Source organism: Schistocerca gregaria, chromosome 5 (genome assembly GCF_023897955.1).
Source record: "Schistocerca gregaria isolate iqSchGreg1 chromosome 5, iqSchGreg1.2, whole genome shotgun sequence".
In the NCBI taxonomy this organism is placed as follows: Eukaryota; Metazoa; Arthropoda; class Insecta; order Orthoptera; family Acrididae; genus Schistocerca; species Schistocerca gregaria.
Window position 1 is genome coordinate 161,107,444 of NC_064924.1, and position 72,089 is coordinate 161,179,532.

General features: G+C 44.4%; 2 protein-coding genes across 2 annotated transcripts; one reads left to right on the forward strand and one right to left on the reverse strand.

Annotated features, from left to right (window-relative positions):
* Nucleotides 1-22,954: 22,954 nt before the first annotated feature.
* LOC126272904 (trypsin-7-like) lies at nucleotides 22,955-29,039 on the reverse strand. Its single transcript, XM_049976168.1, has 2 exons — nucleotides 28,656-29,039; nucleotides 22,955-23,454 (listed from the first exon to the last, which is right to left on the reverse strand). The coding sequence occupies exons 1-2, from the start codon at nucleotides 29,037-29,039 to the stop codon at nucleotides 23,056-23,058; spliced, it is 783 nt and encodes a 260-aa protein (XP_049832125.1). The 3' UTR covers nucleotides 22,955-23,055.
* A 32,765-nt stretch (nucleotides 29,040-61,804) lies between these two features.
* Nucleotides 61,805-67,320, forward strand: LOC126273268 (trypsin-1-like). Its single transcript, XM_049976812.1, has 2 exons — nucleotides 61,805-62,188; nucleotides 66,825-67,320. The coding sequence occupies exons 1-2, from the start codon at nucleotides 61,805-61,807 to the stop codon at nucleotides 67,224-67,226; spliced, it is 786 nt and encodes a 261-aa protein (XP_049832769.1). The 3' UTR covers nucleotides 67,227-67,320.
* The last annotated feature ends 4,769 nt before the right edge of the window (nucleotides 67,321-72,089 follow it).

Below are 72,089 nucleotides of genomic sequence, written 5' to 3' on the forward strand. Positions count from 1 at the left end.
ATTGTGAGCCATCTTGTCTCAGGAGATTGCACGTGTACCGGGTGACAGTTATTGAACTACGTGATAGAAAGTCCTCATAACTTCTGAATGGTTTGCGTTAGGATGCTCAAACCACATATGACCGAGCGAGGCGGCGCAGTGGTTAGCACACTGGACTCGCATTCGGGAGGACGACGGTTCAATCCCGTCTCCGGCCATCCTGATTTAGGTTTTCCGTGATTTCCCTAAATCGTTTCAGGCAAATGCCGGGATGATTCCTTTGAAAGGGAACGGCCGATTTCCTTCCCAATCCTTCCCTAACCCGAGCTTGCGCTCAGTCTCTAATGACCTCGTTGTCGACGGGACGTTAAACACTAACCACCACCACCACCAAACCACATGGTTGTCCGCGGGGCATGATGGGACTGTAGTATGCGCTGTATGGTTTGGTTTGGCGACGAAGGCCGCTTTCATTTGGATGGGTTCGTAAATAAGTAAGATTTAAAATTGACGCGTTTGACGGACAGATGATCCTCATTTTGCGATCTAGAAGTCTCTTCACCCTCAACGAATGACTGTGTGATGTGTAGTTTCCAGTCACGGAATATCGCGAAGCTATGTTTCTCGATGGCCCGGTGACTACCGAAAGGTACGTGAACGTTCAAGAATGTAATTTCATCCCCATTATTCAAAGTAACCTTGATTTTGACAAGATGTAGTTCACGAAAGACAAAGCTCGACCCCAGTGAAGTGTCTGATGTCCCGCAGGAGCACTTTTGGGACCGTATTCTGGCTCTGGGGTAGCCGTAGGCCACTAGCATGGGCCTCGACTGCTCCCCATAGTGTCCGGATCTGAACACATGCGACTCATTATTGTTTGGCTATATTAAAGACAAGGTGAATAGCGTTAGCCCCAAAACATTTCTGAATTGAAAACAGCCATGCAGGAGATCTGTGACAGCGTCGATATTTCGACACTTCTGTTGGTCACGCAGAATTTCGGTATTCGTCTGTGCCACATCGTCGCCAATGATGGCTGCCATATCGAACATGTCATAACGTAAGTCCATATATCTGTAGTGACGTTCACATGTTAAATAAAGTGTGTGCATGCAGTAGTTTTTAACTAATTTATGTTGATTTTCATACAGTTCAATAAGTATCGCCATGCATGTGTGTGTGTGGGGGGGGGGGGGGGGTTGGTGGGTGTGAATGTTTTAGTGTTAATTGTGTAGGGGCGTTCAAAGGCGAGGTTGTCAGCGAGCTTGCGAAATTGTGACAAAAACAGAAAGAAGCAATCCGATACAAATTTCCACTCACTCTCTCCCAAACTCATTTACGAGCAGGCACACAATTACACTAGCTCACATCCTGTTGACAGCCGCAAAATATTCAGATTTATAAAACCACCAATTAAGATACAAATAAGACAAGAGATAAACTAAAATAGATACACAAGAATACGTGGCTGTCTGATAATTTACAAAACCCACGAAAGAGCCAGTCAGCCCGTCAACAATATATAAATGTCTCTCAAAAATTTTAGGAGACAAGTCTTACATTTCACAAAACCTTAAAATACGTATCACATTCGGTTGACCGTCAGTCGAAACAGAGGGTAAATCTGTCAGTAAAATAGCTGATGTCCTTTCGTCTGGATATAAAACGTAGAGTATATAGCAAAATGTGGCCCACTAAACATTGGAGGATCCTCCCGCCGGAGGAAGAGTGGAGTCAAATTACTTAATTATTGTTCTGAATTGGTCACACAGTACACTTTATTGACAAGTTACTGGTGTAATGAGACTCTACGCAGAATATGTTTTACTAATGCGTTTTTTAAGAAATGTTTTGGTTACATAATGTTTCGTCGTAATGGTACATGCCATTATTTCATTTGGTCAGTCACTTATATGAGAATGTGTCTTTATTTAATCATATGATCAGACACTCCACTCTAATTCATAATGGCTGAATATTTCAGAGGAAACTGGTAATCACTGAACGTTATATAATTGGTATGAGACATATCAACAAATCTTGCCTGTAAAATTTCTCAGCGTCATTATACTCTTTAGATTGCTTGTCTCCTTCTTGACTATGTCAGGAAGTGACCTCAACACGTGTGTGTTTGTGTGGGAGCGCTCGCGACTCTCCACTCAGCTGGTTGCTAACATTTGTTAGACGTGAAGCAGGCCGCATTCAACGGCGAACAAGAATTATTGATGTGAAACTTCCGTTCAAAGAGCTCTGAGATGCACTTGGTAATTTTTCATTTTTCGTATTTCGCTGAAAGTATAAATTGACAGTGCATTTGTTTGTTTCACTATACATTATCTATAATTTTCTTTTCTTTCACGTAAAAGACTCAGCTCTGTATAATCATTATTTGTGTGCCTTCAGAAAAGCACAAAACAACTTAGAGTGAAATTATATTTGAATTCCTTAGATCACAAGGTTGGACAAAAATATGTTGAACCTTGTATTATGTTGTCAAAAGATCGGTTGAGTTAGCCGGTCGATGTCACTTTTCAGTTATGGTCCTTTTTCAGGTTTATTGTTTCGCAGTTTATTTCATTTTTGTGGCTCTGTTGGTCAAACCCCTATCGAGATTCAATTCTTGGTTACGTCTATGTGTAAATACTTACAGTGTCGTCAGCTGTGCAGCGTAATGTAAGAAGTGCGCGTCCACCTACGTCCAAAATTTGTTCTACACTTATTGTTAAAAATTACAAGAAAGTGATAAAGCGCGTGCCTAGAAGGCGAGAGATCGTGGGATAGACTCTCTGTCGGACCACCGATTGTTCAATCTTCGTTAAAGAAAAGTAGCGGTAAAGCTCGTGCATCCATGCCGAGAAAATGTGGTACCGATAATCGAAACTAGACGAAACAACGCATTTAAAAAAAGAAAAGGAAAATTATAAAGTGCGTGACCGAAACCTGACAACTAGTGGGATACAAGCCGTCTCGGAACCCGGTCTGTCTTTTAACAAAGCATTCACATCTGGATAACTGGAATATGTCGAGAAGTTGAGTGAATTACGGTAGGCCATGGAGCCACATGAAATTACACTCCTGGAAATTGAAATAAGAACACCGTGACTTCATTGCCCCAGGAAGGGGAAACTTTATTGACACATTCCTGGGGTCAGATACATCACATGATCACACTGAGAGAACCACAGGCACATAGACACAGGCAACAGAGCATGCACAATGTCGGCACTAGTACAGTGTATATCCACCTTTCGCAGTAATGCAGGCTGCCATTCTCCCATGGAGACGATCGTAGAGATGCTGGATGTAGTCCTGTGGAACGGCTTGCCATGCCATTTCCACCTGGCGCCTCAGTTGGACCAGCGTTCGTGCTGGACGTGCAGACCGCGTGAGACGACGCTTCATCCAGTCCCAAACATGCTCAATGGGGGACAGATCCGGAGATCTTGCTGGCCAGGGTAGTTGACTTACACCTTCTAGAGCACGTTGGGTGGCACGGGATACATGCGGACGTGCATTGTCCTGTTGGAACAGCAAGTTCCCTTGCCGGTCTAGGAATGGTAGAACGATGGGTTCGATGACGGATTGGATGTACCGTGCACTATTCAGTGTTCCCTCGACGATCACCAGAGGTGTACGGCCAGTGTAGGAGATCGCTCCCCACACCATGATGCCGGGTGTTGGCCCTGTGTGCCTCGGTCGTATGCAGTCCTAATTGTGGCGCTCGCCTGCACGGCGCCAAACACGCATACGACCATCATTGGCACAAAGGCAGAAGCGACTCTCATCGCTGAAGACGACACGTCTCCATTCGTCCCTCCATTCATGCCTGTCGCGACACCACTGGAGGCGGGCTGCACGATGTTGGGGCGTGAGCGGAAGATGGCCTAACGGTGTGCGGGACCGTAGCCCAGCTTCATGGAGACGGTTGCGAATGGTCCTCGCCGATACCCCAGGAGCAACAGTGTCCCTAATTTGCTGGGAAGTGGCGGTGCGGTCCCCTACGGCACTGCGTAGGATCCTACGGTCTTGGCGTGCATCCGTGCGTCGCTGCGGTCCGATCCCAGGTCGATGGGCACGTGCACCTTCCGCCGACCATTGGCGACAACATCGATGTACTGTGGAGACCTCACGCCCCACGTGTTGAGCAATTCGGCGGTACGTCCACCCGGCCTCCCGCATGCCCACTATACGCCCTCGCTCAAAGTCCGTCAACTGCACATTCGGTTCACGTCCACGCTGTCGCGGCATGCTACCAGTGTTAAAGACTGCGATGGAGCTCCGTATGCCACGGCAAACTGGCTGACACTGACGGCGGCGGTGCACAAATGCTGCGCAGCTAGCGCCATTCGACGGCCAACACCGCGGTTCCTGGTGTTTCCGCTGTGCCGTGCGTGTGATCATTGCTTGTACAGCCCTCTCGCAGTGTCCGGAGCAAGTATGGTGGGTCTGACACACCGGTGTCAATGTGTTCTTTTGTTCCATTTCCAGGAGTGTATTATATAAGAGGTGCATAGAAGGAAAATGTTTATTCACCAGAAAAACGAGGTTAATGAAATTCATACATAACGTAACGAAACATACCAAGATTTACTATACCTTCTTCAAGATGGCAATGGTTGTACACTCATGTTCAGAAAAAAACATAACACCTTGAACGACTAGAGATAGGCCGTTAAATACGTGACTGCATCGACGCGTTTTAGGGCACGAACGGGGTCGTGCGTTATAGCCATGCATGCCGCACTCATCTGGTTCCAAAGTTCATCAGTAGTGGTTGGCATTGGGTCACAACGTCGTTTCAACATATCCCACACACTTTCGATTCGGACAAGTGTGATCTGGCAGGCCAGGGCAAAAGGCTGACATCATATGATACCAAGAGAGCTCGTATTAGTACAGTAATATATGATCGATCACTATCTTGCTGAAAAATGGCGCCTGGGATGATGTGCTGAAAGGGTATGGCTACGATTCCAAGATGTCATTCACGTAGGGCACACTGGCCGTGGTGCACTGGACACATACCAACTGTGGTTTGTAGTTGTACCCAATAGCACGCCACGCCATAAGGCCTTGCGTTGGCGTTGTATGTCTTGTGACAATGAGTCACGGTGATGCCGCTTCCCCTGTCTGCGGCGAACCGAAATGCAGCCATCATCTTCAAACAAACGAAACCAGGATCCAGCAGGAAGCACCATCTGATGCCATTACTGTTCCACGTGATGTCGCTCCATATTCCATTACTGTCTGTCACGTTTCTTCACATTCGTCAGTGACAGGCCGAGAAGTGGACGACGCGCACGTAACACATAGTGTAGTAAACGGCGACGGACTGTCACCCCTGAAAGTGTGCGACGTGTTACACTGTTCCACTGTTGCGCCAGAGCCGAGGAGGACGCACATCCATCCTGCAATCCCATTCGGATGAGGTGTCAATCTTCTCTGGGCAGAGTCTGGGTGGTGCGACCTGACCGATCTCATCGTGTTCTACTGCCTTCCGTGAACCATTCGTCGCACTCCCGTTGCACTGTCGAAACACTTTGTCCCACCCGGGGAGAAATTTCAAGAGTCGATGCATCACATTCTCTCAGGCTAGTAAGGTGCCCTCTTTCGAACTCAGTGACTATACGGTACGCTTCGCGCATACCCCTGCGAAGCATCCTGGACTTCTGCTCAAGTCACACTGCTCCATTACTTTCGGTTTAGAGCGACAACGAGAGCTTAAGGCACATTTTATCTGTAGGTGGTGTTGCACCGCGATATCGATGTGGACTTTGAACCCGCGGGCCGATGTGGTTCAAATGCTAATCATTTGTGCAGAAAATAGTGATGTGCATGTCCTGTGAATATGAAAGTCTTATCTGAAGTCGTTCAAAGTGTTCTTTTCTTTCCGAACAAGAGCGTAACTTACTTTGTTGAACATGCGCGTGAACACTTCGCAATTCGCAGCAAGCGGACATGTACCATAGCGCCATATCTCGTGGAAATTGTTTTTAAAGAAAATGGAGTCTCGATATGGTTACACTTTTATCTTGATTTTTGATCGTATGATCTAATCATCACTGGCACGGTAAATGCCTGTCATCCTTCCTTCAACTGCATGTGCAGTAATATGACTTATGGTGTTTTTCATTATCAGTAGAGCTAAGCAATTAAGCAACAATTCAACAGCTTCTGAGTTCCTAGTACTGGCGCCCTTTTAGCAGCCTGTGATTCGCTGCTAACTGCCCCGGTTGCTACTGCGCGGGATCTGACATGTAATTTCAGCAATTTTTTTACCTGAAAATGCAGATCTGGAGACAAGGGCTTCGGTTACATTCCCTCTTCAGTACGGTTCTCATAATAGAGATTCGAGGAACTAGGAGGAAAACTAAATACAGCTCAAATGAAAAAAAAATGGACTATGTTTTCATGACATAATAGTGAGGTGGTAATACATAATCTCGTTGCCCGCATCTCGTGGTCGTGCGGTGGCGCTCTCGCTTACCACACCAGGGTTCCCCGGTTCGATTCCCGGCGGGGTCAGGGATTTTCTCTGCCTCGTGATGGCTGGGTGTTGTGTGACGTCCTTAGGTTAGTTAGGTTTAAGTAGTTCTAAGTTCTAGGGGACTGATGACCATAGATGTTAAGTCCCATAGTGCTCAGAGCCATTTGAACCATTTGAAGCCATAATCTCGTCCTCCCTGAACTTGCTGGAAGAACGACATGCAGTGTTTCATCCAGAATGAGTCACAGCTGTGTCAAAGTGTGAGAGGAAGGACTATAGAATTAATTAATGGAAAGCTAACAACAGGCTGCTGACCTTCGACCTGTGAGAAGAGGTACGCTGACGAGAAACTGGTTCCACAGGAAATACTTAAGATACGTAGGATCGAAGTAGCTTGTATGGGAAAAAAGGAAAACTATCTTGACGTAAGTTACATCATTTATGAGCTGCATTCTGCATGGACTACTTATCTACGGCGCACTCGAGATAACTGAAGTAACCAGTGTCAACTCAAGCACGTCTGATAGAGTATGTAGGTAGCTCATCTGAACCAAAATACTTCAGAGAAAACATTTATGGAATATTCCGCTGGTACGAGAAGGAAAAGAGGCGCATTAAAAATTGAAATACGCAGTATTAGGGTTCCACAATAGTTGTTTTATATTAAGTCCTGAATCGTGTTAAGTTGTCTAATGACGGTCGGTAAGCTGGTTCACAACTAAATATAGAACAATCATCATGGAACATGAATTAAGTTTATTTCAGTTTTTAATACTTTGAAGATAAATGGCACAGGGTGGTGAAGTGTATGATGAAACTACCTGCTATTGCCCAGAGAAGGCCGTCCAACATCTTCTGTGACTCCCACAAGCACTACCGTGTTCAATACTGAAATGGTAACTCAAGTTCTGTTGCTGTGTGGAGGCTGCGTAGGATTCAACAAATGGATTCTTAACGACGGGTAGATTTTTCATGGTTTTATTGAATCACTTAGACAGTCATTTACTTGGTAAAGCTTCGGCCGATCTCCTTCCGTATCATTCTTTAAGAATTTCCTCTTGAAGAATTTCATGCAGAGGGAAATTTCACCCCTTAAGAGGTTTAATGCATTCTGCACTCTGAATGATAATCACGTAAACAAGTAATCGAGAGGTATTGCTTGGACATAGCTGTCACAAGACCAGACAATGCACGCGCATTCAAAATTTATACCAAATACCACAATCTCTGCAACTATTAACATTCTCTGCAACGTCGTACCACCAAAATATTCATAAATAAGGAACATATAGTCAATTATGCACAGAGAAATAACATACTTTTGATCCAAGAAAATATACAAAAGGAAATAAAGAGATTGAAACGCATTGCAGTTGCAAATGAATACAGTGTTTCATAGTTGACTCAAATTGGACAAAGAAAACAAAGGTTCAGATACAGATTACACTACTCAAGAAAAAGATAAATCTAATATATATTTGACATCCCACACATTCGCAATACATCACAAAAAATTTCAAATATACTCAGTACAAACAGAGAAATACAGGATTCTCTGCATCTAATAAATTACTACAGAAGCTAATTCATATATTTTATTGAATTTTCTGGTGGTATCTTCTGTGCAGTTTAATCGTATAGTATTGAAGATGCTAGAGAGGGGGAGGAGGCGAGATGCAGGGGAACATGATAAGTCATTGCTCACTTAACCTCTCATAACTTCGCTCCTAATCATTTTACTTTAATTTTCTCTTTTAAAAGAAATGTCTAAGTACGATCTACACATTATATTATTAGTACCCTTTACGTAAATGTGGCAGTTTTGCTTAAAATTTCCTTGAATGACATATGGTGGCACATAAACCTTTTCATTTCAATTCACCTTAAACATTACAATCTTGGCTATCTTGTTCACTGTGCCTAGTGAACTGAAATTTCAGTGCTGGGTACTAAATTTACAAGGTTTGAGCTCCGTGTCAACTGATACATAGACATTCATACTTACGTGGATATGGTATCTGTTCTTTCGGACATGTCCGACACCATTGATGACCTGCAGCCGTCTAGAACGAAATAGAATTATATATTAATACCTTCAGCTGCTGACGGGCGTTGGTATATATCAACGGGGACAGGTGAAAATGCGTAACCTTACCGGGACTCGAGACCACGATCTCCTGCTTACATGGCAGACGCTCTATCCATTTGAGCCTCCGAGGACACAGAGGATGGTGCGACTGCAGGGACTATCTCGCGCACGCCTCCCGCGAGATATTCTCATCGTATGTGTGCACACACTACATTCGTAGTGTCCCTACCCAACAAACTCATTATTCGTGGAAGACATTCTTACCAATTACCGTAAGAGTTTGGGTAATATGTGTGCATCTGCACAGAAGAGAAAGGCCATAGCCGGTATTGCCAGAACCATATAATTATATGGATATGGTGTCTGTTGTTCTGGACATGTGTTCAAGAGTATCTCGTTCTCCACTTTCCGATACACTTTCGTACAGAATTCTCCACGAGGAACCTTATCTGTATCACTAATGGTCTGTGCTGTTGTGAATCTCTATGATTTCAAGTGTAAACGTCTACGCAGTACTCGCCAAACAGACTTTTGTGGAACGCCAGTAAACGTCGCGTTCCAGCCTCATAATGAATCATCGTTTATGAGTAAACAAGTGGCGCGTCAGTGCTCTGGATAAAGGTCTGTGGTATGGACGTCTCTTTGCTGCCGTTCCCACGCAGTGATTTGTGAAGTTTCAAAATATGGAGATTCGAGAAGTGATTCGGTAATATGCCGTCCGAGGCTTTGCCGGCAGATATGACGCTTTCACGGTTCTCGGGTGAAATGCAGGGTGCAATCATCGAAGGTCCACTCTATTTCGGCGAACAAGCGTTCCGCCATCATCAAGTGGTACTGTTGGAATGGGGGTCTTCAGTGCGGGTCGAGAACGATGAACCTACAGATATCTATACCGGGGAGAGCACCGCAGACCCCTCTTTCCAATAGTACCATGGTGGATCTGTAGTCCGCCGAAATATCGTGCATCTTCGACAATTGCATCCGGTAGTTCACCCGAGAACCTTGGAAGAAGTAATTTGGTACTTCGTAACCATAGTGCATAAAATCTCCAGTAACAAGGAAACCAGAATGACTGGTAAATTCCAAAAGATGCTAAACATATATGTAGCTGCCGAGTAACACATCAGGTACTAAGATGAGGAACAATGTATTACGTACTCTCGATTAAAAGAAAACTTACACTTTAGATACTAAGCTCAGGAAAAGTATATTACACACAACCCAAACAGAAAACTTGAACCTAGTTTTGATAACATTATGCGACACCATATAGTTGACATGATACACAGCAGCCAACATCAGTGTAGGAGATGTAACAGAGGTAACTTACTCGAAGATGACCAAATATGTGCTTACTAGTCATGCTGGTTTCTCCGTTACTGGAAACTTTTATGCGATATGATTATTTGGTTACATCATACGTGGTGTTGTACTATCTACATCCACAGCATTGCATTCTTAATGTGATTTACTCTGTATATTGACGTATCTTCAACTATTGTGTTCTATTTGTGGTGTGCCCATTTGGCCGCTTTTATATTTTGTACTGTGGTCTCATTAATTTTATATTGTGTACTAAAGTTTTATTAATTTTGTTTCTTGCCATTTTCAGTAAACCCTTTTATTATTTTTATTTCTTGAGAATTGTATTACGCATTGCATGTCTTGCTGTTATTGTTTGCGCGCGACTGCTACGATCACAGGTTCGAATCCTGCCTCGGGAATGGATGTGTGTGATGTCCTTAGGTTAGTTAGGTTTAAGTAGTTCCAAGTTCTAGGGGACTGACGACCATAGATATTAAGTCCCATAGTGCTCAGAGCCATTTTTTTGTTATTGTTTGCTCTGTGCTAGGCCTATCTTAGCTACCTCCATGTATAGGTAGATAATGTTAGCGCTATTATAGTTGGAATCACGAACGATGATGGTCGATTTTAGGCTTATTTTGAGCACCTACATCACGCGTTGTTCGACAGTTAATGAACGTTCTGTAGTGTTCTGAGCGCTCTGCTGTGAATGTTGAAAGCAATCTGAACATTATACACGATCGTAGCGAGTTATTTAGTGAGTATTTTATTCTATTCTTTTGCGATTTGTCGTTGCTGATGGTGGTGGTCTGTCGTTTGGAACCGGCAACAATGCAGTCCTCGTCCTTATCTCGGCCTGCGCGAATGACCATCGTTCGTGTAGCGGACTATAGCTGATGATGGCATTTGGGTGGAAACGTGTGGCTGCGGTCTTGTTTTTAAGAATGAAGCCCTCGGTATTGGTTCCGGTGGCGGCCAATCTCTGTGTATATGGGTGCACAGAAATCTCTTTGAGTTTTGCGCGGCAGTCTATTGACTAGCCTTCCTGGTCTTCCACGATATGCAGCAGGCTGGGCGCTTACAAAGTAATTTTTGACGTTCACAAATTGGCTTGCTGCGGCTTATATTCCTTCATTTTAATTTCGTAAGTCCATGTCTCATGTCTAGTGCTTTGCAGATGGTTCATAGATTACCTTAGGCTGGCTATGTGTGCTTCTTCGTTGTTACATTTGTGTTTTTTTTTTTTTCGGTTAGTCCCCGTTTACCCGGTGTGACACTGGTTGACACAGACAACATTTTCATGCCTCAACTGCACAGGATCTCGTATGCTACTTGATTAATCTTCTGGATTTTTTACATGACTAGTACAACTTTCTCGTACGGAATCAAGGTATAACCGATGTTCACATTTTTATGGGCTCTTTTGATGTTGATGGTTTTTGGGAAAATCCCTCTTAGTTTTCCTTGCTTTTTGTAGCGCCTGAAGATAGGATTTATACCCTGAAATCCAGGTCGTGGGTACGATTTTATGCAAATAAAGGTTTTATCAAGTACGAGTAAAGTAGATTTTTTCCTTATGAAAACTTTTAGTAACAAAAAATGGCTCTGAACACTATGGGACTTAACTTCTGAGGTCATCGGTCCCCTAGAACTTAGAACTACTTAAACCTAACTAACCTAAGGACATCACACACATCCATGCCCGAGGCAGGATTCGAACCTGCGACCGTAGCGGTCGCGCGGCTCCAGACTGTAGCGCCTAGAACCGCTCGGCCAACCTGGCCGGCTTTTAGCAACAGTTGTTGATGTTCCGCAAAGAGTATAACACAAGATTAATTCTTGGTGATTCGTAAGTAACTTTACACGCTTCGTGGGTGTAATATACGCACCAAAGTAAGTGTAAACTGTTAAATAAAGTTTTGTCTAAAATTGACAACTTCAGAGTTATGAAGCAGGGATGGAATCACATGTGCGATGTAAACAACAAAAAATTAATTCTTAGAAAGCTATGACACGAAGGCACCCGAAATTTAACGCAGATATGTACTGTACATTTACACCAGAACATGTTATAAATGAAATCCCTGTAGACGAAAACAGGGACGTGCTCGACGTCTTACCGCTCTCTGAATGTTGCAGGTTGCATTTATCTCGTTCTGCACACCTGCAGAGCTATTTTCAGTCCGCTGTTTTAGTTGTCTTTCAGTCTCAATTGCAACACCATACACGAGATAGTTGAGGCGGCCCCAAAGGCAGAAGTTCAGTGATTAAGATACCGAGATCTGGCAGGACAAGCAACTGGCCCCGTACGACCTATCCACTTTTCGGGATAAGGAACGCTGCGATGCTGTAAGTTGCTTAATGTAGCGAGCGGGACGTCATGAAACAAACCACCCAATTCGTGTTTGGAAAACTGGATACAGTCAGGCCCTGTGGAACAACATGCCGTCCGAGTAACTGACCGTCCACTGTACCACATCCGACGTTCACTACAAAACGATGTTGATGTTCCCATACTGTAGTTATATAAGGATTCTCATACGCCCACACGTGCTTGTCATGAGGGTTCACGATCCTTGCACGAATGAAAAGGCTCTCATCCGCATGCAATACCCGACGAGCGAATAGTGGATCAGCAGCATGGGGCTAGAGTAAACACTGACAGAAATTGCGAAACCTCGGATAGTCTACAGATGTCAGCTCCTGTTCCTTCCGCAAGTGAAATGAGCGGAGTTGCTGTCCCCGAAGCAGGCCCCATACAGTGTACTGAGTAACCCATACGGTCGAATCTTCATTTACCATTTCCCGGATATTCTCAACACCCTCTCCATCCACTTCAGGCCGACGTAACCGTGGCGTATCACCAATGGCTTATTCTCTTAAAGCCCTGTCCACAGCTGTGAAAGCCTGATACTTTGGTACTCTTCTGTTTGGAAGCATTTCCACATGCCGTCATCTCGCTGCTCGTGCGGTGCGTTCTGATGTGCTGTAAAGAAGGTGCACATCCGCTATTCACCGTTTGAGCACGTCATCGTACCGTACACAACGACTGCAGTCATTGAACTACGACTAGACTAAATGTACGTAGTATATCTGGTGCCGTTACACTACAGCAGCACCGTAGAGTGCAACTGACCATACCTAAGTCAAGTAAACAAAAGTATTTCGTGCCAGAATCAATCTAGTAGTGCAGATGTATGTACAAAGAACATAAATCGGCAGGCAGGCGCACAGGAGAGACCAAAGCCTGTATTATCCGTTCGTGTAACGCCTAACACAAATGACACTCTGCACCATAACTCAGAAATAAAGCAATTAACATTTTCCTCTTATTTTTATGCATACGTTACACCCACGGAGTGAATCACCCTGCAGATCCTTCCTCTATGGCAGTGGTCGTCAAACTGTTTTTCTAAAGGGCCAATACTGACATTGTAGGGTGACTCCTCGAACCGTATATGCATCAATCATATTATTATTTGGTAACCTACATTCATAAGTGAATTGCGAGATTAAACTATGGAAAGGAAGAGGTAAGTTGGCCGCAGCCCTCCGAATGCTGACTGTTAAAACTCGGTACCATTCGGAACACTCCATATCGACTACTCTCTGTTCAACATTGCTGCAACCCTCAGCGACCCCTAAGTTATGACATGTCATTATCTGGCGAAGAATTGTTGTGTTGTCTGCGTGAGTGGATGTTAATTGATTAATAATTGTAATTGGAGTTGAATTCCAATGCATTATGCATATTTTTACTGAAGGTTTTGACTGTTATTTTTCTTGCTCTGACTAGTAATCGAACAATCTTAAGAACTGAAGACCTCCCTGAAGGAAGGTTGTATATCACATTTTTGGCAAAATTGAGTGTTCACTGCAATAAAGTCGTACATCTTATGAGACATGCTGCCACAGCAATAGAGGTCTTTTTTCTGATCACAAGTTGAGCTATTTTTAATTGTAAAGTTGACCATCCTGGAAGAACGTTGTATATCAACGAAAATCGCGAACGTAGCTGACATAAGTTTCACTCCAAACGATATTTTATCGTTAACGAAAAGCATAGAAAAGAAAATAGAGCCATAAAATTGGAAGCAGGATGTCAAGAAAATTAGGAGGAACACTGGGAAATATTATGTTTCCGCAGCTGGTAAAGACGGGCTTGAAAAAAACTACATCAAAAGTGCTGCGCATAAGAATGTACATTAGAATAATTTGTTTGGTCTCACCACTCGTTTTCGCAAAAAATAAAAAAATGTAGAATGATATTTTTGTGCAACTACATTGTTTTGAAAGGATATTTTAGAACAGTAGAGCGTACGTTTATTGTTTAGGAGTATAGAATTCTGCTTAGGTCCGTATTTTTGCATTACCTGGGAAAAATATGTAGAATGATACTTTTGTGCAACTACATTGTTTTGAAAGGATATTTTAGAACAGTAGAGCGTACGTTTATTGTTTAGGAGTATAGAATTCCGCTTAGGTCCTTATTTTTGCATTACCTGGGAAAAATAAGACTATGTCTTGCTTAGCTATGAATGGAAGTATGTAATATTTGAATCTTGATTAAGCATACCTTTCATGACAAAGGAAATGAACCACAATGTTTTTGTGGCTATCAGTGTTCCTGAAATAATTATAACTAACTTAAAAATTACTAGTTGCATGATTGAATATCAGTGCAGATGCTCCAAATACAGTGTATCTGCTCCTTAGCCACAATGTCATTCAACCTTGGATATGACCTTTTCTGCTAAAAACAAAAGAGAAAAACGATCTCAAGTTAGCATTCCTACACCTGTGCAACCCTCGTCAATACATTACATGTGTCAGTGGTGATCAGAACAATGGTTCAAATGGCTCTGAGCACTATGGGACTCAACTGCTGTGGTCATTAGTTCCCTAGAACTTAGAACTACTTAAACCTAACTAACCTAAGGACATCACACACATCCATGCCCGAGGCAGGATTCGAACCTGCGACCGTAGCAGTCGCACGGTTCCGGACTGCACGCCTAGAACCGCGAGACCACCGCGGCCGGCTCAGAACAATGTTCTGCGCAGTTGTAAGTGTATTAAACCGCAGCTAAGTGAATTCGATCACGGGTAAATTGTTGGGCCCCGTGTGGTGGGTGCATTCCTTGTTGTATTAAGAGCTTCTTCCACTATCGGCAGGGATAACGAGGGTCTTGTCGGATATGTGTCTTGATGCACATTACCGGGAATTTTATTCGAACTTACCTTCTGACTGAATAGCTCAATTTATTTGTCCTTTGTTTAACTTTTTCTTTGTCGTTGTTTTTCGTCCTATTTTCTTTTTAGTTGGGAAGTTAATTAAATAAATATGTAGGGGTTCAGTATGTCAGATAAATCATTACTAGCCATTAAAATTGCTACACGAAGAAGAAATGCCGATGATAAATGGGTATTCATTAAACAAATATATTATACTAGAACTGGCATGTGGTAACATTTACACGCAATTTGGGTGCATAGATCCTGAGAAATCAGTACTCAGAACAACCACCTCTGGCCGTAATAACGGCCTTGATACGCCTGCGCATTGAGTCAAACAGAGCTTGGATGGCATGTACATACACAGCTACCCATGCAGCTTCAACACGATACCACAGTTCATCTAAAGTAGTGACTGGAGTATTGTGACGAGCCAGTTGCTCGGCCACCACTGACCAGACGTTTTCAGTTAGTGAGAGATCTGGAGAATGTGCTGGCCAGGGCAGCAGTCGAAAATTATTTCTATCCAGAAAGGCCCGTACAGGACCTGCAACATGCGGTCCTGCATTATCCTGCTGAAATGTAGAGTTTCGCAGGGATCGAATGAAGGGTTGAGCCAAGGGACGTAACACAACTGAAATGTAACGTCAACTGTTCAAAGTGCCGTCAATGCAAACTAGAGGTGACCGAGACGTGTAACCAATGGCACCCTGTACCATCACGCCGGGTGATACGCCAGTATGGTGATAACGAATAGACGCTTCCAATGTGCGTTCACCGAGATGTCGCTAAACACGGATGCGACCATCATGATGATGTAAACAAAATCTGGATTCATCCGAAAAATATGACGTTTTGCCATTCGTGCAGCCAGGTTCGTCGTTGAGTACACCATCGCAGGCGCTCCTGAATGTGATGCAGCGTCAAGGGTAACCGCAGCCATGGTCTCCGAGCTGATAGTACATGCTGCTGCAAACGTCGTCGAACTGTTCGTACGGATTGCTGTTGTCTTGCAAACGTCCCCATCTGTTGACTCAGGGATCGAGACTTGGCTGCACGATCCGTTACAGACATGTCATCTCGACTGCTAATGATACGAGGCTGTTGGTATCCAGCACGGTGTACCCTCCTAAGCCCAACGATTCCTCATTCTGCTAACAGTCACTGGATCTCGACCAACGCGAGCAGCAATGTCTCTATACGATAAACCGAATCGCGATTGGCTACAATCCGACCTTTATCAAAGTCGGAAACGTGATGGTACACATTTCTCCTCCTTACACGAGGCATCACAACAACGTTTCACCAGGCAACGCCGGTCAACTGCTGTTTGTGTATGAGAAATGGGTTGGAAACTTTCCTCATGACAGCACGGTGTAGGTGTCACCACTGGCGCCAACCTTGTGTGAATGCTCTGATAAGCTAATCATTTGCATATCACAGCATCTACTTCCTGTCGGTTAAATTTCGCGTCTGTAGCACATCATCTTCGTGGTGTAGCAATTTTAATGGCCAGCAGTGTATGTTCTGTAAGTACTTTCCATTACCTTTGTGATTGCAACAGAAAATTATATATGATGAAAATTCCTGATGACTGGAAACCTGCTCTGATACACCCACTACACAAAAATGGTGACAAGACTGACCCGAACCACTGCAGAGGAATAGCCCTACTACTGATTACATATCCTAAAGCTTTACTAAACAGACTAGAATACCAGACCGACCACTTGATTGCGGAATACTATGCAGGCTTCCGTAATGGGCGGTCTTGCGCGGAACAAATTTGGAATCTTAAAATGATTTTACAATACAAACAGAGTCTGATCATTACCTATGTCGACTTCAGAAAGGCGTAAGACGCTATCGACCGGAAAACTCTCTTCAAAGTTCTAGCTGAATACAAAGTATAAAAACTACACGGACTATTATAGAACAAACCTTGACCAACACGACCTCCAAAGTACAGTTCTGTTGGGAACTATTAAAGCCCTTTGAAATTTGCACAGTTGTCCGACAAGGCGATGACCTTTCGCCTCTCCTTTTCCATCTAGTATTAATAAAAGAATGGGAAATATCACAACAGGGAATAGCCAATGGAAATCTACAGATTAAATGCCTGGCTTTTGCAGAAGATTTGGCTATTATCACGAAAGACAGAAACGAAACAAAAGACGCTACTGAAAAACTACTCGAAATCGCTTCCAAAACTGGACTACAGATCTCTTACGAAAAGACACAGTTTATCAGCACGAAGAAATTCTCATCTCTGAACACAAAATACGGCACTATTTACAAAAGTGAAACCTCATATACTTCGGTGTAACACTACAAATGAGCGGTCATAACAGAGACTCAAACGAAGAGAGAAAAATTAAACTGGGCAAGGCATACAAGGTAGTGTGGAATCATTACAACAAGACGTCTATCTAACAAAAAGCCTAAATGCGCCACTACGACACGGTGGTGCTCCCCGAGGCACTATATGAAGCAGAGACCACAATAATCCTAGGGTATACACGTATCGGACAGGTATCAGACAACTAACAACAATGGAATACGGATCAAGAAACCTACAGAGGAAAGATACAAACATGCAGAGAGAATTACAGAAAAGATTAGAAAACGCAGACTACATCTAAATCTACTGACATAGCTCGTACCACAACTAGTATATTCTCTCCCTGTTCCACTCCCAAACAGAACGAGGGAAAAATGACTGCCGGCCGCGGTGGTCTCGCGGTTCTAGGCGCGCAGTCCGGAACCGTGCGACTGCTACGGTCGCAGGTTCGAATCCTGCCTCGGGCATGGATGTGTGTGATGTCCTTAGGTTAGTTAGGTTTAAGTAGTTCTAAGTTCTAGGGGACTAATGACCACAGCAGTTGAGTCCCATAGTGTTCAGAGCCATTTGAACCATTTGAAAAATGACTGCCTATATGCCTCTGTACGAGCCCTAATCTCCCTTATCTTATCTTTGTGGTCTTTTCGGGAAATGTAAGTTGGCGGCAGTAAAATTGTACTGCAGTCAGCCTCAAATGCTGGTTCTCTCAATTTCCTGTGCAGAAATTCACGAAAAGAACGTCCCTTTCCTCTAGAGACTCCCAACCGAGTTCCTGAAGCATTTCCGTAACACTAGCGTGATGATCAAACCTACCAGTAACAAATCTAGCAACCCGCCTCTGAATTGCTTCTATGTCCTCCCTCAGTCCGACCTGATAGGGATCCCAAAAGCTCGAGCAGTACTCAAGAATAGGTTTTATTAGCGTTTTATAAGCGGTCTCCTTCACAGATGAACCACATCTTCCCAAAATTCTACCAATGAACCGAAGACGACTATCCGCCTTCCCCACAACTGCCATTACATGCTTGACCCACTTCACATCGCTCTGCAATGTTACGCCCAAATATTTAATCGACGTGACTGTGTCAAGCGCTACACTACTAATGGAGTATTCAAACATTACAGGATTCTTTTTCCTATTCATCTGCATTAATTTACATTTATCTATATTTTGAGTTAGCTGACATTCTTTACACCAATCACAAATCCTGTCCAAGTCATCTTGTATCCTCCTACTGTCATTCAACGACGACACCTTCCCGTACAACACAGCATCATCAGCAAACAGCCGCACATTGCTATCCACCCTCTCCAAAAGATTATTTATGTAGATAGAAAACAACAGCGGACCTACCACACTTCCCTGGGGCACTCCAGATGATATCCTCACCTCCGATGAACACTCACCATCGAGGACAACGTACTGGGTTCTATTACTTAAGAAGTCTTCGAGCCACTCACATACTTGGGAGCTAATCCCATATGCTCGTACCTTAGTTAGGAGTCTGCAGTGGGCCACCGAGTCAAACGCTTTCCGGAAGTCAAGGAATATGGCATTCGTCTGATACCCTTCATCCATGGTTCGCAAGATATCATGTGAAAAAAGGGCGAGTTGCGTTAGGCAATATGGACAGCAACTTGTGTGTGTCAAAGAAATTCATTATATTCGAAGTGAGAATATGTTCGTGAATCCAGCAACAAACCGATGTTAGGGATATTGGTCTGTAATTTTGAGGATCCGTCCTTGTACCCTTCTTATATACAGGCGTCATCTGCGCTTTTTTTTTTTCAGTCGCTCGGGACTTTACGTTGGGTAAGAGATTCGCGATAAATGCAAGCTAAGTAAGGAGCTAATGCAAAAAACCGAATTGGAATCCTATCAGGACCTCGCCATTTATTTATTTTCAACCCATTCAGCTCCTTCACAACCCCAGGGATGTCAATCACTATGTCCTCCATACGGGGATCTGTACGAGATTCAAACGGCGGTATGTTTGTACGATCCTCCTGAGTGAAAGATTTCTCAAATGCAAAATTTAATATTTCAGCTTTCGTTTTGCTGTCTTCCGTTGCCAGGTCAGACTGATCAGTGAGTGACTGGATGGAAGCCTTCGACCCGCTTACCAATTTTACGTAAGACCAGAATTTCCTTGGATTTTCAGCAAGATCTTTTGCTAAGGTGGTAGTGGTTGGATGCTTCACGCATCCCTCTTTTTACAACAGCACGAATCTCTACTAAATTTTGCCTGTCCTCATACTCCCGATCTTTCTTGTACCGTGAGTGCAACTACCAGATGTAAAATATTTCCATTACGCGCTGGCTGTCGATTTAGCTGCCCAAGACATTTTTCGGAAAATGTGTTCAAAAGTAATTCACACGACTGCTTGTCTGTACTACCTGTAATGAATCCATAGACCTCCCAGTCTATACGAGGTAGGTTGAAGTCGCCTCCGACTAATATAGCATGATCCGTGTACTTCTGCGATACAGAATGTAGACTCCCTTTGAATGATTCTAGAACTGTCACAGTGGAACCTGGTGGCCGGTAATAACACCCCACAATTAACTTTATTTCCCCTAGCCCTGTTAAACGTGTCCAGATAACTTCACAAGCACACTCTACTTCAAATTCAGTAGACAATATTTTTGTCTACTGCAATGAAGATACCACCTCCTACAGTGTCTAATCTGTCTTTCCGATACACGTTCCAACCCTCACTAAATATTTCAGAACTCCGTATCTCAGGGTTCAGCCAGGTCTCAGTCCCGAGAATAATTTTCACGCCACACACTTCCTGGAGGGCAGTAAATTCTGGAACTTTATTCCGAACACTCTGAAAACGTACTGCTAATATCTTGATAGCTGTCATTACACTGAGCGCGTCCTGATTTCCCTGCGTGCACGTCGACTGGTGAGTGTTCATCAGGACACCTCGCACTAATGCCTAGCCTAAAAAACCTCCATGGGCACGCCACAAGTATTCTGCTACCCGAGTAGCCGCTTCCTTTGTGTAGTCCAAATATTATGGACACCTATATAGAATGCCATCACACAGACTGACCAAATAGATCTTTGACTGGGTAACCAGTAGAAACAACAAATGGGTGGCAGGAAAAAAATAGATCTGAAGCCACTCAACTTCACAGCAGACACAATAAATGACAGAATAAAATTCAGAAACATCATTAAGAAAAGTAAACTACATGAGATACACTGTGACAAACGAACAGGCGTAAAATGGACCGAAGAATGCAAGCAAGGTCGCAGCCGGAAGGTGAAAGAAATATGGGCAACCAAAAAGGCAATCAAGATGAAGCCGAAGACACAAAGCCGACAAGAAGCATGGACAGAGGACCGGAAACAGAAACACAGCGAGCGAATGAGGGAAGTTTGGGCAGCAAGGAAGGCAGCAAAAGGAACTGGACATGTAGTTTAGTCCAACTGCGCTCTTGAAGAGCAAAAAACACCGGAAGCTACGTAAAAATTAAGACACAGCTTGCTGTTCTATAATACACACTGCACCACGTGGTCATACACAATAAAATGTATAAGTAAATGGTACCAAAGGAAAACAATAACTATTTTAATTGCCGGAAAAATTATGTCATTGTAGTATATAAAATTCTTTGAGGGAGGTCTTCAATTCTTTTGGAACATTTTCCTTCAGAAAACAGCGATCGGTAAAACTATATTAAAATTACTTCAATAAAACAGCCTTGATCGCGGTTGTATTGTGTATTTTTTGTTTGAAGACCGGTTTCAGTCTTTTATAAGATAATTATCAGACCCTTCTTTTCACTCCTTGGTGACAGCAGGTACCGGTGGCGTGCAGCAGGCCGCTCTAGAGGCTCGTGGAACACTGCTCACCGATAGGATTCTGTTGTCGGTCGCTAAGTGGATATTGAGCTCAACGAATCAAAAAATTAGTCATCCTCGAGAAATCATCACAAGCATCTTTTAATATAGTGTAATCTCGCCCCTGGACTTGATAATGCCTGGATTCGGTTGGGAAGTGACTCCACAAGGTTTCGCCTGTACGTCATATTTAGCTTAAGCCACTCTATAAAGATCAGCTATCAAAGTAAAAGACTTCAACCAGAAAAAAAATTTCGTTGGCCTGTGTTATTAATCTAAAACACACAGAACTAGAATGTACTTTTTAAACACAATCCAAAGGATTATACAGAGTTTACATACATTACAAATGTAATATTACATGTGTATTTATGAGGATGGGTAGGTTTTAATGTGCATTTACTATTCTGTTACATAACCCATCCTGAATACCGTTGGCACAGTTGTTTATGCAACATGACGACGCCATTAGTTTAGCTAGCTGTTTTTCATTGTCATACTTCATTTGCATTTATAAATTGAGTCGTTTCTCAGTTTCTGGGTTGAAATCAGTCACTACACACTACATCAGATAAACACAAAACCATATACTGAGTAGATCTGTTTCGTAGATGTAAGTTTAAAAACGTTTCATCTAAAGTAATTAAGTTTAAGGGTTAATAATTGTTATTACAACCATAGCAGTCAGTCTGAGTTTGGTGTTCATTGGAAAGATACAGGAATACAATTTTTCTTCAGGAAGTCACTAGATATTATTCTCAACTGCAACAAAAGGATAAAGTTTGTGCCCACACATTTTAAAAGCGTCGTTTGAAGAACATTGAGCGGACCGTGAATAGGTGACAGGTGGGCCAGTGGTCGCCATATGGTACCAAGTTGAAGCATAGGACCCAGGAGATGAGTTATTGGATGGACCGGTACAGGACATCTCAGACCAACTGTTCTGTCACTTGTTTAGGCATCGAATGTGGCAGGTTTCATAGAAAAATCGTATGGTACGATCATAAGCGTCTTTGCACAATTCGTAATAGCCGTGCCTCAAACAAAAGTTCTTACTACAAAGATACAACTTTTTTCTTGATATCTTTAGACACAAATCATATGAAAAGCACGCAAAGTGTTAGGAGAACCGTGCATTTTTTCATAGGACTTCGTTTTATAGTTTAATTTTCACAATTATTTTTGTTTGATGTCTTAGAGAATATTATTAGGGCTTTCATTATTCTGCACCCAACTTGCGTTTAACTACATTACTAATGTTCGTTGCAGGAACAGTAAACGTTCTTATTAAACCTAGTTTCGTATCTATTTTCCTCATAATATATGAACATTTTTTCCGGCACCACTGGCGCTACACTCAGTATCAACAATCAGGTTTGTCTTCTGTTACTGGGAGTATAGTTGGGAAAGTGTACTGAGTGTTAACTGTGAGTCGCAGAAGCTCCATAATGGCTTTTGTGGTCGCATGCCTTTGTGTATGGAATGCCTCGCCGATATGCGTCAATACAGCCCACTCCTGTACAGAAAACCACAATGACTCATCAGATCACGGGACTAAACCCAGCTAAGTGAAATTTTCACCATTTTTCGAAGCGTCTGCATTGGCGAAATTGTACGGTGATTACAATAAAAGATTTTGGTACAACACATTGGTATTTATTTCTGGAAACAAAGCACATTGATTAGTACAAAGTATCTAAAATAATGTTTCGTCTGTAAGTATTGATTACTCAAGATCGGAGTGAATGAGGCGTGCACCCTTTCAGACTCCTGAGACCTCGTTGATCCAGGACCTGAGATTGCCGACGTTGGCGTAGACGTCGAGTCCAAGCTCGCACGGGTAGAGCGTCCAGGACAAGATGCCAACCTGCGTGCTGCCACTGACCAGCGGTCCGCCAAAGTCGCCAAAGCAAGCGCCCATCAGCAGTTCTCCAGCGCACACCATGTTCGCTGTCACTTCTACGGTCACGTAGGACGCCCGGCAGAGGGCACGGTCCACTATGTTGACGTCCACCTTCTGAAGAACACTGGACAAGCTGCCATTAGAGATGTTCTTGCCCCAGCCAGTAACGGTCACCGGCAGTCCCGCTGGTGGGTCGTAGCCTTGCTCGGGCAGGCTGACTGCCTGCACGTTGGGACCCAGTGTGAACGAGCCGTTCACCTATAAAGCAGAAAAAAATACTAAGTCCCAACTTTTTCCAATTACTCTGCATTTTCATTTGATGCTCAGTGTACCTGGGGGAAAAATAATTTAGTACACCTGAAAAGGCGACGCCCATTTTGATCCAGCGAAGGTACGTTCCACCTGTGGGATATAAGATGTAAAGATAATGGTTTCGACGTCGTTCACCAAAAGGTAGGGTAGTGGCATAGCTACTAAAGCGCCACCTGAGTCTGTCCTGTAATGAGGAATGTTCACAGCCAGAGGGCTCACTGTGGTGAAACGTGTGAGCAACAACCGAGCACTCGTGCTTTCTACAAAAAACTAAGCGAGTTTGAAAGGGATCAAATTGTGGCCGTCCGAGGGGGTAATGATCCTTTAGGAGAATTGCAGCACCAGTTTCACGTTCTGCGCCTGCTGTTCAACGATGCTGGTGTCAGTTGTCAAGTGAACATTCTCATATCCATACACGAGGTTGTGGACGTCCACGAAGCACTGACGGGCTCCAGGATCGTCGTAGTGTAAGGGTAGCAGTGGCAGATCGTACGGGTAGCAGAACATAGATAAGAGGGCTTGTTAGCTCAGACGTGTCAACATGACTATTGTGAACCGGTTATTAGCAGTGCAACTGCAGGCATGCACATCTCTAGCCTTCGGCCCTCACCACAGCACTGGCGTGCGTGACTAGACTTGTACCGTCAGAAAATAACTTGGAAGCTAGAATTGGGTTCCGTAGTCTTCAGCCATGAAAAAAGATTCTGCCTGCATGCAAGAGATCGTCATTAGCGCTTACCTAGTTGTAAGACGTGTATATTTCTATTGTCTATTGTCAAATCGCAATTTATAAAAGATGTTTATATTTTATTAATAGGATGAAGTAGGAATAATTAATATTTGACATGTTGGAAATAACTGTGGTAGCAGGGAATGTCTGTACCAAAGTATTGTTGACAAGAGAGACCGCAAATGGATATAACTTTAAAAAGGGCGGGAGAGACCGCGTATGGATACATTTTAAGAAAAGAGCGGGAAAGACCGCGCATTGCTAAATTTTGTAATGGTAGCAGGGAATGTCTGCACCAGAAAGCATTGTTCATCTACATCTACATCTACATTTATACTCCGCAAGCCACCCAACGGTGTGTGGTGGAGGGCACTTTACGTGGCACTGTCATTACCTCGATTTCCAGTTCCAGTCGCGTATGGTTCGCGGGAAGAACGACTGTCTGAAAACCTCCGTGCACGCTCTAATCTCTCTAATTTTATATTCGTGATCTCCTCGGGAGGTATAAGTAGGGGGAAGCAATATATTCGGTACCTCATCCAGAAACGCACCCTCTCGAAACCTGGCGAGCAAGCTACATCGCGATGCAGAGCGCTCCTCTTGCAGAGTCTGACACTTGAGTTTCTTAAACATCTCCGTAACGGTATCACGGTTACCAAATAACCGTGTGACGAAACGCGCCGCTCTTCTTTGGTCCATGACTGCAGCGCCCAGACCGCTCGGCTAATCCCGCTTTGCCCGTGAAATTCAATATGCGAGCACGATCTCTCCAATTGTCTCTTGTCGAGCACGTATGGAATGTGATGGAATTAGAAGTGACTCGTGCGACACGTCAGCCATCAGCTCTGACAGAACTGCATCAAAAAGTCGAGCCGGCGCGGACTAATGTTTTCCAGGACGCCAGAGTCAGTGTCTGTACTGAAGTCTGTGGAGCCTACACGACGTACTAATATGGGTGTTTCAGCATGGGTCGATACCTAGTACCTCAGAACTGCTTGTGCTATCGCTCTGTAAATGTAATTATTTCATATACTTCACATGCTCAATTGCAAAAACAAATTTTGAGTGAATTGGAAACCTCTAGGGATGCAATAATTTTTTCCGGCCGAATAGATAATTCATTTGTAGGTTTCGATTAGAGATTTTGAGAGAAAAATGGCTCTGAGCACTGTGGGACTTAACATCTGAGGTCATCAGTCCCCTAGAACTTAGAACTACTTAAACTTAACTAACCTAAGGACATCACACACATTCATGCTCGAAGCAGGATTCGAACCTGTGACCGTAGCAGTCTCGCAGTTCCAGACTGAAGCGCCTAGAACCGCTCGGCCACGCCGGCTGGCTTTGGATTTTGAGAGTATCAACACATCTGACATAAATGGCAATATCTTTTTTGTTTTGTTGCATTGACTTAGAAGCTTATATCTTTTTTTTTCCGCCTAGGGACGATAGACCTTAAAGTTTGAGATCAATTTCACCTTGACACCCTTACCCGCTTCTGAGGCAAGGGGGTATTACCAGACGGACTGACGGACACGTGGACAGCAAAGTGATCCTAAAAGGGTTCCGTTCTTATCGACCGAGTTGCGAAACGCCAAAAGCGGGCTCATTTGGATAGAGATGCACGTGCTCTCCATTTACACCACTGGAAATGGGGCACCTTCAGATGTAAAACTGCGGATGGATGTCTTCAGTCAATGTGTTTCGGTTTATCCACACTGTGAACAACTTGTCTGCGAAACGTAATGCGCCTGTAAGCACGTAACGCATAAACTGCTAACGACAGAACTACTCGCCAGGTTCCAAATAAAATCGAGTGTGCACTGTGCTCTGCTCAATTTAATGCTATACTCGTATTTGCAACCGACTTACCAAATTTGGCTTGGTAAAAGGATTGAGAATTTTCTAGAAAATCACAGTACTTCCGCAACGGTGATTCGAAACATTTCCCGGCGGAGGTTCGAGTCCTCCTTCGCGCTTGGGTGTGTGTGTTCGTCCTTAGGACAACTTAGGTTAAGAAGTGTGTAAGCTTTGGGACTGACGACCTAAGCAGTTAAGTCCCGTATGATTTCACACACATTTTTGAACATTTTGGTTCGAAACATCACGTGAAAAATAGCGTATCTAAAGCTTCCCTTTTGACTTTTTGATGTACTGTTGTTGTAATTACCTAAAGTTCTCATGAATCCTCGCCAAATTTGGGCACTTACGGTATAAGTGCGGCCGCTGTCCACTGAAATTAGATTTCATCGATCTATAAGCGGGTGTTCTAGGGAAGTAAAGAAAAAAAGATACAGAGAAAAGTATCTACAGTATCAGTGCTCAAGCAGGAGAGTAAGAAAAGCTTATACAGCAATCATCTAGCTCGCAGCATGTGTTTTTTTGAAAACTTGGAATTCTAGACCTAACGACAGGAGACGTCTGGGGAATCCGTCGCAATATATGAAAATTATGGCAATGGCCATGACGATGAAGAATTACTAAAAATTATTTGAGGTTGATAGGAAGTGCAAAATGGCTAAGCAGGGATGGCTAGAGGACAAATGTAAGGATGTAGAGGCTTATCTGACGAAGGGTAGGATAAATTCTGCCTACAGGAAAATTAAAGAGACCTTTGGAGAAAAGAGAACCACTTGCATGAATATCAAGAGCTCAGATGTAAACCCAGTTCTAAGCAAAGAAGGGAAACCAGAAAGGTGGAAGGAGTACATAGAGGGTCTATACAGGGGCCATGTTCTTGAGGACAATATTATGGAAATGGAAGAGGAGGTACTTGAAGATGAAATGGGAGATATGATACTGCGTGAAGAGTTTCACAGAGCACTGAAAGACCTAAGTCGAAACAAGGGGCCGGGAGTAGACAACATTCCATTGGAACTACTGACGGCCTTGGGACAACCAGTCCTGACAAAACTCTACCAGCTGGTGAGCAAGATGTATGAGACAGGCGAAATACCCTCAGACTTCAAGAAGAATATAATAATTCCAATCCCAAAGAAAGCAGGTGTTGACAGATGTGAAAATTACCGAACTATCGGTTTAATAAGTCACAGCTGCAAAATACTAACGCGAATTCTTTACAGACGACTGGAAAAACTGGTAGAAGCCGACCTCGGGGAAGATCAGTTTGGATTCCGTAGAAATGTTGCAACAAGTGAGGTAATACTGACCCTACGACTTATCTTAGAAGAAAGATTAAGGACAGGCAAACCTACGTTTCTAGCATTTGTAGACTTAGAGAAAGCTTTTCACAATGTTGACTGGAATACTCTCTTTCAAATTCTGAAGGTGGAAGGGGTAAAGTACAGGGAGCGAAAGGCTATTTACAATTTGTACAGAAACCAGATGGCAGTTATAAGAGTCGAGGGGCATGAAAGGGAAGCAGTGGTTGGGAAGAGAGTGAGACAGGGTTTTAGCCTATCCCCGATGTTATTCAATCTGTATATTGAGCAAGCAGTAAAGGAAACAGAAGAAAAATTCGGAGTAGGAATTAAAATCCATGTAGAAGAAATAAAAACTTTGAGGTTCGCCGATGACATGTAATTCTGTCAGAGACAGCAAAGGACTTGGAAGAGCAGTTGAACGGAATGGACGGTGTCTTGAAAAGAGGATATAAGATGAACATCAACAAAAGAAAACAAGGATAATGGAATGTAGTTTAATTAAGTCGCGTGATGCTGCGGAAATTAGATTAGGAAATGAGACGCTAAAAGTAGTAAATGTGTTTTGCCATTTGGGCAGCAAAATAACTGATGATAGTCGAAGTAGAGAGGATATAAAATGTAGACTGGCAATGGCAAGGAAAGCGTTTCTGAAGAAGAGAAATTTGTTAACATCAAGTATAGATTTAAGTGTCAGGGAAACGTTTCTGAAAGTATTTGTATGGAGTTTAGCCATGTATGGAAGTGAAACATGGACGATAAATAGTTTAGACAAGAAAAGAATAGAAGCTTTCGAAATGTGGTGCTACAGAAGAATGCTGAATATTAGATGGGTAGATCACATAACTAATGAGGAGGTACTGAATGGAATTGGGGAGAAGAGGAGTTTATGGCACAACTTGACCAGCAGAAGGGATCGGTTGGTAGGACATGCTCTGAGGCATCAAGAGATCACAAATTTAGTACTGGAGGGCAGCGTGGAGGGTAAAAATCGTAGAGGGAGACCAAGAGATGAATACACTAAGCAGATTCAGATGGATGTAGGTTGCAGTAGGTACTGGGAGATGAAGAAGCTTGCACAGGCAGCATGGAGAACTGCATCAGAAAAGTCTCACGACTTAAGACCGCAACAACAAAAACAACATATTCAATGGCCATGACGATGAAGAATTACTAAAAATCATTTCTACATTAAATAATTACCATTGAAGAGGAATTTCACATGATTTCAGAAGGAAAATTATAATTCGACTTGCCTTGATGAGTGCGACATCGTAGTCAACCGTGAGGGGGCTGTACAGTGGGTGCTGGTACACCTCAGCGGCGAGCAACACAACGCCACCGCTCTCCCTCGTGGATGTACCCGCACGCAGCGACAAGAATTGTAGTATGTGCTCGGAAATGCGGCTGAAGCCATCTAGGCAGAACGAGGACGTCAGCACCCAGTCGGGACTGATGAGGGATCCTCCACAAGTGTGGTCTCTCGCCGACTCTACGGACACCTGCCAAGGGAAACTGGAGATGCTGGCTTCAGTGCCGCCGATGATGCGAGCCTGCCCCGTCCTCCACAGTCCGCCTCTGGTTGGCGATGACAAACCTGTGGACAGGAGGCATACCAGCAGTGCTGCCAGGCGAAACATCGTAGGCTCGATCTGTAGCCCAGCGCTTCCTGTTCAATTTTATACACTAGCTGGGCTATAAACAAGTGGAGCTAATGATCAAGTTATCTCTGCCCACTTGAAATGAGACGTTAAGTGGTAACATGTCCTAAGACTACGTATCACCGCATTCATCGTAGCACCGAACAATCGTAATTAGTCTGCTTTTGATATTGTGACCCATTAATTTGCCGCCACTCCGTATGATGATTCATCTCGATGATAGCTACGCTAATGTACTGCGGAATACATTAGAGCATCCTCAAGGAGAACGTCACTTTACTGACAAGTTAATCATTGCAGAAGTATGCGATAAGAAATTCACACCAAAGTAAACACACGTGCCACAGTGAAGAGTTTCCACACAATCATATCAGTACACAGTGTGCCCCGATCTAGCAGGAAATCATCATAAAGGTGCCGGATGGCATCCTGAGAAAGACTGTCGCAAACATCTTGTGCCTTTTCCTGCAGCTCGGCGATGGTTCTTGAAGACCCTGGGAAACGAATAAGCTTCAGGTTTCGTCATGTCCCATAGGTGTTCGATTAGTAAGAGATCTGGTAGTCTTGTTGCTCAGAGCATTTGGTGTACGTCACGAAGAGAACATTCCGTCACAATAGCCTGCATTGTCCTGCTGAAAAAGCACATCACCTTTCTCTTCAAGAAATGGCATTAGCACAGGGTTAACACCCTCTGAAATACAGCAATCACTGATTACTGCATAAACACCAAATTTGACGACGGGCTGCAGCTGATGACACGCACCCCCTCCTCCCCCCATACCCCCCACACACACTATGAAGCTTGTGATCGGAACTATGTCTCGTGGACGGATGCAGTCCGGAATAGGCAGCTCACCACGACTACGTCATACATGTGTACGCCAATCACACACATACAAACAGAGCCTACTCCTTTCTACTCCTTCAGTCAGCTTCTTTACAACACTAGAGTAGCCACGCTTGACAGAGTCGTGGTTTCACTGTTTGCCTGGCCAGTGGCACACGTGAACTTACTTCTGCTGCAAACAGACGATTTCCAATTGTCACTGATAACACAACAGGTGCAACGTGTGCCAAGATTTCGCCCCTGACCGATGTTCTGTCGATCACCGCTGCTCTCACGATGCGTCGATATAGACGTGCGTCTATATTACGCAGAATTGAAAAACCTGGTCCACAGGTGTGGGAATGTTCTGCAGACCATTGGTGAACGCAGCGAGACGACCGGAGTGGCCGAGCGGTTCTAGGCGCTACAGTCAGGCACTGCGTGACTGCTACGGTCGCAGGTTCGAATACTGCCTCGGGCATGGATGTGTGTGATGTCCTTAGGTTAGTTAGGTTTAAGTAGTTCTACGTTCTATGGGACTGATGACCTCAGAAGTTAAGTCCCATAGTGCTCAGAGCCATTTGAACCATTTTTGAACGCAGCGACACAACATCCATAAACTGTGCCCAACACGTGTAGCAATCTGTCGACAAGTCCATTTCGCTTCCCACAGGCCCAGAGGATTACATTGCCTTCGGTGGTCCTGGTTACACCATAGAAGCAATGTTGCAAACACTGTTCAGGTCAAAACTCAGCACGTTTACTACCTGCAGAGTAACAACAGATAATGTGCAGACGGGCCTTCTCAGCGCCATCTAACCGCGGATGTCGGCGAAAAATTAATCACTAACACTGAAACCCCCCTCCACTATGGACACACTACACCATGTCCTTAACGGTTTTGTATTTCTTTAATTATTTTTTTTTTTTTTTTTTTTTTTTGGCAATGTGTTTCTTGTGAACTATGCGCCTTAACACTGATTTTTACAATACGTCTTAAAGAAAACGACGATTTCTGTGCACATCGCCACACTAAAAGTCATTCATCCACACTCTCACATCGACGCCCTCACGTAGATTACAACAACGTAAATTACAAATAGTTGTGCATAGGAATAACATACACTGCTGGGCCTTAAAATTGCTACACCAAGAAGAAATGCAGATGATAAACGGCTATTCATTGGAGAAATACATTACACTAGAACTGACATGTGATTACATTTTCACGCAATTTGGGTCCATAGATCCAGAGAAATCAGTACCCAGAACAACCACCTCTGGCCGTAATAACGGCCTTGATATGCCTGGCCATTGAGTAAAACAGAGCTTGGATGGCGTGGACAGGTACAGCTGCCCATGCAGGTTCAACACGATACCACAGTTCATCAAGAGTAGTGACTGGCGTATTGTCACGAGCCACTTGCTCGGCCACCATTGACCAGACGTTTGAATTGGTAAGAGATCTGGAGAATGTGCTGGCCAGGGCAGCTGTCGAAGATTTTCCGTATCCAGAAAGGCCCGTATAGGACATGCAACATGTGGTCGTGCATTATCCTGATGAAATGTAGGGTTTCGCAGGGATCGAATGACGGGCAAAGTCACGGGTCGTAACACATCTGAAATGTAACGTCCGCTGTTCAAAGTGCCGTCAATGGGGACAATGGCACCCTCAATACCATCATGTTGGGTTATACGCCAGTATGGCGATGACGAATACACGCTTCCATTGTGCGTTTCCCGCGATGTCTCCAAACACGGATGCGACCATCATGATGCTGTAAACAGAACCTGGATTCATCCAAAAAAAAATGACGGCGTTGCCATTCGTACACCCATATTCGTCGTTGAGTACACCATCGCAGGCGCTCCTGTCTGTGATGCAGCGTCAAAGGTAACTGCAGCCATGGTCTCCGAGCTGATAGTTCATGCTGCTGCAAACGTCGTCGAACTGTTCGTTCAGATGGTTGTTGTCTTGAGAACGTCCCCATCTGTTGTCTCAGATATCGAGACGTGGCAGCACAATCCGCTACAGCCATGAGAATAAGATGCCTGTCATCTCGACTGCTAGTGATACGAGGCCGTTGATATCCAACATGACGTTCCGTATTACCCTCCTGAACCCACCGAATCCATATTCTGCTAACAGTCATTGGACCTCGGACAACGCGAGCAGAAATATCGCGATACGATAAACCACAATCGCGTTAGGCTACAATCCGACTTTTATCAAAGTCGGAAACATGATGATACGCATTTCTACTCCTTACACGAGGCATCACAACAACGTTTCACCAGGCAACGCCAGTCAACTGCTTTTTTGTGTATGAGAAATCGGTTGGAAACTTTCCTCATGTCAGCACGTTTTAGGTGGCGCCACGGGTGCCAGCCTTGTATGAATGCTCTGAAAAGCTAATCATATGTATATCACAGCATCTTCTTCCTGTCGGTTAACTTTCACGTCTGTAGCTCGTCATCTTCGTGGTGTATCAATTTTAATGGGCAGTAGTATTTTTGAAGGTGCTGTGAGATAAACAACTGAAAATTCCTCTTTCTAATATACAATTGTAATTGCTGTTTGGTCAATGACGAATGTCTGCTCCAACAATTACGTCGAACTGATTTGCAGTTGTATACAACGAGAGGAAAAGAACTTTAAACTCTCAAAACTTTTCACTTAAGTGAAGGATCTGTCTTAGGACGTTGATACTAAAAAGCCTGAAAATGGAGCCGCATTAAACAAAGTAAGACGGTATAGTGACGCAACTCTCCAAGGCCTTTCGCACGAAAGATCGCACAGGTAGTGTTAACTATAGTTTGCATCACTTCCGCTAGCGAACAATTATTATGGAACAAATAGCTAGGGGAATGTGACCGGTTGATGTCGTCGACAACCACCGATATTTCTAGAGGTAAACACCCTGTCATTTTCAAGGCAAAAGTGCAGCAAGGAAGCGTTGTGCAAGTGAATTTAAAGAGTCGGTTTGCACAGATATTTCGGTAAAATGAAATACATCGATGTTGAATCTTCCATAATAAAACTGTTACATGGTTTCGGCTTGCCGAAATAAAGTACACGGTCTCAGGTTGATGAAAATGATAGTTTTGGCGGGCTGAGACAGAGAAGGAGCAAAAGAGTAAAGTATCATAGACTTCCTCGCCGAGTTACTGCATGTCCATAGTTTCAGAGATGGTTGTGGGACTCGACTGTTCGATACAGGGTGTCAAGTTAAACAAGTCTCAGCCCTCTAGTTTCCAATTTTATTTGGCGACCAGTTTCGGCGATTTATTACTCCATCTTCAGGCTCCTGACCGATGTGGAATTTTCCTGCAAGTCGGCTGAGTCCCGCAACTGGTAGCCAAACACAGTAAGTCTGCAAACTAGACGGATTAAAGGTGTCTGATTTGACATTCTTCCTGAGAGTCATAGTAATCACTTCTTCGACGGAAACCATAGCAGGCGGAGTAGGTCAGCGAGAGGCGCAGTCAACGGTCTTCTTCACCGCGAGGGAAGATCGGCGATTCACGAGCAGACGGTCGGCCGCGGTGGCCGTGCGGTTCTGGCGCTGCAGTCCGGAACCGCTGGACTGCTACGGTCGCAGGTTCGAATTCTGCCTCGGGCATGGCTGTGTGTGATGTCCTTAGGTTAGTTAGGTTTAAGTAGTTCTAAGTTCTAGGGGACTTATGACCTAAGATGTTGAGTCCCATAGTGCTCAGAGTCATTTGAATCACGAGCAGACGGGCTGCGCGACCCTACTTGCCATCTCACCGCACCTCGTCTCACGCAAATGGTGTAAGTAGTCTCTGAAGTTCGTACAGGTTGATAGGCGCGTTGATTTAGATTGGAGTCATTGTGTGGCAACCTTTCGACTGTAAGTTTGCTCTTTGAGGTTCTATATATTTTTAGTCACTATTCTTCCGATGCGATCATCACCAACGCTTCAGTTCAGTTTCGTAATTAGGAGTCGTTTAATGCAATTCTTTTTCCTTCGGTCTACTTTATGAGGACTGTTCCATTTCTTTCCATCTGAAGATCCACACTTATCACATGGAGTAATAAATCGCCGAAACTGGTCGTCAAATAAAATTGGAAATCAGAGGGCTGAGACTTGTTTGTTCTGAAGTCATAATAATAAGTGAACGTAATTTGTGACTTTTGTTTCATTACAGTAGCCGATAGCTCCAATCACTACTTAGTAATCATTAATTTTTAATCAGAACACGCAAGCACAGTTCACATATTAGGGTCAATTCTTCTCTTTCGTTCGTATAGTTACAATTCTCTTACGTACACATAGGCCGTTGTGTGGGCCTTGCACCGTGAGAAGGGTACTCTGCGCATGTCAGTGGCAATACAGATCGACTTGAGCCTTACCGCAGTTGCGCCTTGCACGTACTAGGGACGTGATCAGCCGACATGGTCACGAAATCCTTGGCAGTATTCGAGGATATCCAATTCTACAACTCTTGAAAACACCTCATTTTACATCTACGAGCTCCAAGGAAATACTGTTGTAAGTCACCACTGTCTGGTATTCCAACATACGCTGTCCATAATAATCAACCAAATACTTCGTAAGCACTGTGGATTCACTGACACACACACTCACACTTATATATACGACCGATGGTGAAAACTGCTAAACAATGGATGAGGAGTGTCCTGTTTTGCCCAGTATTCGTCTCTTTCATTGCACTCTCTCTTCTTTGCCTTCAATTTTTACACTGCCGCCTGAAAAGCACTGCATAAATACTCATTTTTATCGAAGTAAAATCATCTCTGTACCGTCACATAACACTGCTATGTTCTATAAATCAAGTTCTGTATCAGGAGCCCAACATTGGAACCATCTTCCTCAAAGTATCAGACAAATTAAAATCCTTTCCGAACTTTTCAAAATGGTCCATGTTCTACCGCAAAATGTATCTCTTCCGTATCCTAATCAGCAGCTCTCGCTCATCAGTCCCGCCTCCACTACACGTTTTCCCTTCCTACTGTCGGTAGAGTCCTTTATTTTAGCTCTGCTCCTTCCCAACAGTAATTTCACTGCCCCTTCGAATTTCTCCTCTTGCTGTACTACTTTTGCTTCTCATAATAATAATCTACAGAATGGTGAGAAACAGCGTGAAAATTCTGTTAGCGTGTTGCAGGAGAGGTTGTACTGAGAAATAATATTTTTGAGGGCAAATGATACGCTTCCGAGTTACACTGATGGAAAAAGTTTGCAGCAGCGAGAAGGACTTGTGCAACATAAACGAAAGTTGGCAGGCGTATTTCTTCATCAGAAAGATGAGGTCTATTCAGATTTCGCGCCGGTAGCATAAGAGTGGCGTTAGCAGTGCCACTCTGAGGATGCAACTCAGCTTCGCTTTAAACACACGCTGTAACGGTAGAGCGTTACTGACCTGTGAGATTAGACGTGGTGAACTGAGTTTGGATTTCTGAAGGGTTCTGATATCGAAAAGGCTATTTACACCTACAGTGAAAATGTACTTAATTCATTAAATAACAAGTTACAAGCAGCAGGTATTTTCTGTGATTTGTCAAAGGCGTTCGATTGTGTAAACCATAAAATCCTTTTAAATAAATTAGAATTCTATGGTGTCACGGGCAGTGCTGCAAAATGGTTCAAGTCATACCTCGCTAACAGGAAACAAATGGTGTCAGTGTAAGGGACTAGTGAATTAAGTCATGAGTCATCATCAGAATGGGAAGAAATTACATGTGGTGTCCCACAAGGATCCATCTTAGGGCCATTGCTTTTTCTTGTGTGCATTAATGATCTCTCATCAGTTACACTGCCAGAAGCAGAGTTCGTTTTGTTTGCAGATGACACGAGTATTGCAATAAATAGTATGTCGAGTGTAGTTCTAGAAAGATCTGCTAATGATATTTCCATGGATATTAATAAATGGTTTAAAGCCAACTCACTGACATTAAACTTCGAAAAGACTCACTATATGCAATTCAGAACCTGTATTTGCAATTAGATTGTTAGCAGACGTAGGCGGCATAAAAGTGAAAAAGCTTGCATACTTTGCCTACTTTCATTCCATAATGTCATATGCTATAATATTTTGGGGTAACTCTTCAAGTCAAACAAAAGTTTTCAGAGTCCAAAAGGGTGTAGTACGTATTATTTGTGGAGTAAACTCGCGGACGTCTTGTAGAAACCTCTTCAAAGAACTGGGTATACTAACTACTGCCTCTCAGTATATTTACTCCTTAATGAAATTTGTCCTAAATAATATATCTCTTTTTCCAACAAACAGTTCAGTTCATACATACAATACCAGGAACAAAAATGATCTGACAAGGACTTAAAAGCACTTACTTTAGTTCAAAAAGGGGTCCACTACTCAGGAACACTCATCTTCAATAATTTGCCAGCAAACATATAAAAATTTAGTTACAAATAGAGATCAGTTTAAAAGGAGCCTGAAAGACTTACTAGTGGCCAACTCCTTCTACTCCATTGACGAATTTTTTAATAGAAACAAATGATGTGTTGTATATATTTATACTATTAGTATTGTAATTTCAGCTTAAAAAAATAAAAATAAAAAATAAAAAAAAGGTGACATGTTCCACATCCACGAGGATTTCCTCAACACGGATCTATGGAACGAAAACTAATCTAATCTAATCTAAAAAGATGTAAGTCAAGAATGCCTTTCACGCAACAAGGACGCCATTAGCAACACCACATTGGCTTCGAACGGTGTCGACTACTAGTGTTACGAGAAGCTGTGTGTTCCTTCTGCGATTCTGCAGGAGGGCGTGGCAGAAATGTTCCCGCTGTAGGTAATTGCTGCCAGCGGTCGTAACGAAATGTACGATCACAACATGAACGGACACCAGACTAAACTTGTCACGGCCGAAATGAAAAACCATTGTATTCGGCGTATGATTCTGGCACATCATACTGTACATGCAGCAGCAATTTGAGCAGCAGTTGACACCACATTGACACAACGAACTGTTGCAAATCGGTAACATCAAGGACAGCTCCGAGCCCTCCAGTGCGTATTCCACTGACCTACAAACCACCGCCATTTGCGACTTCGGTGGTGTCATGTGTGAGCCCACTAGAAGGCAGAGTGGAGATGTGTTTTTATTTTCTGTTGAAAGCTGGTTCTACCTCGGTGCGAATGACGACCTTGGCTGAGGGCGTGCAGCCAATCTGTCTGCGTGCTGGACACACTGCACCTAAACGTTATATAACGGCCTGGAGTGCGGTTTCGTATGAAAGCTGCAGCACTCTCCGTGTTATCCCACGAACCCTGACTGCACATTTATACGTCAGTCTGCTGATTCGATCTGTGGTGCTGCCATGCATGAACAGCGTCCAGAGGTGTTATCCATCATTGTAAGGCTCGCCCTCATATCGCTGTGTAACCCAAATTAATATCAAGATCTCAGATGGAAACCCAGTTCTAAGCAAAGAAGGGAAAGCAGAAAGGTGGAAGGAGTATATTGTCAATACGAGGACAATATTATGGAAATGGAAGAGGATGTAGATGAAGATCAAATGAGAGATACGATATTGCGTGAAGAGTTTAACAGAGCATTGAAGGACCTGAGTCTAAACAAATCCCCAGGAGTAGACAACATTCCATTAGAACTACTGACAGCCCTGAGAGATCCAGTCGTGACAAAACTCTACCATCTGGTGAGCAAGATGTATGAGACAGGCGAAATACCTTCAGACTTTAATAAGAATATAATAATTCCTATCCCAAAGAAAGCGGGTGTTGACAGATGTGAAAATTATCGAACTATCAGTTTAATAAGTCACAGATGCAAGGAACTAACGCGAATTCTTTACAGACGAATGGAAAAACTGGTAGAAGCCGACCTCGGGGAAGATCACTTTGGATTCCATAGAAATATTGGAACACGTGAGGCAATACTGACCCCACGACTTATCTTAGAAGCTAGATTAAAAAAAGGCAAACCTACATTTCTAGCATTTCTAGACTTAGAGAAAGCTTTTGACAATGTTAACTGGAATACTCTCTTTCAAATTGTAAAGGTGGCAGTGGCAAAATACAGGGAACGAAAGGCTATTTACAATTTGTACAGAATCCAGATGGCAGTTATAAGAGTCGAGTGGCATGAAAGGGAAGCAGGGGTTGGGAAGGGAGTGAGATAGGGTTGCAGCCTCTCCCCGATGTTATTCAATCTGTATATTGAGCAAGCAGTAAAGGAAACAGAAGAAAAGTTCGAAGCATAGATTTAAGTGTCAGGAAATCGTTTGCGAAAATATTTGTATGGAGTGTAGCCAAGTATGGAAGTGAAACATGGACGATAAACAGTTTGGACAAGAAGAGAATAGAAGCTTTTGAAATGTGGTGCTACAGAAGAGTGCTGAAGATCAGATCCCATAACTTATGCAAAGGTATTGAATAGAATTTGGGAGGAGTTAGTGGCACAACTTGACAAGAAGAATGGACTTGTCGGTAGGACATGTTCTGAGGCATCAAGGGATCACAAATTAAGCATTGGAGGACAACGTGGAGGGTAAAAATCGTGGAGCGAGACCAAGACATGAATACACTAAACAGATTCAGAAGGATGTCGGATGCAGTAAGTTTTGGGAGGTGAAGATGCTTGCACAGGATAGAGTAGCACGGAGAGCTGCTGCATCAAACCAGTCTCAGGACTGAAGACCACAACAACAACAACAACAACAACGCAACATGTTTTACAGAGTGTCAACATGTTACCTTGGCCTGCTCAATCACCAGACCTGTCTCCAGTCGATCACATCTAGGACATGATCGGACGACAGCTCCATCGTCACCAGGAAACAGCATTAATAGTCCCTGTATGACCGACCAAGTGCCACAGACATGGAACTCCATTCCACAAACTGACGTCCGGTACCTCTACAACACTACACGTGCACGTTTACATGCTTGCATTCACCATTCTAGTGGTCACATCGGTTATTAATGTACCTATATTTCACATTTGCAATGGCTTATCTCGCCCTTACATTAACCTCTGATGTTGCAATGTTAAATCACTTAAATGTGTTAGCTAGCCAAATGTATTCCAGAAATTTCAAAACTCAACTTTTTTTTAGTTGCAATTTTTTTCTGTCGGTGTGTTTATCAGTGAAGTTAGCCAATGAGTTCGTCGCGCACGCAAGTTCAAGAAATTTGCGGTTCAACGAACGTGTTCGTGGTCTGGTTTTGTCAAACGGAACAAGTGCAGCTCTTGCTCACCTAGTTTAAATCTATCACTTCCGAAAAAAGCACATTTCAACTGGTAATAAGAATTTCAGCATGTGGTAACTCACGGATTGGTCGCATTTTACCGCCTGCCACTCCATCTTGCTGTTCTGGTTACGACGTGGTACAGGTAGTTGATGCAGTCAACTCTGGGGTGAAGTTGATTTTAGTGTGGTTGGAACTTACTGTTTGTGCAAAGTTATCCATGTGTGCCTTAGTGCCTTTAAAGTGGAACTCTTGCTGCTGTTGTTGTGGTCTTCAGTCCATAGACTGGTTTCATGCAGCTCTCCATGTTACTCTATGCTGTGCAAGGCTGTTCATCCCCCAGTACCTACTGCAACCTACAACCTGTACCTGTTTAGTGTATTCATCTCTTGGTCTCCCTCTACGATTTTTACCCTCCACGCTGCCCTCCAATACTAAATTGGTGATCCCCTGATGCCTCAGAACATGTCCTACCAACGGATCCCTTCTTCTAGTCAAGTTGTGCCACAAATTTCTCTTCTCCCCAATCCTATTCAATATTTCCTCATTAGTTATGTGATCTGCCCATCTAATATTCAGCATTCTTCTGTAGCACCACATTTCGAAAGCTTCTATTTTCTTCTTGTCTAAACTATTTATCGTCCACGTTTCACTTCCATCCATGGCTAAACTCCATACAAATACTTTCAGAAACGACTTCCTGACAATTAAATCTCTACTCGATGTTAACAAATCTCTCTTCTTCAGAAACGCTTTCCTTGACATTGCCAGTCTGCATTTTATATCCTCTCTACTTCTACCATCATCGGTTATTTTGCTCCCCAAATAGCAAAACTCATTTACTACTTTAAGCGTCTCATTTCCTAATCTAATTCCGATTTAATTCGACAACATTCCATTATCCTCGTTTTGCTTTTGTTAATGTTCATCTTACACCCTCTTTTCAAGACACGTGGAACTCTTATCGCGTATATATTTCTTGTAAGAACGGATTTTCTGCTCTAAATTATCGTATTCTTCAGATAGGTAATGAATATTTCTACCTATATGCCGATTACGCTGTTGCCCATTGCGAGACCCTCCTTGTGGTGATACATTTTACCATCAACGGTGACATAATTGTGAGGCAAAATCACAAACAATGGTGAGGTACGGCAAAGCCAGGAACCAAATGGTATAAACGGCAAACGAATTAGAAATGAATTAGTGCTGACCACCTTGATCCGTTTAGCAGCTTTGTATAATTTATTCGCCGTCATTTTCTATATTATTGCCTTGGCGAGTTCATTAGTAAAAACAGAAATGTAACTTGCCGACTTCACCTGAATTTCAATAACCGATTTCAAACTATTATTTCATAATCTTCTGGCGTGCATCCCGGATGGTATTAATTATGTTCCTATCTTTCACCTGACAGCTTATCACCCATTCTCACGGTGAGTCGTCGGAAGGTTTTTAAATCACTTTATAGAATTCTGAAGAACACTCGCTCTTACGTCAGAGATAACATCGCTGGTAAGAAGGAATGGGCCTGGTAACAAGATCATCAGTCATAGACAACATCTGATGCGTCCAAGAGTCACTGGATCCACTTAATAAAAGCAAATCTTCTAGTTCAAATTGTATACCAATCCTTTCAGCGTATTCTGATGCAATAGCTCCATACTTAAGTCACATACGACAGCTAGCTAGACGGAAGATCTGAACCCAAAGATTAAGAAGTTGCACAGTTACAACAATATTCAAGAAAGGTAGTAAGAGTATTCCACTGAATTACATGCCCATCATTAAAGTCGATATGCAGCAGAATTGTGAAACATATGTTGTATTCGAATATTACGAATCACTTCGAAGACAGCGTCTACTGACACATAGTCAAATAGGGTTTCGAAAACATAGTTATTGTGAAACACAACTAACTATTTACTCACACCAATTGTTGAGTGTTATTGACAATGGATTTCAAATTGGTTCCGTATTCCTAGATTTTCAGAAGGCTTTTGACACTGTACCACACATGCTGCTTGTAGTGAAATTGCGCGGTCATGGAATATCGTCTCATTTATGTAACTAGACTCGTGATTTCCTGTCAGAGAGGTCACAGTTCGTAGTAATTGACAAGAGGTCGACTAGTGAAACAGAAATGATTTCTAACGTTCCCCAAGGTAGTGTTATAGGCCCTTTGCCGTTCCTTATCCATATAAACGATTCAGGAGGCAATCTGAGCACCCGTCCTAGGTTGTATGTAGATGATGCTGTCATTTATTCTAGTAAAGTCATCAAAAGACCAAAATAAACTGCAAAACGATTTGTAAAAGATTTCTGTATTGTGCGAAAATTAGCAACTGACCCTATATAATGAAAAGTGTGGGGACATCCACATGGGTGTTAAAAGAAATCGTTGAACTTCGGTTACACGATAAAACAGTCCAACCCAAATGCCGTAAATTCAACTACATACCATCATCATCATCATCATCATTTAAGACTGATTATGCCTTTCAGCGTTCAGTCTGGAGCATAGCCCTCTTATAAAATTCCTCCACGATCCCCTATTCAGTGCTAACATTGGTGCCTCTTCTGGTGTTTGAGCCTATTACTTCAAAATCATTCTTAACTGAATCCAGGTACCTTCTCCTTGGTCTACCCCGACTCCTCCTACCCTCTACTGCTGAACCCATGAGTATCTTGGGTAACCTTGCTTCTCCCATGCGTGTAACATGACCCCACCATCTAAGCCTGTTCGCCCTGACTGCTACATCTATAGAGTTCATTCCCAGTTTTTCTTTGATTTCCCCATTGGGGACACCCTCCTGCCATTGTTCCCATCTACTAGTACCTGCAATCATCCTAGCTACTTTCATATCCGTAACCTCAACCTTGTTGATAAGGTAACCTGAATCCACCCAGCTTTCGCTCCCATACAACAAAGTTGGTCGAAAGATTGAACGGTGCACAGATAGTTTAGTCTTGGTACTGACTTCCTTCTTGCAGAAGAGAGTAGATCGTAGCTGAGCGCTCACTGCATTAGCTTTTCTACACCTCGCTTCCAGTTCTTTCACTATGTTGCCATCCTGTGAGAATATGCATCCTAAGTACTTGAAATCCTCCACCTGTTCTAACTTTGTTCCTCCTATTTGGCACTCAATCCGTTTATATTTCTTTCATACAGACATTACTTTCGTTTTGGAGATGCTAATCTTCATACCATAGTCCTTACATTACTTTGCAAACTTTCAATCGAATCTGCCATCACAACTAACTACATACCTATGAATTAAAATTACGAACAATTTAAATTGGAAGGAAAGGTGAACTAACGACTGAGTTTTACTAGCATAACTCATAGCAAATGTAACAGAACAACCAAAGAGACTGCCTACACAATACTTGTCCGTCTGCTCTTGGAATATTGCTGTGCGTTGAGGGATCTTTACCAGACAGGATTAAAAGTGTACATCGAGAAAGTTCAAAGAAGTGCAGTACATTATCGCGAAATTGGGGAGAGAGTGGCACCAACATGATACAGGATTCGTAGAGGACATCATTAAAACAAAGACGTTTTCTATGCGGTGGGATCTTCTCACGAAATTTCAAACTCCACCTTTCTACTCGAAATGCTTAAATATTTTGTTGACGCCGGCCTACAAACGAAAATTTGTAAATTTCTGGTAAATTCTTGTGGGACCAAACTGCTGAAGTCATCGGTTCCTAGACTTACACATTACTTAATCAAACTTAAACTAACGTACGCTGAGGACAACACACACACCCATGGGCGAGAGAGGACTCGAACCTCCGAAGGGGAGAGCAGCGCGAACTGTGGCAAGGTGTCCTAGATCACGCAGGTACACCGCGCGGCTGCCTACAAAGGGAGACACGATCATCAGAATAAAATAAAGCAAATCAGAACTCCCACGGGTAGATACAGCTGTTCCTTTTCTCCGTGCGCTGTTTTGCGACTGGAGTTTTAGAAAACTACTCTGAAGGTGGTTCGATGAACCCTTTGCCAGGCACTTGAGTGTGACTTGCATAGTATCCGTGTAGATATAGATGTAGACGAAATATTTGGTTGATTATTATGGAAGGCAAATGCTGCAACATCAAGCAGTGATGAGTTGCAACAAGGTGCAGAGTGCCACTGGGGTAAGGCTCTAGTCGATCTATTTTGCCACTGCCATGCACTGAGTAATACTCTCAACGTGCAAGTCTCCCACTACGGTCCAGATGTATGTGAAGGAATTTTGCGCAAGGAAACAGAAGGAAAGAGTTGGTCCTAACAGCTGCACTACAGCCCTGATTAAACATTAGTAATTACTTTGTTGCCGGCCGCTGTGCCCGAGCGGTTCTAGACGCTTGAGCCCGGACCCGCGCTGTTACTGCGGTCGCAGGTTCGAATCCTGCCTCGGGCATTGATGTATGTGGTGTCCTTAGGTTAGTTAGGTTTAAGCAGTTCTAAGTCTAGGGCACTGATGACCTCAGACGTTAAGTCCCATAGTAGAGACTTTGTAGTCATGGGAACTATAAGCTACTCGAATGAAACAAGGGTTCCAAATTACGTAAATTTACTGCTCTGACCTCAAAGACTGCTCAGAACAAGCAAGGGCGGATTTGGAGAGTTATACCAAATAAACAAAACGTGTAGAACACTGTTACTGAAACAAAGAAAGAGGAACATGCCCAATTTTAACAGAGGCAAAGTCTTCAAGATTGGCGATCTTTTACAGAAGCTCGAAATTTAGCGCGGACTTCAATGCGAGATACTTATAACAGTTTCCACAACCAAACTGCGTCTCGAAACCTGAAGGAAAATCCAAAGAGATTCTGGTCGTATGTGAAGTATGCTAGCGTTAAGACACAATCAGTGCTTTCTCTGCACGATAGCAATGGAGATACTATCGAAGACAGTGCTGCCAAAGCAGAGTTGCTAAACACGACCTTCCGAAATTCCTTCACAAAAGAAGACGAAGTAAATATTCCAGAATTCGAATCAAAATAACAGCCAACATGAGAAACGTAGAAGTAGATATCCTCGGAGTAGTGAAGCAACTTAAATCACTTAATAAAAGCAAGTCTTCTGGTCCAGACTGTATAGCAATTAGATTCCTTTCAGGGTATCCTGATGCAATTGCTCCACACTTAACAGTCATATAAAACCGTTCACTCTACGAAAGATCGGTACTCAAAGACTGGAAAGTTGCACAGGTCACACCAATATTCAAGAAAAGTAGTAGGAGTAATCCACTAAATTGTAGGCCCGTATCGTTAACTTCGATATGCAGCAGGATTTTGGAACATATATTGGGTTCGAACGTTACGAATAACCAGGAAGAAAACGGCCTATTCACACACAGACAACGCGGATTTAGAAACCATCGTTCTTGTGAAACACAACTAGCTATTTACTCGCATGAAGTGCTGAAAGCTATTAACAAGAGATTTCAAATCGATTCCGTTTTTCTGGATTTCCAGAAGGCTTTTGACACTGTAACATACAAGCAGCTTGTAGTAAAATTGCATGTTTATGGAATATCGTCTCAGTTATGTGACTGGATTCTTGATTTCCTGTCAGAGATGTCATAGTTCGTAGTAACTAACGGGAAGTCATCGAGTGAATCACAAGTGATTCTCGCGTTCCCCAACGTAGTGTTATATTCCCTATGCTGTTCCTTATCTACATAAACGATTTGCGGGACAATCTGAGCAGCCGTCTGAGATTGTTTGCTGATGACGCTGTCGTTTATTGACTAGTAATGTCATCAGAAGATCAAAAGAAATTGCAAAACGATTTAGAAAAGATGGTGCGAAAATAGGCAATTTGCCCTAATAACGAAAAGTGTGAAGTCATCCACAGGAATGCTGAAAGGAATCCGTTAAACTTGGGTTAGACGATAAATCAGTCAAATCGAAAGGCCGTAAATTCAACTAAATACACTCCTGGAAATGGAAAAAAGAACACATTGACACCGGTGTGTCAGACACACCATACTTGCTCCGGACACTGCGAGAGGGCTGTACAAGCAATGATCACACGCACGGCACAGCGGACACACCAGGAACCACGGTGTTGGCCGTCGAATGGCGCTAGCTGCGCAGCATTTGTGCACCGCCGCCGTCAGTGTCAGCCAGTTGGCCGTGGCATACGGAGCTCCATCGCAGTCTTTAACACTGGTAGCATGCCGCGACAGCGTGGACGTGAACCGTATGTGCAGTTGACGGACTTTGAGCGAGGGCGTATAGTGGGCATGCGGGAGGCCGGGTGGACGTACCGCCGAATTGCTCAACACGTGGGGCGTGAGGTCTCCACAGTACATCGATGTTGTCGCCAGTGGTCGGCGGAAGGTGCACGTGCCCGTCGACCTGGGACCGGACTGCAGCGACGCACGGATACACGCCAAGACCGTAGGATCCTACGCAGTGCCGTAGGGGACCTCACCGCCACTTCCCAGCAAATTAGGGACACTGTTGCTCCTGGGGTATCGGCGAGGAGCATTCGCAACCGTCTCCATGAAGCTGGGCTACGGTCCCGCACACCGTTAGGTCGGCTTCCGCTCACGCTCCAACATCGTGCAGCCCGCCTCCAGTGGTGTTGCGACAGGCGTGAATGGAGGGACGAATGGAGACGTGTCGTCTTCAGCGATGAGAGTCGCTTCTGCCTTGGTGCCAATGATGGTCGTATGCGTGTTTGGCGCCGTGCAGGTGAGCGCCACAATCAGGACTGCATACGACCGAGGCACACAGGGCCAATCATGGTGTGGGGAGCGATCTCCTACACTGGCCGTACACCTCTGGTGATCGTCGAGGGGACACTGAATAGTGCACGGTACATCCAAACCGTCATCGAACCCATCGTTCTACCATTCCTAGACCACCAAGGGAACTTGCTGTTCCAACAGGACAATGCACGTCCGCATGTATCCCGTGCCACCCAACGTGCTCTAGAAGGTGTAAGTCAACTACCCTGGCCATCAAGATCTCCGGATCTGTCCCCCATTGAGCATGTTTGGGACTGGATGAAGCGTCGTCTCACGCGGTCTGCACGTCCAGCACGAACGCTGGTCCAACTGAGGCGCCAGGTGGAAATGGCATGGCAAGCCGTTCCACAGGACTACATCCAGCATCTCTACGATCGTCTCCATGGGAGAATAGCAGCCTGCATTGCTGCGAAAGGTGGATATACACTGTACTAGTGCCGACATTGTGCATGCTCTGTTGCCTGTGTCTATGTGCCTGTGGTTCTGTCAGTGTGATCATGTGATGTATGTGACCCCAGGAATGTGTCAATAAAGTTTCCCCTTCCTGGGACAATGAATTCACGGTGTTCTTATTTCAATTTCCAAGAGTGTACTTACGAAGTACTTAAATTGGAAGTAACACATAGAAAATGTTGTGCAGAAGGCTAAACAAAGACTGCGTTTTGTTGGGAGTACACTTAGAAAATGTAACAGATCTGCTAAGGAGACTGCGTACACTACGCTTGTCCGTCCTCTTTTAGAATACTGCTGTGCGGTGTGGGATCCTTATCAGATAGGATTAACGGAGTACAAAGAAAATGTTCAAAGAAGGGCAGCACGCTTTGTATTAGCGCGAAATAGGAGAGAAAGTGTCAATGAAATGATATAAGATTTGAGATGGACATCATTAAAATAAAGGCGTTTTTCGTTGGGGAGCAATCTTCTCACGAAATTCCAATCACCAGCTTTCTCCTGAAAATGCTAAAATATTTTACTGACGCTACCCTACATGGGGAGAAACGATTACCATAATAAAATAAGGGAAATCAGAGCTGGTAAGATATAGGTGTTCGTTCTTTCCACACACTATACGAGACTGGAATATTAGAGAATTGTGAAGGTGGTTCGATGAACTCTCTGCCAGAAGCTTAAATGTGATTTGCAGAGTATCCATGTAGATATAGATGTAGATGTAGAATACTCATCACGGAGAATAAGTGCGCACATACGTATGAGCGTGTGATGGTCTTTCAAAGGGAAAGGACTGGAAAATTTCTCATAAAACAGACCTAACGAACAATAAATCGTATTAACTGACTGCTAATAGCGGAATTTAAGAGTTTTGATGGCTACATCATAAGGTTATTGAACAAAGAGGAACACTGCCCCATACAGTGAACTCATGGCCAAAAGGTCACCACACAGTGACTTACTGATCAATCTAAATAAACTCGCCTGTCATCTGGTACGAATTACGTTACATGTAAAGCCTCAAAATGTACAACACTAAGCACACTGCAGTGCAATAACCACCGGACATATGCAAACGTGCTGTAATGTGATTGCCGTCGTTTCACCGTAGCGTAGTTGTGAAGCGCTATCATTACGTCCGCTGAACTCACACCTTAGATGTTTATAGGCCAGCTTTTCATCAGGAACTTCTATGAACAGATGGAAGGCGTTGCCGTGAGTAGTCCACTCAGACTAGTGGTGGCCAACTCCTTTGCCGAACATTTTGAAGAACAGGCACTGAACTTGGTACCTTGTAAAACTACGGTGAGGGGGAGAGATACGTCGATGATACCTCCGTTGTGTGTATCCATGATGAGGAACAGTTCGGTGTCTTCCTAATACACTTGAACAGCCTCCATGCCAACATAAAATTTACCATGGAGGTAGAAAAGGACAAACACCTTCCCTTTCTAGATCTAATGGATACGAGGCATGGCGAACACCTGTGACACAGCGTGTATCGAAAACCGACACACACGGACCGTTACCTATACAGCCTGTCAAATCACCAGCCGTTCCAGAAAAGAGGCGTAATTAATACACTCGTAACGCGAGCAGGACGAGTATGTGAGCCGCAACATCCCAGACGCGCGATGCATTACCTGGAATGCGATCTGAGGAGCAGTGGGTACTGCTCCACCAGTTACGTAAGAAGTGTCACAAACACTCTAAAAAGTGACACATCGGAGAAAGAAATGTCAGGTGCCGCCTCCCTGCCATACATTCCCTGAGTGAAGAACAGAATCGACCATATATTGAGCAAACACAGGGTACTGCTTATGGACCGACAAAGAAGATCAAAGAGTGTCCCAAATCGGCAAAGGAGTAAAAGGATCCATTTCCTGTGTCGGGAATATACCGAATACCACGTATCTACGGAAAAGTCTGTGTTGGAATGACTGGACGGTCAGTCAACTCGAGGATCACCGAGCATTAGCGGCTTTGCAGTTTAGGACAGATGTAGAAATCGGCTGTGACAGAGCACGTTCTGTGTGCGACCCGACTACATAGTAAAATTCGCCGACACCGAAGTTCTTGCTGTAGAGAGGAGTTGTCACACGTGCTTGTTCTGTGAAGATATAGAAATACACAAACATGACAATAGCTTCAACTAGAAAGACGAGAGCCTCAAGGCGAACGGATCGTAGATTCCCCTGCAGCAGCGAACGACCGATGAAGGCAACAACGGGAGAACCGCACCTGAAATGCCCGCAGAAAAGCCCTTGGACGTTGGCGCTCCAAGTACCTTCGGCCACACGGTCGACTTCATCCCTCCATCAACAAAGGAGAGTAAAGCTTTGACAATGCCATTCATTTGTGCTGCCTAAACGTCATAAAAATCATCAAACCTGTGTCGAAGAACCCGAGACAGAAGCTAACAGGCAGTTTGTCAAAAAGTGGCCACGAAAACCTTATCAATTTTGTAAAAGATAAGTAAGTCAAAAGTGTGTTTAAAAACGTGGGATTTCATTTGTTTCGTGGTTGTATTTTCATCTATAGTTTAGATAACAGGGTACTTTGGTTTTAAACCTGGGAGTTTATCCGTTGTCCACACTTCCCATATTGTGCACCGTTCCTCATTTATCATTTAAAACTCTTTTAATTTATGTTTTGGCCAATCTGGCGTTTATGTTTGCGGTTCTCTATGGCTTTAGAGAGAAACTAATTGTCTTATGGTTAAATAGGTAAAGTTGTTTAACGACAGGTCGCGCTAATCGTGCAACGAAAGAACTGGCTCAATGATTCATTTTAAATTATTCCCACACGCTGAGTCATATTCACAAGTGTGACGTGCAAAAATAATTTCAATTACCGAGTAAGTCTTTTACAAAGGAATCTAGATTTTTTCTCAGTGCCGTATTGCGTAGAAGAGAGATCTTGTCTAGGCACTGTGTCTAGAATGAACTTCCAGGAAGTATTCCATTGGTTTGCAATTATTATTCGCTTATTTGGTTTTAGTATACTACAATGGGTGTATTGCATCAAGCATCATCAGTTGTCTTAGTTTTGAATGTGTGAATGCAGAACAGTTGAAACCACAGTAATATATTTATGAAGGCAACTATTTTGAAGTTTTAAAAATGTGAAGTACAAAAATTTAAATGCAGCGAAAGGAAAAAGCAGGCTGCTAAAAGCTGAAAACTCGCAAAGTGTGGAAGTGCAATCTAGCTGTTCTCCTCTGCAGTGTTTGCTTCAGCTAGAACCTATATACGTCAGAACACCTTCCAGCGGATGTTGAGGAGTGAACCCACGAGAAAAGTCCGCCGAGCAGCGCAAGAAGAGACGAATGTCAACTGTAGAAGACCGACTGCATGGCGATATCGGGATGTGATGTTGGAGGAAGACAACGATAGCGTCTCAACGTCTTCGGCTGCAGCGAATTCCGGCAACCGCAATCAACAGCAGGCGCAAGACAGTCTGGAACGCTCGCCCCCTTCTGGTCGTCCCGAAAACGACACGCTTTGGGTTGACCCACTGGAAAGTGGTCTCCCGTGAAAACTGGATCTCCCAATCTTCTTTTGGCCAATGGACAGACGACATGGAGGAAGACGATGAGCAGCACACCGATAGCTCCTCTGACACCAACGACCGGTGTTCAGTCGAGAGGGTCCTCCTCATTGGGAGACCACACAGCACAGAAATGCATGTCATGCAGCTGGACGCGTGCGTGGTGTCCGAACCCGCCATGGCCTTGTCCCTGTGCATTCTTCTCACATCTCGGGAACCTCAGTCACACTGCATGGAAACAGTCAGTGTCAATATTCCTACACCACATGCGGCCAACCATCTGGCGATGGTGCAGGCGGAATGACCGTCCTTCTCTGTGATGACATAGACGCGACGGACGTGACGTACTTGCAAAATGCGTGAAACATAGCAGCCATGGATGGCGCAGTCCATCATGTTAACGTATATGCGCCCTCCAGTGCTTCAGCCCGGGATGACAAACACATCTTTTATTCAGACGCGGTGACCCATCTTTGCAGGGAAACACGGCCCATTAAATAGTGGGTGGAAATTTTAACAGTGTCCCGCAGACTGAGGGCAAAATTCCATGTCAAGTAACGTGCCCAGCACTACAAGCAGGGTCTTACGGTCTGGTGCCTCACTACACGGCAACTACACGCAGAAACCAGCGCTGATACACGCACTTGATGTATGCCTCCAGTGATGCAGAAATCTGGCGGACATACTTTATGGACTGTCTTGCGTATATCTGTTCTGTCACCCTACCGCGTCAACTCGCCTGACGCAGCAGAGGCTCCCGGATGCTAAATGTCACCCTCCTTCACAAGGAATCATGTCAGCGAGCGGTTGATGACACGTGGCGCAGATGTCTGCCCATGTACGCTTCCACGTCACTGTGGTGGCTGTGATGTGTCAAACCTGAACTAGAACACATGTACATACCGAGCTGGCAAAGGACAGCATCGGAGTTATACTATACAGCGTTACGTGAGCTCACGTCACAACCGCTCTAACACTCTGCGTGGTGTCTGTTTGTTCTTTTATGTCTCCCTACCACGTTCGCTCAACGATGCTCTGAGCGTGTTTTTTAGGGAACTGACTAGTTTGAACCTGGGACACGTTGCTGGTAAGGAGACGCCGGACCACACATGACATGTAGATTTCAGAAGAGTTCAGTAAGACTACCAATGATATAATCAAATACTTAATGATTACAGCGTCAGCTCCACTGCACTCCCTGTAAAAGAATCTTAATACTAACTAAATTTAGTGGAAGGGGTTCAAAGCTTTCCTGTTTTTAGTTACCTGGTAAAATAACGTAAAAAAAGCAGTTGAGTTTACCATTGGAATTTTTATTCTACTCACAAAACATTGTTTGTAAATTGTAATATTGATAAAAAGAAAATATTTTAATACAGGATGATAAAAACCAACTGCGTTCAACAAAAATGTGAACGAATATTCCCTGAATGGGTTTCCAAGACCTACAATGGATCGAAGGATGACCTATGCCATATCACATCTATAATCTAGGTTTAAATTAAGTTTCACAAGACAGAAAAACTATCAAAATGGTCCACAGCAAACCCTCAATTATCTTTAATTACTTATCTAACTTGTCGTAAATTACAGTGGCTGATGTGGCTTCTCAATAACTATATAACAAAAAAATCATCGCGTTTGAGATTTTAAGTTCAAGTAGCAATTGTGAATACCATGAAGTTTAATTGACGATCGACACTAGTATGACATAAAAAGGGGATGTAACAGATGAGACTTCTGCAGTTCTGAGTGAAGCCTTATGCACTCTTATGCTGCATCGCGTGCGTTCATTACCTTGTCGGTGGTTAGGCAGCGTCAGGGGCGGCGGGCAGTGTATCTCCACACACCTCGCCGTCTCGGTAGCAACTCTCTCGAACTTATCCTTTCTACTGTTTACCGAAGCAGGTTTAAGAAAAGGTATCTGGCATCTCAATGTTAACCTTAAGCTCTGCCTACAAAAATTCTGTCTATCCAATGAGAAACGTAATACTTTTCGTGGTGGAGCAATGTTTTTAATGTTTGCAACATAACAGAGACGCGTATAGTCTCACGCTAAAACTTGCAGCTGGAGTGGCCCTTTTAGTGTTATCGTAAGATCTATATTGTTCTTCTGGAGGGTTCTATCTTTTAACATGGGGTGTGGGGTGGAACTCCCGGCGATCGGCCGTCACTGTGGGTGTCCTCCCTTCATTGTAGGGCCTTCTAGCCTTCACGGCTGTGCTCTCACCTTCTGTTCTCGTTTCTCCCCTCGGAATTGCATCTGTTTCACGGTGGGCAGGAATGGCATGCATTTAGGCGTTCTTGTGTTAGTCTGTGGTATTCCATTTGCTCACTCGTTGATCATATTACTCTGGTTAATTTAATGTCAGGATTTATTCGGAGCTATGTGACATATTGCCGGATGTGCTATCATGCCAGGGTTTTCATCGAAGGTGTTAGATTTGCCTGACACCTTACACCACCTTTATTCAAATATCAACTGGCCATGCAATGCATCTAAGTCCTTCCACTCCGCACATGGTGGAGCATCTAGAAGGCATCCAAATGTGTGCGAAAGTGCAAGATTATAACCCCGTCGAAATGACATAATTATATCACATCGTGACCCAGAGGGAACATGGCTGACATCAGCTCATCATGTTGATCAACACGGAGGTGGACAGGCGCGCCATGACACAAACGGACAAAGCGCACTCATTTGACCGTTACTGTGGGACTTTCTCTACGGAAGATCCGCGGAACATTCATGATTATGAAGGGGTCCTGCACGATTTTCCAGCTACTAGAGACTTGTCACTCAATGATACTCTGTTGATGCCCATCATATCAAACGAGTTTACATCGGCTCTGACGTGAGCGCTGAACAAATAGCCATGTCTTGACGGTTTACTCTAAGAATTCTACCGCACTTTTTATGACCTTATGGGCGATAAGCGTCTCCAGATGTTTCAAGAACTGATACATGCTGATTTCACTGTGACCACGGAATTCACGGACTGTATCCTGATTCTGATACGGAAACTAACTGGTGGTTGTAGGTGGCGAGACTTTCGCCCACTCACGCTCCTCAACCCTCACTAAAAGATCTTTGCCCACATCTTCCGCATGTGTCTCCATGCTGCTATCGCGAAAGCATCCACGTTGATCAGACCCATTTAGGTGATGTTAACAACATTCATAGATCGTTAGGAGCACACCACTGCATAATAGCATTGACAGTGGCCTGCAGAATACTGGGAGCTCTCGTCGCTGTTGATTTCGATCACATGTTCGAACCAGTCGACTATGGTACACTACACGCGTTTTTGTGATGGTGAACGTTTAGCACTCTTGGAACACTGTTACTGGACGATCAATGCGAGAAAGATGCCCACTGTCGGAGATAGTACTAGCAGCAACGCTCGAACCAACTATGCATAGTCTACTGCGGCGATTGGAAGAGAGAGACATGCGGTACATGATTTTTCGTTGTGGTGCATTCGCCGATGATGTGATGATCCTGGCCAGATCGGGAGCAAAATACACATGGGACTTCAGTGGATATGCCAGTACGGGGCGTTCACTGAGAGCGTCTTCACAAAGAAGAATACAAAATACATGAATGTTACAAAGGGGCCTCCCAAACCACGGCGGTGTCCTTTGACAGAGTGCCTGTGCTGAAATGTTTGGGGGAGCTGAATGTTTTCAATATGGCGACCACTCCACCAGACACACACTCAGATACGAAGCAACATACTGTGCCGAACGGACATGTTCCTACTAACACGTTGTGTCAACACACATCTTGTCTCCAAACGGAACAATTTCAACCACTTCCATCCCTTGAGGATAATGATAGCCGACAGAACGCAACTCGGCCTTTTTTCACATGAACCATGGATGAAGGGTATCAGACGGATGCCATATTCTTTGACTTCCGGAAAGCGTTTGACTCGGTGCCCCACTGCAGACTCCTAACTAAGGTACGAGCATATGGGATTAGTTTCCAAATATGTGAGTGGCTGGCTCGAAAACTTCTTAAGTAATAGAACCCAGTACGTTGTCTTCGATGGTGAGTGTTCATCGGAGGTGAGGGTATCATCTGAAGTGCTCCAGGGAAGTGTGGTAGGTCCGCTGTTGTTTTCTATCTCCATAAATGATCTTTTGGATAATGTGGATAGCAATGTGCTGCTGTTTGCTGATGATGCTGTGGTGTACGGGAAGGTATCGTCGTTGAGTGACTGTAAGAGGGTACAAGATGACTTGGGCAGGATTTGTGAGTGGTGTAAAGAATGGCAGCTAACTCTAAATATAGATAAATGTAAATTAATGCAGATGAATAGGAAAAAGAATCCCGTAATTTTTGAATACTCCATTAGTAGTGTAGCGCTCGACACAGTCACGTCGATTAAATATGTGGGCGTAACATTGCAGAGCGATATGAAGTGGGACAAACATGTAATGGTAGTTGTGGGGAAGGCGGATAGTCGTATTCGGTTTATTGGTAGAATTTTGGGAAGATGTTGTTCATCTGTAAAGGAGACCGCTTGTAAAACACGAATACGACCTATTCTTGACTACTCCTCGAGCGTTTGGGATCCCTATCAGGTCGGATTGAGGAAGGGCATAGAAGCAATTCAGAGGCGGGCTGCTAGATTAGTTACTGGTAGGTTAGCTCATCACGCGAGTGTTACGGAAATGCTTCAGGAACTCGGGTGGGAGCCTCTGGAGGAAAGGAGGCGTTCTTTTCGTGAATCGCTACTGAGGAAATTTAGAGAACCAGCATTTGCGGCATAGTGCAGTACAATTTTACTGCCGCCAACTTATATTTTTCGGAAAGTCGACAAAGATAAGAGAGACTATGGCTCGTACAGAGGCATATAGGCAGTCATTTTTCACTCGTTCTGTTTGGGAGTGGAACAGGGAGAGTAGATGCTAGTTGTGGTACGAGGTACCCTCCGCCACGTACCGAATGGTGGATTGCGGAGTACGTATGTAAGTAGATGCAGATTTCAAGCAGCATATGGACATGTGAGCATCGATCTCGTTTTCAGAGTTCGATACGTCACTCAGACGCTGCCGCAGTATCTGTGCATTTCATGTCTACAGCCGCACGTGAGCACCCTATCTCAGCATTATGAGTGCATGTGGACGTCTGCCCAAGACAATCTGATGGTCATTCTGATAACTGAAGTGGCAAAACCCTTTAGACAACCACCGGTTTCCGTGGAACACATTTCACCGTTGCTTGCCCACGACAGAGCCAGTTACTTCTTTATCAACCAGCCGTCTACACGGACGCCCAGCACGAAAGACTATTACCGCCTTGGTGAAGGCGCACATACGGCACACCGAAGTTGGCTGGAACACGATGTGGCGGTACACATGTCTTTTCTACCTATGTTGGTGCGTTAGTTGTGGCACGTGGCGGTGGACGGGAACTTCGCTACTCGTCAGCTGCTACGCTCCATTCATCTGACGGACGAGCCCTTGAGTCCGAGATACACAGTCGTTGACTGGGCTGCGCACCGCCTAAACTTACGGAACAACCGGAAACTGATGGCGGCTTACACAAAGCGTGCTGGCACGACGATGTATTGCGACCCGACAGAGTATATTTCACAACAGCCAGGTCGAATGCCGTTAATTGGTTGAAAGGCATGACTCTTAACTACACATTTCATGATGCACACAAAAGCGCACCCGACTTTTCGTCCCTACTGACGACAACACATGGAGCTTTCAGCCACTATCCGAAGTTGGTTCAAATGGCCTGAGGACTATTGGACTTAACTTCTGAGATCATCAGTCCCCTAGAACTTAGAACTACTTAAACATATCTAACCTAAGGACATCACACACATCCATGCCCGAGGCAGGATTCGAACCTGCGACCGTAGCGGTCTCGCGGTTCCAGACTATAGCGCCCAGAACCGCTCGGTCACCTCGGCCGGTTATCCGAAGTACAGAACATACTTCTGTAATTGTTTAGGTTCTTTGCCTGCAGACTCTTATGCTTAATTGGGCGTTCAGGTGTCAGACGCGATTATTGAAGAATAATCCTGATTCATCCCCTACGGACGGAATGGGGGAGGGCGAAGGGGGTACCACTACCAACAGACGAGAATACGATCCGGGCACCCGTTATCGCGGTCGTAGGGTCTCGCCAAGGCATCAGACTAATGTGATGTTGGTCCGTGTTCGATTCTCGGTCGGGACTTTTTTTAATTTGATATTTTTTTTCAGTGTATCTGACAATATTGCGATAGTTGGAATACGTTTCTTTCCTTTTTCGGAGAAAAAAATGTCAAAGTACCAGAGTACAAATCCAAAGGTCTCGGGGTCAGTGCTATGTCAATCCTACGTATCACCTCTTTCACTTGATAGTATTTGTTGATAAGAAGAATACCGAGTGGCGCCGTAATTCAGAGCGTGCTTTAAGCTGTAGGTCTTCTGAAACTGGCTGGGTAAGACAGTTCCAAGTTCGGAAGAAGTCAACGGCTTACCAATACCACTTCCAACTGGAACATGTCTAGCACTGTGGTGTACAATACACTCTTCGGATTCATGACTACTTTTCTACAAATTTTTGCGCACAGCACAGTCGTTATCATCGATAGTCGGTATTTCATTTCTTCCCCGCTTGGTGGCTGGAAGCTTTTTTTTTTCCATGTCAGTCCTCTTTTGTTGCGCTGCTTTCAAACTTTGTAGGTTTTCCTATTACATCAACATCGACACAGCTTTCTTTCTACTTTTCTATGGGGCTTCTTGTTGTATCTCAGGTGCTCGCAACAGTAATTCGTAAACTAGGAAGCACGAGACAACCCAGGGTAATTGGACACACTATAGAATATCAGAAGACAGTGCAATAACTGAACAATCAAACCCATTTACGTATCTTTTGAGAGGAATTGATGTAGAACTCAACAAGCATTTCCAATCTCTGAATAAAGTATTTTATCAGCTCAATAGTAAACTACTTTTTTAGCTGCACTGGTTCTCGCAGACCCAGCTAACTATTACGTCGGCAGCCGTTGTCCCATGGAGCTATGCTGTCGAACTGAGGAGACAATCTGCACTCACGAATTGTTCCCCGAGCTCTGTCGTCGGCATCGCTTCTGTCAGCGCTGAAGAGAGCGCAGCGCTGGTACTTTTTTTTTTTTTTTACACGTCAAGTTCCAAAGGACCAAATTGAAGAGCAAATCTCCAAGGTCATGGAACGTCTCAGTACATGAAATTACAACTTAAAAGTAATAACAGATAAAATAAAATGTTTATGAACCTGAAAAACGTCAAACCGTTAGTTTACATAAACACAATCAGCAATACAATAAGAATCAGCGTGATTTTCCAAGGAACTCCTCGACAGAATAGACGTGACCCATAACGAAAATCTTCAGTTTCGATTTGAAAGCGCGTGAATTACTGCTAAGATGTTTGAATTCGAGTGGTGGCTTATTGAATACGGATGTAGCAGTATACTTCACACCTTTCTGCACAAGAGTTAAGGAAGTCCGATCCAAATTCAGGTTTGATTCCTGCCGAGTATTAACTGAGTGAAAGCTGCTTATTCTTGTGAATAAGCTAATATTGTTAACAAGAAATGACAGCAAGGAACATATATATTGAGAACCCAATCTCAAAATACCCAGACTCGTCAACAGGGGTTCGTGAACTTACACCACTTATTATCCGAACTGTCCGAACTGCCCGTTCCTGAGCCAAAAATATCCTTTCAGAATGGAAAGGGTTACTGGAAATACGATACCATACGATATAACCGAATGAAAGGAAGCAAAGTAGACTAATTTTTGTGTCGAACGATCACTCACTTCAGATACTGTTCGAATTGTAACAATGGCAAGATTAATTCTTTGAAAAAGATCGTGAACGAGACCTTTCCACGATAGTTTACTATGTATCTCAAAACCTAGAAATTTGAACCGTTCAGTTTCACTTAACATATGCCCTTTCTGTGAAATTGAAACGTTAAGTTATGTTGGATTGTTTGTTATAAACTGTAAAAACTGAGTCTTACTGTGATTTAATGTTAGTTTCTTTCTGCAAGCCATGATCTTAAGTCATGAACTGCACTATTTGAAACCGAGCTAATGTTGCACACAACGTCCTTTACTACCAGGCCAGTGTCATCAGCATATCATTTATATATATAAGGAACAGTAGTGGCCCTAACACTGATCCCTGGGGTTGTCTGATTGGTCGTTTGATTCAGGGGAGGTGATGAACCAGCGAGGTCTTCAGTCCCATATGATTGGGAAAGGATGTGGAGGGAAGCTGGCCGTGACCTTTCAAAGGAATCATCCCGGCATTCGCCTAAAGGGATTTAAGGAAATCAAGGAAAATGTAAATCAGCGTGGCCGGATGCAGGTCGGAACCGTCGTCCTCCCGAATAATGGTATTGTGCAGTATTCCCGCAGAGGGGAGGTGCGGCATCTAATGAGTGGATGTGTGGCGCCTGGTTAGCGTATACTGCCGGGCTTACGGGCTTCTGATGGCCAACGCACGAGCGGTGTCTTATGATGACAGCGCGCTACCAAAACTGGTAACGGTGCAATCTTTCCAAGCAAGGTACTTGCAGTCATTTACTTAGGACAGTGGACTTCGTCGAATGAGAGTGAGAATTCAGCAAAAAATACCAGATATGCCAATCTGGAGACGGTATATCTTTCCTACAAGAACATTTACGTCTCCAAGTAGCTTTAAAAGAAGCTAAAAGTTAAAAGTCACGACTCAGTAGTTCGGCCCTCCGTTCTGTACCTCTCTGAATAACTCTTGACGAACAGCAAAGGTCCGCTCAGGAAACTAGAGCTCAAGGGATGGAAAATCTTAAGGAAAATACTAAGAGAAGAGGGTGGCACCTACAGGATAAAAGCATAACGCACAACAGTGAGTCGTACTACCTCCAAGCAGCGATAAAAGGCGATTGCCTTTCTGTGGACATCTTAGCACCATCAACCCAGCATACACACGAATAGCATCTTCACCACGACAGATAGAGGGAAAGTCTCGAAGAAAAAATGGATCATCACAATGAAACCGGCCTTCGAATAACTTGAAAGTCTATTAGGAATCATATGGAACCGGTCCAAATTATTGCACATCAAAGTTCAAGGGGTATTCCCAATGTCTCTTGCCAGGAAAAGAGCACAGGAACCAACAGAAGCGGTCAGAAGACAGGAACACAGCACTCAGGCAGAAAATGAATGATTTCTCGGGTAAAAAATAAGAGAAAACACTCGCAAAGGGTCAAAACGAGCCTCATGGCCTTCAGTAGGCCTTAAAGGAAAATAAAAAGAAGAGGAATTTCATATAACAGCTGTTGAGGAAGATGGTCATGCAAACATTCATACCCTGAGGTGACAAGAATCATGGGTACCTCCCAATATCTTGCCCGACCTGCCTTTTCCCGAACTAATGGAGCTACTGGAAGTGGCATGAACTCAACAAGACGTTGGATGTCCCCTACCTAGAAGAGGCTCTGCAGGCGATGTCATGCTGTTAGCGAAGGCACTCCGCCCTCTGTTGCCGTCACTCATTGACGCCAATTACATTCGTCGAACGCCCCACATTCATTTCTGACGTTAATTCTCGCAGCGTTGTTTGTCTGTTAGCACTGACAACTGTACGCAAACGGCGCTGCTCTCGGTCGTTAAGTGAAGGCTGCCGGCCACTGAGTTGTCCATAGTGAGAGATAATTTCTGAAATTTGGTATTCTTGGCACAGTCTTGACACTGTAGATCTCCGAATATTGAATTCCCCAGCGATTTCGAAATGGGATGTGCCATGTGTCTAACTATAATTACCATTCAGTGTTCAGGGTCTGTTAAATCCCGTTAGATACCTCTCGATATGAATCACCTGAGTACAAATGGCACCTCCACCAATGCACTGCCCTTATACCTTGTGTACGCTTTACTATCACCATCTGTGTCCGATTTTCTGTGACTCTTGTTACCTCAGTGTATTACTGCTTATTGGCTTACAGTAAATAAAATTCTCCTTCGCTACAATGTGCTTTAGAAAATCAAGCTTTACTGCCTCGCGATATGATCAAACATGAGAGATGTACGAGGGTCGTCCGCAAAGTAAGTTCCGTTTCTATTTCTATCCGCGGCAGCGCTTCGATCGCAGTTCCGAGCATGCACGGCAGTTACTCTGACTCAAGGAGAAGATATGTACGCCATTTTCAGATCGCTGCTGCTGACTTGTGCTTTGTAGTGCCTCTTTATAATGTCAGCCGTAATTGAAAATTCCACCGCACGTGAAATCAGATTTGTGATTCGTTTTCTAAATGCAAAGAAAATTAAACCAAAAGAAATTCGTAGACAAATCGACGAGGTTTACGGACAAAATGCTAAGAGTGGTTCAGTGGTTAGAAGATGGGTCAGACTGTTGAATGAAGGACGTGATCAAGTGCAAGACGAAGAACGAAGTGGATGCCCATCTGTGGTTACTGGTGAACTGGTTCATACAGCTGAACTGAAGGGTAAGCACACCTATGTGTTTACACTTACTGCCCTTGGTATGGAAGTTCCACAAATCTCACGATCACTAATTCACGAAATTGTTACTAAAAAACTGAAATTTCGAAAACTTTACCCGACCTCACACACCGAATGTGATCAAACGACTCTTACGGGAATTTCACTGGGACGTGTTTGATCATCCTCCCCATACAACCCGGATCTCACTCCTAGCGACTTTAATCTCTTCTTACACCTAAAATAGGTCCTTCGTGGTCAGCGCTTCAACGCTGCTGACGAGCTGAAAGAACATGTTACCTCATGGCGGCAACCTTGTATGAAGAAGGTATAAAAAACTTGTTCTACGCTACATCTACATCTAGATCTACATTTATATTCCGTAAGCCACCAAACGGGGTGTGGCGGAGGGCACTTTACGTGCCACTGTCATTACCTCCCTTTTCTGTTACAGTCGCGTATGGTTCGCGGAAAGAACGACTGCCGGAAAGCCTCCGTGCGCGCACGAATCTCTCAAATTTTACGTTCGTGATCTCCTCTGGAGGTATAAGTAGGGGGAAGTAATATATTCGATACCTCATCCAGAAACGCACCCTCTCGAAACCTGGACAGCAAGCTACACCGCTATGCAGAGCGCCTCTCTTGCAGAGTCTGCCACTTGAGTTTGCTAAACATCTCTTTAACGCTTACCAAATAACCCTAAGACGAAACGCGCCGCTCTTCTTTGGATCTTCTCTATCTCCTCCGTCAACCCGACCTGGTACGGATCCCACACTGATGAGCAATACTCAAGTATAGGTCGACCGACTGTTTTGTAAGCCACCTCCTTTTTTGATGGACTACGTTTTCTAGGGATTCTCCAATGAACCTCAACCTGGTACCCGCCATACCAACAATTAATTTTATATGATTATTCCAATTCAAATCGTTCCGCACACATACTCCCAGATATTTTACAGAAGAAACTGCTACCAGTGTTTGTTCCGCTATCATACAATCATACAAAAATGGTTCAAATGGCTCTGAGCACTATAAGACTCAACATCTTAGGTCATAAGTCCCCTAGAACTTAGAACTACTTAAACCTAACTAACCTAAGGACATCACACACATCCATGCCCGAGGCAGGATTCGAACCTGCGACTGTAGCGGTCGCGCGGTTCCAGACTGAAGCGCCTAGAACCGGGAAGCTATGTAGAAAAGTAGTTTAACAGTGTAGATTTTTGTACAATATGTACTTTTTCTGTGCCTGTACACGTTTGTTTTATATACCCAAACGGAACTTACTTTGTGGACGACCCTCGTAGAAAAATATGATAATCTGAATGATATCAGTGCAGTGCCACTTATGATCTGTATCGGACGAAGATAAGGCTCTGATTGATGTCATTAATTTTCTCGGCCAGCAGGAGTATATAGAGGGCCGGGGGCAGGAGGCGTGCAGCACAGCCCAGGATGCCGCGTCCCGCCACAGTGACCTGGAGCCCGTGTCTGTGGCTGCTGCTGCTGTCGGCGGCTGCGGCGTGGCCGTCCGCGGTCCGGCAGCGGACCAGCGGCCACGAGCGCATCGTCGGCGGCCACGAGGCCAGCATCGCCGACCTCCCCTGGCAGCTGGCCTTCGAGCTCGGCGGCGACCAGTCATGTGGCGCGTCGCTCATCGGCCCCTCCAGGGCGCTGACCGCCGGCCACTGCGTCGAGGACGTCCAACTGGACTACTTGGCGCTGCGGGCGGGCTCCTCCGTCCGTGGCAGCGGCGGCACGGTGATAGAGGCGGCAGCCGCCTTCCTGCACCAGCAGTACGATAGCCGCACCTTAGACTACGACATCGCAGTCGTACAGGTTAGTGAAGTTTATTTAATTATTAGCTATGTAACCGGCGATGCACAGATATGTGCAGATCCCCCTTCTCCCTCGCTGTGTCCTTCTCGTCCTCCCCCTCTCTCTGTTCATCTCTTAGTGTCTCCTCTCTCTGTTCGTCTCCCCCACTCTCTGACCATCTTCTCCTACCACTCTCTCAATCCACCTGCCTCTTTGTCCACCTCCTCCTCCTCTGTCTCTCTGTTCACCTTCGCTTCTTTCCCATCTCTATCTCCAATCCCCCTCAGATGTAAGTCTCCAACTCTTCCCCTTTTCTACCCATATCCTGTACCCCTTGCCTCTGTTCAACTTCGCCCCCTTCCATTCTCTATCCATCTCCATCCCTGGGCTGTGCTGCACGCGTCCTGCCCCCGGCCCTCTCTCTGACTCCATATCCTCCCCTTATCCATCTTTGTCCATTTCTCCCTGCCCATCTTTCTTCGCTGCTGCTACAATCGCAGTTTCGAATTCTGCCTTTGGCATGGATGTGGGTGCTGTCATTAGCTTAGTTATGTTTAAGTAGTTCTACGTCTAGGGGTCTGATGACCTCAGATGTTAAGTCCTATAGTGCTGGGAGCCATTTGAACCATTTTTGAACCATCTCTCTTTCCAACTCTTCCTCCGCCCTACACATCTCCTCGTTCTCCTCCCGCGTCATCATACCCACCCAAGTAGGAGATTGCTGGTTCTTACACCCCACAATATTTCTTCCCAGATAGTAAATAACAAGTGCACAAAATTTGGTTGAAATCGATCCAAAGGTTTAGGATGAGCTTTTTGTGTGCGAGGTTGCTGTACACACACGTTTCACATACTGGGAGATTCTTATTAGCGTTTAAAAAAGCCCGAAGTGACGTAGATGACACTGAGGCAAGTAATTTAATATAAAAACAGGTGGTTGTCAGTATCGGAACATACCTCAAAAACGAACGAGAAATGTTGAACATGTGACGTCACCAGGTGACATATTCTGTCGCAAGAGCAGCGGTTGGACTGGGGCGTGAAGGGACGACTGAGCAACCCAGTACTTGCATTCGAACACCTCTCGTAAACGTCTGTTGAAACCGTAGAAGTCGCAAAATTATTGTTCTCGCAGTAACCAAGTAAAAGCTGTTCTTATTTTGCGTGTCTTTCCTTTTTGTCCCTTCCTTTCTTGGTTATAGACGTTATTTAGTAAAGAAAACCTAGGTCATTTATTTGGAAGCTAATGCTCATTTACTTGTGACGTAATACCGTAATCTTCCGTCCTACTGTACATTGCAATGAACCAGCGGAGACAGCAAGACCGGTATATAAAATAATAAATCTTGTATCAGTGTAAACATCAAATTGTCTAAGACAATGAAAAAAATACTGCCCGCCAGTCGTAATGACCGAATCCTGAACTCCACGCGCCTAAGTCACGCACGTTGGCCGAGAGCCACACCGACATGAAGCCACATGGCTTGGGATGATCAGGTGCCACAAGACGACAGACTCAGCCGCTGCAAGTGTGGTGAGGTAGGACATCTGGTGACGTCACAAGTCCAACATTAGTCATCTACTTTTGGGATATTTCCCGACGTCTGCGACCTCATGTGTCTTATGATACATTACTTCGTTTTGGGTCATCTATGTCGCTTCGAAAGTTTTTAAACGTTAACAAGAATAACTGTATATTTCACGTATGTTTGTGTAACATATCTCACTCATATCAGTACACATGTTTCAGCAGTATCTCTGGCGAATTTCGCACTGCAGTTTCCTTACACGCAGCTCAATATTTTCAGCTACATACCTCCTGAACTATGAGCTTTCGAAGCGTATGTTTCTGGAGATGCGTTCCATGACTTACCTAAATACTGTCTGAAAAATTATTCCGAATACAAGTTGTTGAGAAGTAAAAAATTATAATGTCCTACCTGAGGCGACGAACAGTCGAAATTTGCAAATTTGTGGTAAGTTGCTATTGGACCAAACCGCTAAGGTCATCGGTCCTAATGGCCGAGCGGTTCTAGACGCTACAGACTGGAACCACGCGACCGCTGCGGTGGCAGGTTCGAATCCTGCCTCGGGCATGGATGTGTGCGATGTGCTTAGGTAAGATAGGTTTAAGTTGGTCTAAGTTCTAGGGGCCTGATGACCTCAGGAGATAAGTCCCATAGTGCTCAGAACCATTTGAACCATCATCGGTCCCTAGGCCTTACACACTACTTAATCTAGCTTACGCTAAGGACGACACACACACCCATGCCTGGGGGAGGACCCAAAAAACCGACATGGGGAGCCGTGCGAACCGCGCCAAGGCGCTTAGACCGCGCGGCGGCGAACAGTAAAAATAGTAAGCGATAAACCTTTCTCCTTATGTGCGGTGTGTTATTGAGAAAAGCCTCATAAGTTTGAGGTTAAGGGTAAAGTTTGCTGCAAGTCGCTAAGTGCCCGCGTTGTAAAATGCCTCTTTTCGTTTCATGAGCTAAGACACTTTACCACCCCAACTCCTATCCCTCTGAGATGGACACAGTTCTTATCCCCACGGTGGTTCTAAGTGATGCGTATACAAAGTTCGGTTGAATTTCGTCGAGTGGTTTAAGCGGATATGAGGGACATATATGCACACATGCAAACGTATATACATGTATATATGTATGGAGTTTTGCGAATGATGCCATTACGACAACCCAAACTACTTAAAGGTGATAATATGCTTCCCTTTCTCCCAATCCTTGGTGTCCTAGGAAGAGTGGTGAGTATACTGGGATGTGACAGCAGCGATCGCTTAAGGACATTTTCCCCAGTCCGAGTGGTTCCCTACATTGGAAACATTTAATTTACACTGTTATTTCTTTTGAAATGTCAAGTTTACACATTTACAACAGTTAGTATACGTTACAATATGCGTTTCACAAAGTATGACCTCAAATTACAGCTATTGCACAGTTCACAGTAAATATTGGAATAACCCACCGAGTGAGGAGACGCAGTGGTTAGTACACTGGAATCGCGTTCGGAAGGACGTGATAGGTAAATGCCGGGCTGGTTTCTTCCAAAGGGCACAGCCGATTTAGCTCTCCATCCTTCCCTATTCCCAGCTTGCATTCCGTCTGTAATGAACTCGTTGTCCATGGGATGTTGAACACATACTCCTCCTGTTCTGGAATATCCCTCTCTCAAATTCGGTGCACTTGTGATTTTTGGTATTTACCTTCAGTATTTATACCTCAAACGTCGTCCAGAACACAGATAAAAGTGTAATGGTGTTAGGTCTGGAGATCTTGGCGGCCAGTTTATTATACCGCAACGACCAATCCATCAATTAGGTTAAACGCTGTTGAGATGTTCCACCGTCCGGCCGCTGTGGCCGAGTGGTTCTCGGCCCTTCAGTCCGGAACCACGCTGCTGCCACGGTCGCAGGTTCGAATCCTGCTTCGGGCATGGATGTGTGAGATGTCCTTCGGTTAGTTAGCTTTAAGTAGTTCTAAGTCGAGGGGACTGATGACCTGAGATGTTAAGTCCCATAGTGCTTAGAGCCATTTGAACCATTTACATCTTCCACCACACGTCTGGTAAAACGTAGAAGGGCACCGACATTTAGCAAGTACACTGCAGTTCGCGTGGCCACAAGAAAGTCCTGAAAGTGTTTAACAAACGATCTTCAAAAAAATTTAAGCAAATCAGTCGCACCATTCGTTCTTCTGAAATAACCGGATCTATCAATATGCTACCGTCCATGCTAGACCTAACACTGGTCGGAAAAGAAACTTAGAGATTCGTTTCTGCGGTACCTTGTCGATTTTCCTGTGTCCATCGCTGATTATTAAGTGTATTGTTGATTCGATGCCGTGTAAACGTGGGATCATCAGTGAACAATATTAATGAAAGGAAAAGGACAATCGTCGTTTAACCAGTGACGAAATTCAATCCGTGTGGCACTGTCACCAATGCGAAGATTGTGGACTCGCTGTAAGTGGAACGGGTACAAGTTTTTCACATGTAATGTTCGCCATAGAACGTATTGAAGATAATTAAACTGGTGTCGTTCTTGGTCAACAATAACAAATACAGGTATGGATAAAATCTGTATTTATGTTTAAGGATGCACTTCTCGCTGTGTTTCCATGTTTTTGTCCAACCGTTGTACATAAACTTAATGCGACAGAAGAGACGCCACTTATATCTACGTTTCTATGGAAGCGAAGGTTGTTTTATGAAAAAATTTCAGTACAGATACACAGCAAAAGTCAGACCTTCTACGGAATCAGAAATTTGATAGTAGGGGTTTAAATGTCGAAGATTGTTATGGTGTAGCGAGTGGGAGGTTGGTAACTGGGGTCTGACGGGAAGTGTTTTCGGATGGCCAAGGTGGTTACAGCAACCATTCTATAGAAGTGGAGCATCCGAATTTGAGTCCCCGTGCGGCACAGATTCTGCATTGCAGCACGTGCCTGTGAGGTTGGAAGTCAGTATTTCCTTCCCATCTCTTTGCTATCCCGTTGCCTTTCCAATCCTTTTACCGCATATTTTCACATGTGTGTCACAGTTGCTTCATCACGAGTATTGTCTGTCATGTCGACTTAAGAAGATTAGATAGCACAAAAATGGCAAATGGCTGTCGCTTACACTGTTCGTACTCGATTCACAGGTCAACGGATCCTTCACGCTGGGCCCCAACGTACAGCTAGTGGGACTCCCAGCTGAGGGCTACGACCCTCCGAGTGGGCTGCCTGTGACAGTCAGTGGCTGGGGTTACCAGCACAGCGGCAGCGGCCCCTCCAGTACACTGCAGGCGGTAGACATCAACGTGGTGGACCGCGAGACATGCCGCCAGGTGTTCATCGCTGTGAATGCCGTGACGGAGCGCATGATCTGCTCTGGAGAGTTCACGCGTGGCGTGTGTATCGGCGACTCGGGTGGCCCACTGGTCAACAATGGCACCCAGGTGGGCATCGTCTCGTGGGGTCTCGGCTCCTGCGAAGTCGGCCTCTCCGTCCAGAGCAATGTCGGCTATCTGAGGGCCTGGATCCGAGACACCGCCGGCATCTAGACTTCACCCGCTCTCCTCAGTGGATACAACCACATCAGATACTATCATCTGTACCTTATTGTTAAATAAATACTCATGTTTTGCCGAATGCTTATGTGGTGTCCTCTAAACACACTTTGGGTCATTAAAACTGCAAGACCAGGAAGGACAGCTGTAAGGTGTCAGGTAAATCCAACACCTGCCATGAAAACCCTGACATGATAGCAAATCCGCCAATATGTAACATAGCTCCGAATAAATCCTGACATTAAATTAACCATAGTAATACGATCAACGAGTGAGCAAATGGAATACTAACACAAGAACGCCTAATTGCATGTCATACCTTCCCACCGTGAAACAGACGCAGTTACGAGGGAGAAACGAGAACAGAAGCCGAGAGCAGAACCGTGTTAAGCTAGAAGGCCCTATGATAAGGGACGGACACCCACATCGCCAGCGATCATCCCCCAGCCCATGTTAAAAGATAGAGCCATCCAGAAGAACAGTATAGCTCTTACGGCAACACTAAAAGGGCCACACCAGCTGCAAGTTTTAGCGTGAGACTATACGCGTCTCTGTTACGTTGCAAACGTTAAAAACATTGCCCCACCACGAAAAGTATAACGTTTCTCATTGGATAGACATAATTTTTGTAGGTGGAGATTAAGGTTAACATTGAGACGCTGATTGGTCAGTTGAAAACACATCCAGATGCCATTTCTTAAATCAACTTCGGTAAATTGTAGTAACGAGAGGTTAAGAAGAGTTGCTTCCGAGACGGCGAGGTGTGCGGAGCGGCGCCGCCCGCCGCCCCCTGACGCTGCCTAACCAACGACAAGGTAATGATCGCACGCGATGCCGCATAAAGGCTTCACTCAGAACTGCAGAAGTCTCATCTGTTAGACCCTCTTTTTGCATAATACTAATGTCGATTGTCAATTAATGCTCATGGTATTCAAATTCACTACTAGAAGTTAAAATCTGAAGAGCGATGATTTTTCTGTTATATAATTATTGAGAAGCGACATCAGCCACTGTAATTTACGACAAGTTAAATAAGTAATTAAATACACTCCTGGAAATGGAAAAAGAACACATTGTCACCGGTGTGTCAGACCCACCATACTTACTCCGGACACTGCGAGAGGGCTGTACAAGCAATGATCACACGCACGGCACAGCGGACACACCAGGAACCGCGGTGTTGGCCGTCGAATGGCGCTAGCTGCGCAGCATTTGTGCACCGCCGCCGTCAGTGTCAGCCAGTTTGCCGTGGCATACGGACCTCCGTCACAGTCTTTAACACTGGTAGCATGCCGCGACAGCGTGGACGTGAACCGTATGTGCAGATGACGGACTTTGAGCGGGGGCGTATAGTGGGCATGCGGGAGACCGGGTGGACGTACCGCCGAATTGCTCAACACGTGGGGCGTGAGGTCTCCACAGTACATCGATGTTGTCGCCAGTGGTCGGCGGAAGGTGCACGTGCCCGTCGACCTGGGACCGGACCGCAGCGACGCACGGATACACGCCAAGACCGTAGGATCCTACGCAGTGCCGTAGGGGACCGCGCCGCCACTTCCCAGCAAATTAGGGACACTGTTGCTCCTGGGGTATCGGCGAGGACCATTCGCAACCGTCTCCATGAAGCTGGGCTACGGTCCCGCACACCGTTAGGCCGGATTCCGCTCACGCCCCAACATCGTGCAGCCCGCCTCCAGTGGTGTTGCGACAGGCGTGAATGGAGGGACGAATGGAGACGTGTCGTCTTCAGCGATGAGAGTCGCTTCTGCCTTGGTGCCAAGATGGTCGTATGCGTGTTTGGCGCCGTGCAGGTGAGCGCCACAATAAGGACTGCATACGACCGAGGCACACAAGGCCAACACCCGGCATCATGGTGTGGGGAGCGATCTCCTACACTGGCCGTACACCTCTGGTGATCGTCGAGGGGACACTGAATAGTGCACGGTACATCCAAACCGTCATCAAACCCATCGGTCTACCATTCCTAGACCGGCAAGGGAACTTGCTGTTCCAACAGAACAATGCACGTCCGCATGTATCCCGTGCCACCCAACGTGCTCTAGAAGGTGTAAGTCAACTACCCTGGCCAGCAAGATCTCCGGATCTGTCCCCCATTGAGCATGTTTGGGACTGGATGAAGCGTCGTCTCACGCGGTCTGCACGTCCAGCACGAACGCTGGTCCAACTGAGGCGCCAGGTGGAAATGGCATGGCAAGCCGTTCCACAGGACTACATCCAGCATCTCTACGATCGTCTCCATGGGAGAATAGCAGCCTGCATTGCTGCGAAAGGTGGATATACACTGTACTAGTGCCGAGATTGTGCATGCTCTGTTGCCTGTGTCTATGTGCCTGTGGTTCTGTCAGTGTGATCATGTGATGTATCTGACCCCAGGAATGTGTCAATAAAGTTTCCCCTTCCTGGGACAATGAATTCACGGTGTTCTTATTTCAATTTCCAGGAGTGTATAACTGAGAGCCTCTGTAGACCATTTTTATAGTTTCCTCTTTCATGAAACTTAATTTAAACCTAGATTATAAATGTGATATAGCATAGGTAATTCTTCGATCCATTGTAGAACTTCGAAAGCCATTCAAGGAATATTGTTGAACGCCGTTGGTTTTTATCATCCTCTTTTAAACTATTTCCTTTTATCAATAGTGCAATTTATAAACAATGTTTTGCGAGTAGAATAAAAATTCCAATGGTAAACTTAACTGCTTTTTCGACGTTATTTTACCAGCTAACTAAAAATAGGAAAGCCTTGAACCCCTTCCACTAAATTTAGTTAGTATTAAGATTCTTTTACAGGGAGTGCAGTGGAGCTCACGCTGAAATCATTAAGTATTTGATAATATCATCGCTAGTCCCACTGAACTCTTCTGAACTCTACATGTCATGTGTAGTCTGGCGTCTCCTTACCAGCAACAGGTCCCAGGTTCAAACTAGTCAGTTCTCTAAAAAAACACGTTCAAAGCTTCGTTGCGCAAAAGTGATAGGGAGACACGACTTAGAACAAACAGACATGACGCAGAATGTTAGAGAGCATATGACGAAATTTTGGAGATGTCCTGCGATGGCAATTAAGTCCACAGAGTTGCAATCTCTGGCAGCAATAATGTCTCCATCCCGCGGAGGCGCTTGTGGCTTTTCCCTTGGTTTTGCAGCATAACTGATGCGAAAAAAGTACAGCTTAAGTTTGACCAATTTATTTTGACAACTACGTTTAGTTTGAGGAGGACATACAAATACGACAAGGGTTAAAACCTTTTAAAACAGAATACCAAAAGCATAATTTTATTTTAGTTTTAAGAAACCGGGACCATAAATTGGCAACTGGTTTCCTAACTAATATCTTCCTTTCCCTCACTCCGCTACACAGCCAGCCTTAAAACTTTTTAAAACAACGTTGGAGAGCCAAAGAACCTGGTACACCTGCCTAATATCGTGTAGGGCCCACGCGAGCACGAAGAAGTGCCGCAACGCAACGTGGCATGGATTCACCTAATATCTGAAGTAGTGCTGGAGGGAACTGACACCATGAATCCTGCAGGGCTGTCCATAAATCCGTAATAGTATAAGAGGGTGGAGGTCTCATCTGAACAGCACGTGGCAAGGTAACCCAGACATGCTCAATAATGTTCACGTCCGGGGAGTCTGGTGGCCAGTGGGAGTGTTTTTAATCTCACAAGTGTGTTCCCAGAGCCACTTTGTGTCATTCCGGACGTGTGGGTATCGCATTATCCTGCTGAAATTGCGGAAGTCGATCGGAATGCACTCTCGACATGATTGGATGCAGGTGATCAGACAGGATCCATACGTAAGTGTCACCTGTCAGAGTCGTATCTAGACGTATCAGGGGTCCCATATCACTCCAACTGCATACACCTCGCACCATTACAGAGCCTCCACCAGCTTGATCAGTCCCCTGCTGACATGCAGGCTCCATGGATTCATGAGGTTGTCTTCATACCCGTACTCGTCCATCCGCTTGATACAATCTGAAACGAGACACGCCCGACCAGGCAACATGTTTCCAGTCATCAACTGTCCAATGTCGGTGTTGACAGGTGAGGTGTAAGGCTTTGTGTCATGCAGTCACAAAAGGTAAACCAGTGGGCCTCCGGTTCCGAAAGGCCATAGCGATGATGTTTCGTTAAATGGTTCGCATGCTGATAGTTGATGAGGGTCCAGCATTGAAATCTTCCACAATATGCGGAAGGGTTGCACTTCTGTCACACTAAACGATTTTCTTCAGTCGTCGTTGGTCCCGTTCTTGCAGGATGTTTTTCCGGCCGCAGCGATGTCGTAGTTTTGACGTTACCGGATTCCTCATTTTCACGGTACAATGCTCTCACAGGAAAATTCCCACTTCATCGCTACCTTGGAGATGTTGTGCCCCATTGCTCGTGCGCCTACTATAACACCACGTTCACACTCATTTACATCTTGATAACCTGCCATTGTAGCCGTAGTAACCGATCTAACAACTGCGCCAGAGCGTTGCCGACAGCAGCGCCTTATTCTGCCTGTTTCCATATCGCTGTACTTGAATACGCATGCCTTTACCAGTTTCTTTGGCACCTCATTGTGAAAGAATTCTTACCAACAGAAAAAAAACCTGTTAAATAACCTCATTTAAAACTGTACGCTGAAAACAAATTATACTTCTAGTTTTAAGAGAAGGTCATACTGAAATTTGCAATTAGCTGTTTTCCAACATGTGCCCTTCCTGGTTCAGCGATGTCGACAACCTTAAAATCAGTTTTTTTCTTTTGCATTGAGCAACTTAGCCGCGCAAGCACAAATAGTTAAACCAGTTAGTCTTTCATCAGCTAACAGGTAACACTTCCTGTC

Excerpts from the sequence above, each read along its gene's own strand:
- LOC126272904 (XM_049976168.1), bottom strand. The coding sequence starts at position 29,039 with ATGTTTCGCCTGGCAGCACTGCTGGTATGCCTCCTGTCCACAGGTTTG. Across the intron at positions 23,455-28,655 it reads ACGATGTCGCACTCATCAAG|GTGAACGGCTCGTTCACACT; the intron begins GCAAGTCGAATT and ends TCTGCTTTATAG.
- LOC126273268 (XM_049976812.1), top strand. The coding sequence starts at position 61,805 with ATGCCGCGTCCCGCCACAGTGACCTGGAGCCCGTGTCTGTGGCTGCTG. Across the intron at positions 62,189-66,824 it reads ACGACATCGCAGTCGTACAG|GTCAACGGATCCTTCACGCT; the intron begins GTTAGTGAAGTT and ends CTCGATTCACAG.